General features: G+C 38.2%; 2 long non-coding RNA genes across 2 annotated transcripts; one reads left to right on the forward strand and one right to left on the reverse strand.

Moving 5' to 3' along the window:
• The first annotated feature begins 12834 nt into the window (after window positions 1-12834).
• Window positions 12835-28010, forward strand: LOC116873325. The gene is made up of 4 exons (XR_004383788.1): window positions 12835-12943; window positions 13036-13261; window positions 26360-26425; window positions 26704-28010. It is a non-coding gene; the product is annotated as an uncharacterized LOC116873325 (long non-coding RNA).
• On the reverse strand, window positions 12937-43173 carry LOC116873326. The gene is made up of 3 exons (XR_004383789.1): window positions 43141-43173; window positions 32574-32754; window positions 12937-13082 (listed from the first exon to the last, which is right to left on the reverse strand). It is a non-coding gene; the product is annotated as an uncharacterized LOC116873326 (long non-coding RNA).
• Between the last annotated feature and the right edge of the window lie 28916 nt (window positions 43174-72089).

Consider the following 72089-nt stretch of genomic DNA (forward strand, 5'->3'; position numbering starts at 1 on the left):
TTCCCAGTTTGAACAAGACAATAAATTAATTCCTGTCTTTTTTAAACAAGTTTCCACTTTCTCAAAGATGTCACTACACCACTTGGAAGCAGACTTGAATAGTGAAAAAAGAATCTCTCCGGCCCAGAAGTTAGTTAAACCTCCAAGTTTTAGCCCTTTCTCGGCCTCTGGCTGACTCCGTGGCCTTGGGAAAATTACATAACATTTACGGGCCTCAGTTTCCTCATCTATAAAACATGGGAGTGGGACCAGGCGATTTTTAAGCACCCTGTCAGTTTTAAAATTCTATTATTTTATAAATCTTTCATTCCGACATAGAGCAGGTGGGCCCTGAAAAGTACTGGAAATGATGCTACTGTACTGCCCCACAAAGAAGATAATCTCTATCACATGCCGTTCAATTTAAAATTCAAGGCAAAGTCAAATTTGCACGCACCATGTCTGAGTGGCCAGGAGTAATAAAACGCGCACATGGAAGGAGCAGGAAGCAGAGGGGAGGGGACCCACACGCTCTGTGGAACAGTACACAGACTAAATGTATTTTCTCACACTGATGTATTTTAAATTTGTGCCTATGAATATACCACAGTGAACAGCTTGAAGTTCTTTGGAACAAACATCCTCTCTTCTGAGGTCACTCCTGAAGGAACTGCAGTAATAACATTTGGCATATGTAGACGGAGCGCTTTGTAGACCGGAGCATGGAGAATTATGCTCTGCGCGTTCCAGAAAAGATGATCCATGATTCAGATGCAAAAAAATGTCAGGTACATTTTTGACAGTGGCAGCAAACCCAAACAGTATCAGCACGCAATCAATATGGACGCCCTCATTAAAATCCCCAAGTAGCTGTGAGTTTGATTTTCAGCAGGGTCTGGACAGGAATAATGGATTTGGTGGCCTGAAGGAACATTAGAGGTTTTAATAAAAGGAACTTAAAATTACCAGTGTTGGCCCTGGTTCCAAGGAAGCCCTGGCTCAGGGTCCTTAACAACAAGGGATGAACCTAATTCTTTGCCTCTCGGATTCTTGCTTTTCAGTTTAAAATGACATTTTATATACATCCTGATCATTTCTCCTCAAAAATAAACTCATAAAAATTGCTTTAAAATTCCTGATCAATGTTTTCAGTTCACATAGATACTAAACCGAATTTCCTAAAGCCTGAAAAGCTAATTATGCATTCAATTAGAGTTTCTTAATAAAGATTAAAACTCTGAAGTCTATTACAAGCCCATATTTAATTCAACTGCCATTTTATCCATGCCATGGAAGTGTAAGTGGTAACAATGAATATAAATTATAATACATGCCATAGAAAGAATGCTATTTGTCCAAGTACGTTACTATAAAGAATTAAATTTTGCTATCAGTTCCATGATCTAGTTAAAATTGGTATTCTTTATTTGGTCTTTCAATGTAGTCCAATTTCCTACTTTGAAAAACAAATTCTAGGGAATAAAGAAAAGAGATTAATTTATCATTAAGACTCTGCTTAATTGAAGTCAATTCCGAACAAACTTGAATTCAATTTCTGCTCATTAAATTGAATGTGCTCTGCGTTCCTCTCTGCATTGCTTTGAGCAAGCAGCTGAGAACAAGGGACTAACATCAAAATTATTAAATTGAGGAGATTTTATTTGGTCTTCACATGCCAGAGCCGCTTTGATGAGGAGCTGTTTTGGCACTGAAAGGAAAGAAGAGCAGCTGGAGGAAAAATCAAATGAAACTAAGCCTTGGAAAATTGAAGAAAACGCAAGCTTAATAATATTTAATAATTAAATTTCCACAAACAATAGCGGCAAATGAAGTAATCTGCAAAGTCTGTGAACTCATTTGCATAATTGATGCCGGTCCCCTGTAAATGAATAATGAAGATAATAAAAGATGTTGCTAAAAATGGGCACAATAACAGCAAATTTCATCAAGCCGCGCTCTCTGATTAATCTGCTCTTGCAAATCAGCAGCGAGAGGGGAGCGCGTGATTAACCGCGCCGAGGACGGCAGCAGGCGGCGGCGCTGCCCTTTCTCTGCGTGTCTCTGGGCGCGTCCCGCCCGCTCCCCGCGCAGCCCGCGCTCCTCTCGCCGCAGCTGCCGCTGGGGCTGCCGCGGGCGCCGCTCAGCCGGAGCGCGCCTCCGCCCCGGCCCGCCCGCGCCCCGCAGCCGCGTGAGCTCCCCGAACCCCCTCGCCGCTGCCTTTTGTCCCGGCCGCCCAGCCCCCAGCGCCCACCCCCCACCCCCCACCCCCGATCTCCAGCCCTGGGGCTTCCCGCCGGCCCACCACCTAGACGCGGAATAAATGAGAAACCATTAGCTAGCCGTGTGGGGAAAGGCGTGGGTGACTCCAGGGCCGCTCGGCCCACGTGCCCCCGCGCCCCCGCGCCGGGTTAGGGATGCTGAGCAGGTGGGAATTTCTGTTTGGAAACGAAGGTGAGAGGTGCCGGCGCCGCCCACGAGGGCAACAGCTCTCGGAGAACCCGGGAATGGCGCTGTAAACGTGCAGGCACTCCTCCTCCTCCTCCTCTCTGCCCATCACCACGCACAAAAATAAAGGGCCTTGAAAGGGATGAGTTTATTATGTACTTTTAAATGACTATTCAGAAAAGATCAGGAGGCACAATAAAGAATGCTTCCCACCCTGCCAATTCCCTTCCCTTAAAGAAGGGAGAGGGGCCGGGCAAGGAAGAGAGAAAGAAAGAAAGAGAAAGCAACCCACAAAGGTAGGCTGGGCATTGCAGATTTTTTTTTTTTTTTTAATCAAAATAACATTTTCCAGTTCGCGACTTACGTTTTCGAGTGTATTCTGCTCAGGGCCAACCCAAGAGGCTAATAAAACCCCTGAGAGCAGTTGTGCCCAAATACGTTTTGAGCGGGAGTTTGTGAAAACGACTTTGTCGAGTGCAAACCTTAGAAGATGATAATACTCCGAAAATCACACAATCCTCTTGGAACCGGAGGCGCCGCACTTTTCCACCTCTCTCGGATAAAGTTGTCTCAGGAAAATAAAACTGTTGATAAACCATGGTTCCAGACTGTTACTTACTTTACAACCCTCGGTTTGCAATCGATCATAGCTTGGGCCTAACAGGACTGACTGGGGCTTTTCATTTGTTTACAGTGTGTGCAGTGTTTTATCCCTCAAATGTACCATGTCAGCTATGTAAAATAATGTATTATTTCTTTTCACATACTGAATCCACCTCCACAGTGGTTTTTGTTTAAAATAAAGGCCTTGTTTTTTTTCCATTATTACAGAATGGAAACTTCAATCCTAGACTTCTGTGAAACACATCTTTAAAATCCAGTGCTGAGTTGGGAAAAATAGAGAAGAGATCTTGTTTACTTCCTTCGCTGGGTGCAATTGACTCTATTTAACTTGACCAGTTTTAATCCAATTTAATAAACCACGAACTTGCTTTTCATTCAAAAAAGCCAATATACCAGCCCGAGTCCCAAATTCGGTCTTTCTCAGTGTCATGTCAGCCAATAAGCCTGTGACCCCCTTGATTTTGCTAAGGAAAGGGCTCATTATATTGCAGTTAATTTTCCCAGTGCAGAAACTACACTGTCATTTTTCCTGACTCCTCTCTAAAAGTACAAAGAAATCCTAGAATCATGGACTTTTGAACCAGAGGAAACTTCCTCACTTCACATGGGGGAGAAACAAAGGCTGAGAGAAGTGAAGTGACTGCCCGTTCACACACAGGCTCTACTTCCTTCCCCAGGTCTCCCTCCTCCTGGACCAGGGGTCACTCCCCACTTCCAGGCTTGCAGGGAGGCCAAAGGAAGGAAACTGGAAGGGGACTCAAGGGCAGTATTTCAGGAAGCACGGGAAACCAAGGGAATGCAGGAGCAGAATTAATGGGATGTGGGAAAGGTTAGGAATGATAAATCCAGGTGATAAAATGAGTTTCAAAAAATCAGGAGCCAGATGGTAGTAGAGGAACCACGGGAAGGGGCAGAGACTGTGTAAAAAATAATCTGGCAAAATAAGGACTGTGGAGCGAGAGTAAGCAGTTATTAAGATGTCTCAAACATGGGGTCAAAGTTAGGTCAAGAGAAGAAAGGAAGAGTCCACAGGAATGTTTGCAGACAGGCAGAAGAAGAGGGTAAGTGCTTTGGTGTCCAAAAGATTCTTTCTGTGCTATGCTTCTGAGGAGGAAAGAGTGACAAACTGCCTCATGAGAATGAACTAGTGGAGAATCTGAGAGACGCAAGGAATGGCCGCAGTCAAGATGAATTGTAGGCAGTTGTGAGAGTTTTCCCCCAGGAGCATGATGAGAATGTCAGAGCCTGACCCACAGCAAGGGTGCTTCATCTGCTCAGAGACAGAGTGTCCTAAAACCATCAGGCCTTGGGTGAAAAGCATGCCGCCCAGTGTCACCCAGCAGCCCACTACCAGGCAGAGAGAAGGCAGGCTTCCGGATCCGCATCCATGGGTGCCTATGGAGCACACCACTCTCTGGGGTGGGATCTGGAATCGTGCACTCTGGAAGAGCCCTGAAGAGATGCCCTCACAGGTCTTCGTGCTTTCTGGTTCCAAATCACCCTAACGTACAAAATAAGAATGTGTTCTATGGCGTTCCTCAGTTCCTACTAGTGTCTGGGCGAGGAATGAAAGATCCTCATTGTCACTTGAAAACATCCACATTTTAGAAATGTCTAAGCTACCTAAATGTGGCAATAAAATTCATTTCAATTTGTCAGTCTTGGAAGTTAATTGAACAGTTATGCCTTAGTCTAATTATTCCTGGCTAACATGAAGCAATGAAAAATTAGGTAAGGTTTGCAGCCAACTCCAACTCCTCAGCTTTTTTCTCCCCACCGACTTTTCTTTTTCTCTTTCTTTCTTTCTCTTCTTCTTCTTCTTTTCTTTCCTTTTTTTTTTTTAAAATGACTGATGAGTTTGTGCAAGAGTCTACGACTTTAAGCAGATGAACTTGACAGCAGTGTCTCTGAAACCCTGGGCTCTGGGATACTTTATGGCTCTTCATCACCTTCGAGAGCTGTCCTTATGAGGCCAGGAATCTAGCTGAGTTCCATGTGGGTAGAAAATGTAATGCTCTGGTTGCCTGGATACTCTAGTTGACCGATGGTGACCACAAACATTAAAAACCAGCGTCTGATTTGCAGAAACTTTGAAGGTTATTAAAGGAGATGCCAGCTCTCCTTACGTGCAGCAATAGGCAACAATTGGTGGTAATCGGGCAAATGAAAAAATTCATACTGTGTGATGTTTACTGCCTGTTTATATGCTGAAATTTGCACATAATCTAGCATTATTATTTGCTTCAAATAATTTATCTCTAATGAATAATGATGTCTTTTGTTGTGAGTCCAGGGTCCAAATAGCAAGTTTTCCCTAGTCATGATTATCTACAACTATTAAATCTTTTCCCATTCAATTAAACTTTTCTTACAGAAACAGAATAGTCAGAAATTATTTAAAAATTAGCATATAAACTAAAGAAGGCAAAATTTAAGTAGGGTACCCGTAAACCATGGGAAGCATAATTTATGGATATACAGACAATTTAAACAATTAGGGACTTTTCCCCCCACTGGCTGTTAGTTTTTTTTTATGATAATTTTTCTGTCTATGCTCCTCCCAAGCTAAAAAGCACATGTTGTTTATCATTCCTGGTTTGTGAAGGATTTTTGAGGATTTATTTACAGTCCTCTCAAAACAAGTGTCAGAGCCCCTGCATCTATACTTTTGATGCCATCCCGATCAAAATTCCACCAGTATTTGTCAAAGAGCTGGAAGAAACAATCTTAAAATTTGTATGGAACCAGAAGAGACCCCAAATTGCTAAGGAAATATTGAAAAAGAAAAACAAAACTGGGGGCATCACGTTGCCTGATTTCAAGCTTTACTACAAAGCTGTGATCACCAAGACAGCATGGTACTGGCACAAAAACAGACACACAGACCAGTGGAACAGAGTAGAGAGCCCAGATATGGACCCTCAACTCTATGGTCAAATAATCTTCAACAAAGCAGGAAAAAATATACAATGGAAAAAAGACAGTCTCTTCAACAAATGGAGCTGGGAAAATTGGACAGCTATATGTAGAAGAATGAAACTCGACCATTCTCTTACACCGTACACAAAGATAAACTCGAAATGGATAAAAGATCTCAATGTAAGGCAGAAATCTATCAAAATCCTAGAGGAGAACATAAGCAGTAACTTTTCAACATCAGCCACAGCAACTTCTTTCAAGATATGTCTCCAGGGGTGCCTGGGTGGCTCAGTGGGTTAAAGCCTCTGCCTTCAGCTCAGGTCCTGATCCCAGAGTCCTGGGATCGAGCCCCACATCAGGCTCTCTGCTCGGCAGGGCGCCTGCTTCCTCCTCTCTCTCTGCCTGCCTCTGCCTACTTGTGATCTCTCTGTCAAATAAATAAATAAAATGTTTTTTAAAAATAAAAGATATGTCTCCAAAGGCAAAGGAAACAAAAGCAAAAATGAACTTTTGGGACTTCATCAGGATCAGAAGCTTCTGCACAGTGAAGGAAACAGTCAACAAAACAAAGAGGCAACCCATGGAATGGGAGAAGATATTTGCAAATGACACTACAGACAAAGGACTGATATCCAAGATCTATAAGGAACTCCTCAAACTCAACACACACAAAACAGATAATCACATCAAAAAACAGGCAGAAGACATGAACAGACCCTTCTCCAAAGAAGATGTGCAAATGGCTAACAGACACATGAAAAAATGTTCATCATCACTAGCCATCAGGGAGATTCAAATCAAAACCACATTGAGATACCACCTTACACCAGTTAGAATGGCCAAAATTAACAAGATAGTAAACAACAAGTGTTGGAGAGGATGTGGAGAAAGGGGAACCCTCTTCCACTATTGGTGGGAATGCAAGATGGTGCAGCCACTTTGGAAAACAGTGTGGAGATTCCTTAAGAAATTATAAATAGAGCTACCCTACGATCCTGCAATTGTACTACTGGGTACTTACCCCAAAGATGTAGTGAAAAGAAGAGCCATCTGTACCCCAATGTTCATAGCAGCAATGGCCGCAGTCACCAAACTGTGGAAAGAGTCAAGCCACTCTTCAACAGATGAATGGATAAAGAAGGTGTGGTCCATATATACAATGGAGTATTATGCCTCCATCAGAAAGGATGAATACCCAACTTTTCTATCAACATGGATAGGACTGGAAGAGATTATGCTGAGTGAACTAAGTCAAGCAGAGAGAGTCAATTATCGTATGGTTTCACTTACTTGTGGAGCATAAGGAATAACATGGAGGATATTGGGAGATGGAGAGCAGAAGTGAGTTGGGGGAAATCGGAGGGGGAGACAAACCATGAGAAACAGTGGACTCTGAGAAATAAACTGAGGGTTTTGGAGGGGAGGTGTCGGAGGTTGAGTGAGCATGGTGGTGGGTATTAAGGAGGGCATGTATTGCATGGAGCACTGGGTGTGGTGCATAAGCAATGAATTCTGGAACACTGAAAAGAAATAAAATAAAATAAAATAGAAGAAATAAAATAAAATAGAAAAAAAACCTGCATCTGCCCTATTTCTATTTATTCTACCCTTCTCTCTAGCTGGAAAGCCAAAAGGAACAAGGAATTCAAGGAAAAGCCTGCAATTCTAAGTACCTTAACTCTGCTCTTTTCCTATCTCACCATATTGGATTTAACCAGCGTGTGCTTAGCACTCAGCCTGCAACCAACACTAAGGAAACTGAAGTGAATAAATATGGTTCCAGATCTTCAGGAACTTACAGACACCTGGGGAATACCTACCTGGACACGGATAATGTTTACATAATGTGGTTAGTGCCAAAGCACTGAGTCCAGCCCCCAAACTCTGGGATATTTTCATAAGTTGAAAAAAATGGGGGAAATCATATGCTGGCTTAATTCATGATGCCCTTGTTAACTTTGTGATCCTCTTTTTCCAACCATAGACATGATTTTGTAATTCCCCATCTCTAACAAGTATTAAAAAGGTTCACTTATTTCTAGTTCTAGTGGGCTATTGGCAACAGAGCTCTAATTCTAAATTAGCCCATAGAATGCACCTTTTCGAAATGCTTAAGTTTTTAAGAACATGCCAAACATACCTTGTTCCACATTGACCTTTTTGACATTGATTTCTAATATCTATTTTAAATATGTGTATGTGTACACCTAAATATAGACATTTTTCATTCTGGATATTAACCTTCAACTTTTATGATGACTTGAGATGCCATTAAGACAGTAGTCTAAGAAACCAAGTATAAAAATTACCAGGCAATTAGGAACTGGTGGAAGTTCTTGAGCCTCACGAATAGCATTACAAACACTATGGTAGCCTGAAAAGTTTGACCAACAAAAGTCTGACTACTAGCTGGAAAAAACTGTGACTGGAGCACATCATGACTTCAGGAAATGTGAAGAAAACATAAAAGTAACTGCTGAAGTCGAGTAGTAGGAGCCTATATTCTCAGAGACTGTACTCTAACCAAGGTGTTGAATCACACTCTATTGTTCACCCATTTGTACTCTCACTCAACTAACTTAATTAATTAGGAATTTTTCATTTGGGGGGGGGGAGGCAGCAGCTCCAAATTTCATCAAAGACTCAATCTCCTCTGTCTTTCCTATCATCTTTACACCTACTTTTACCTTGATGGTCACAAGATGGTCCCTTTATCTCCAGCCATTGTGTCTGCATGCCAGGCAAAAAGAAGGAAGGGCAAAAGGTATGTGCTAGCTGAGTTTGCCCCTTTTAATGGGACAGCAATAGGTTGCCAAGAGCTTCCTCCCCCCTCCCCCCCATAGAGTTTGCTCACATATCATTGGATAGAACTAGTCCCATGATCTTAGCTGTAAAAGAGTCTGGGGAGATAAAAATTTTTAACTGATCCAAGTTATTATCCAGTTAAACTGGATATTAAACTTCAACTTCAACTGATTAAAATTACCCAATTTTAATAATCCAAGTTATCTTGGTAAGGAAAAAAAAAAGAAACAGATATTGCAGAGAACCTCTGTGGATCCAGTTAGTGTTTCTAATTCTGGAAGATGTCCCCCCACATCCTGATGCATGCAAGGTCCTTGTATTTTTATACAATGTAGCGCTGTCATAAAATAAACATATCAAATAATTTTCATATCTCCTTTCCTCAGTACATTTTCCTTGGGTACAGAGGAAGCATTTTTATAAATGTGTCAAGTGGCCTGACCCTTTTTAAAGATACCCAATATTACTAAAACTACAAAGATATATATTCCATTCTGAATCTTAATCTTACATGATGCTGTATTTTTAAAGGCTTTGTGTCCTTACTGCTGGAAGTTTATTTGCTGGTTTACAGTAAATGCATGGATAACATTAAGTGCTGCTTTAATATACAAGACAGGTATGAGGGTTTCTGAGCAACCCCAGGAATTGTGATCTAGGTCAGTGATAGAAGAGGAAGAGATAGGATGATATATTTTTATCATCATATATCCCTCTCATTAAAAAGCATTTGTTAAACACCCACATGCATGTATCATAGTTGTCAAAACAAAACAAAAAGATGTTTTACTCCAATCAACTCTTGATTTTATTAATCCTGTTACCTATTTTCTGGAAATCCTTTTTCCACTCAGCAGTACATCAACAAGCACAGGGGGGGAAATGATAAACCTCAAACCAGTCAACCTAATTTTGTTATTAGCCATAGTTAAACGTTTGCTGAGGGAGAAGATTGAAGCCATTTGTAAAATGAGGTTCATGTTTGTGGATTTCAATTTTCCATGCCATTCCTTGTCCCTGTTTCCAGGGATAATCAAGAGTTGGATGAATCTAAAACTATCATTTCGGAGCAAGATTTAGCTGCTGTCAGAAATCATAATTAACATCAAAAGACATTTATTCCACCCTACTTTCATATAAGGCATTTTACCACTGGTAGTACCAGGGACATTTGAAAAAAGTAATGTTATGGCAGTCCTCTTGCCTCGTGCACATTTTCTTAGAAAAAGCAAGCGATGAGTATATAAGTGTAAAACCTTCAACACGATGGGAGGAAAGAGTACAAGTATTTTTTTCCCTCAATAATTAGATTCAGATTCTTAGGAGTCTGGCTGAAGGCATCAGCAGACATGTATCATCTCACCCAGTTATCCCAAAAGGGAAGTTTGAATGTCCAATTTACACAAATGTGTTGACTTAGGTTTTGCAAATGAAAGACTTTTTTCAAACGTCTCATCCAATGTCCCACATCAGAACTTGTCTCAATCTTCCTTTGCAGTAAAAAGAGACAGCTCTGCCAATTTTTCTGTGATCTTAGGAAAATCACTCACTTAATATTTCTGGGTTTCCCTTCCCTCATCTTTAAAATGGGAGCAACAATATCTACACTGTGAGGTTGTTATGGAGAAGAACAAAAAGGTGACTTTGGATGTACAGTCACTGCACATCTAAATGTCCTCTTGAGTTGTTTCGTTAATCCAAATGTCCTATTGAGGTATCTTTTTTTAAAATGTACACGAAGCTTGATAAAAATGCAGTCAAGCAATACATACTATTTGTAGCAATTTCCATATGTCAGCAAATGGAGATCTATGTCATAATAAGTTATCTTTGAATATGGTATTCAAATCATATTCAATTTCATGAGTGGATTCCCCTGTATTGACATTTGCTCTACAGAGTCTTACCAGCTCATAAGTAGCATCTTTTCTTCTTTTTTGCTAATTATATAAGTTTTAGGTGTACAGCTTTATAATTCAACATCTGTATACACTACAAACTGATCACCACCCCTAGTCTGGTTACCACCACCATATAGTTAACCTTCTTCATCCATTTTGCCCACTTCCAACCGCCTTCCTCTCTGGTAACCACTGGACTGTTCTCCATATCTATGAGTTTCTTTTTGTTTTCTTTTGTTCAATCATTTGTTTTATTAGGGCTTTTTGGTTTTTATTTTTAGATTCCACTTATGAGTGAAGTCCACTGGTGTTTTTCTCTTTCTATCTCCTCTTTCTTCCTGGCTTATTTTGTTCAGCATAATACCCTCAAGGTCCACCCAGGTTGTCACAGATGGCAAGATTTCATCCTTTTTATGGCTGGGCAATATTCCATTGTGTGTGTGTGTGTGTGTGTGTGTGTGTGTGTATACACACAATGTATGTATGATTGTATACCTATATACAATGTATATTGATGTATGATATACAATCATATATATATAGTATACAGATACACAATGGAAAAATATATATACACATACAATGGTATACATATGTGTGTGATATATATATATATGTATATATATATATATATATATATCTCTCACATCTTTATCCATTTGTCTGTCAATGAATACTTGGGTTGCTTCCGTATCTTGGCTTTGTAAATAATGCTGCAATGAACATAGGGGTGCATAAACCTTTTTAAATCAGTGTTTTCATAATCTTCAGATAAATACTTAGAAGTCAAATAGCTGGGTCATATGGTCTTTCTACTCTTAATTTTTTTGAGGAATCTCTATACTGTTTTCCATAGAAGCTGCATCAATTACGACCCCACCAACAGTGCTCACAGTTTCCCTTTTCTGTACATCCTCTCCGGTACTTGCTATTTCCTGTCTTCTTGCTCCTCATTCCAGCAGACATGAAGTATACTCACTGTGGCTTTGATTTGCATTTTTCTAATAATTAGTGATGTTAAGAATCTTTTTCTAATGTTGAAGTCACTGCACATTTGAGTGACTGAGCTTTGAATAATTTTGTGGAAGTATCACACAGTCTCAAAGACCAGCCAACATTAGCTAGTTAATTGGGAATTCTCTGGTTTTTGAAGTGAATGCCAAGGTAGGATATAATATGCTTCTGCTTCAGAAACCCTGTTAGGGTAATCCTACTTTGGAAATACTCACAATCTATCTTCCAAATTTGCTGAAAGAAATGGTCCTCAGCCTTCAGAAAAAGCCGATAGGCAAGTAGATATGGTCATCATTTACTTCTTTAGTATAGAGTGTTATTAATACCTAGGAAATTTATCAAAAGAAACCTTTACCTTTTTATTTTCCCTTTTAAGGAATTCACTAACTAAAATTAAGAAGACATTGCTGAAATGGGTGTTTCACAAATTGCTATCACAGAAAATCTGGTTACTCTTTTCCCCTTTATAACCTAATTTTCAGCTTTCCCAACTCAAGGGACACCCAACAATGAAAATACCATGTAATCCTCACCTAATATATTCCATTAAATCATCCAGGGTCATTCAGCTCTTTGGGTGTTGGTATCATTATAAATCTTTTTCTGGGAACCTAATTTTTATATGAAGTATATATACATAAATTTCATAAATATTTGATGGAATAGTTTATTATTATTATTTCTTTCTAAACTTCTGCTCAGCTCTTCTGGTGATTTGTAAGGACAGGTTCATGTTAAATAACATCAGGTATTTTACTATACTATTTATAATGCATGCTTCTAAATATTTGTGGGTAATTTCTAAAATGAGTCTGAGCAGAGGATCTTTGAGAGGAAAAAGTATCATTAGTATCCCTCCTCGGCTAATTTAGCCAAGCACATTCCAGAACTCTCCCAATCAGTATATTAAGCAGATGTGGTCTTTGTCCACCTAGTATGTTGCGTTAGACCTTTCAACATTCTGCAGTCTTTTTATCACTCAGCTGCCAAGTTCCCTAGGGTAATCATAGACAGCTTGTCAATTTAATTGCAAAGAAACAGGCTTTCTTGTGACCATTCCAATTTTAGCTGCTACTTTAAATTGTACATGATAGTTCTTCCATGCTGTCTGCCCTTTAAACAGTGTGGCTCTCTGCAAGCCTCTTAATGGTGATGGAAAGAAGAGGCAGGAATGAAAATCTGGCTTGCTGATAGAGCCTACAACATGCATTTTATTAAGTTGCTGCTTTCAGAAAGGAAGTTTCTCCTTGAGCCCTGTATGTCACCATTACATTGCCAACACTAAATTATTTTTTTTTCTTTTCAGTGTTCCACTTTCATGCATATTTTCCTCCTTTCTGGGTGATAGAGGATTCACAGGCCATCTGGATTCTGAAACATCTGGACACTGAATTTCTGCAGAGGAGAATCAGAGGAAAGAGACGATCAGTGGTACTGGGTGTCTCCGGAGAGATTTAAATCAACGATGATATTTTGGTTGTCTCCCTCTTGGAACATTAACACAAAATGTGAAAGGAAAAAACAACACATCACAGGAACCCAGTGTTCCAAGAATACCAAGACTATATAAGAAGGTAGGACTTTAGATAAGAATTTAAGTCAGTAACTGGATCTGTCTCTATATTTGATACAATTTCTAGAATTTTCCCCTTTTTTTTCAATTGTTACCCAATTTTGGGGGCTAATTTAGTTAGATATACTTGTAACACTGCTAGGTTTAGATGGGTGCATCCTTTGAACATACTTTACCTTAAACGATGTATAATTAAGTTCAATAAACCTTTATTTAGTAAGTCTTATATGTAAAGTCACAGAACCATCATATTAAAAGTGTGGATATGGTCAGTTTAATAGAATGATTAGACATGAGCACCACTTGGGTAAATCAAGAAGAGTTACATTTCTAAGATGCACGGAAGAAAAATAGTACAAAGAGATAAACAATGTTTCCCAGAGCAGTCGGGGTTATAAGTTTCTGGAGCCAAAAATGAAGAACCAGGCATGCCTGGGTGGCTCAGTTGTTAAGCGTCTGCCTTGGGCTCAGGTCATATTCGCAGGGTCCTGGGATTGAGCCCTGCATCAGGCTCCCTGACCAGAGGGAAACCTGCTTCTCCCTCTTCCACTCCCCCTGCTTATGTTCCCTCTCTTGCTGTCTCTGTCAAATAAACAAAATCTCTTTAAAAAAAATCAAGAACCAAGAGGACAACATGTGAGTGAGACAGGGTCTCAGACCTTTAAAAGGTTCAAATGCAAATGCCCTCCCACAAGCTCAGCTTTAGGTACATGTGTATGTGAATGTGTTAGGATCTGCAGCAAGTTGGAGGTTGTTCTGGAAATGTGCAGGGGACACCTCTTCTAGGCCATTGATCTTGGTGTTAACATACAGAATAGGACTGCACGGTTCCATACAGTCTAGCTAGCCGCAAGCATGGTGTTTATTCATTACCCTCAGCCTGTCCCCGCTAAGGCAGCCAGGTCCATTGCCTTTCCTGAACTTGACCTTCAAAACCAGAACAAGTGGGGTCGTTGCCTAGACTGCTCAGTGAGTCTCAAGAGCAAGCTCTTAGACCAATATTGGAGCTTCTCTTTGGTGCAAAGCCACTAGGTTTAGCTGTCGGCAAGTATGAGGAGATGTTCAGATGCTAGGATTTATGTTCCCCACTATTACAAATTTCTTTTACTATATTTTCTCTGGTAAATATTTGGCCTCTCAGTAATAGATTTTCAATTGCTACAAAGTACTCTTTAAAAGACGTGAGTTTGAAGGACCTAATCTTCTACACCTTCAGGCAAATTTCCTAAACATTGTGATACTCTGCCACATTAAAAAGAAGAAAAAGTTAAAAATGTCAGTTTAAGTTGATTTCTAGGAACCCAGAACAGTTCAAAAGAAAAAAAATCTAACAGTAAAATTTTAGTAATTATTTTTTTTAATTAAGTGCAGCTACACTTAAATACAATAACTCTTTGGTATAAAGGACTACAGACACATTCTCCGGTTTCTGCCAGTCCGTTCCATTGTGTCCTTAATTTCCTCTAACTGCATCTTCAGTGAGACCCACAATGAAGCACAATATTAGATGTTCACTTGTATGATATCAACCTTGTATGAAGAGAATGAATAAAAAATGAAGTTCTTAGATGTGATCTATTTCAGATTAGCCATTTTCATTTATAAAACTGTTTATTTTACTTCGTCAGCTTGAAGGTCAATCCAACTTCAAATTGCATATTGCAGAATTTCAACAAAGATATGAGGCCCATCTCTGCCTCCTTTAAGACTAAAGGTGAAAAAAAAAAAAAGAAGAGAAAAGAAAAAAAAGACTAAAGGTGAAAAGCTAAGTCTTAACACAGTCTTAGGCAGAGGTTTATGAAATATACCAGATCCCATTGATACAAGACTTGCAAAGACACTCTTCTTCAAAGTCAAGACATCAGGGCCTGGACCACATCAGTGGCGATGGCAACAGGATTAGCATGTATTAATTGTAGACATCAACCCAGAGCAAGCTGTTAAGAGCAAGTTCAAGGGAATACTCCTCATATACTAAGGGAAGAATAAACAACAAGAATCATAACAGCTATCATTTATGAAGCACTTCTGTGTATCAGGGACTATTCTGTGCGTTATCTCTCTACAATAATTCTTTGAGGTAGGTACTGTGGTTATCACATTTTACAGATGAAGAAGCTGAGGGACATGGACGGTAAGAAGCTTGGCCAAGATCACACGAGTAAGTACATGAAGGAACAAGGATTCAACCCAGGCAGAAAAAGACCTATTCCCATTTTCTGAGTGACAATGCTAGGTGTATATGCAGTACAAAGAACACCATGAAGGACACAACTCAATATGCTCAGATATTGACGTCCACTAAAGCAAACCCAGCCCCTCCCACTTGGAGCGCATCGTCATTACTATAATTTTATATTTCATCCCATTCCACTTGTGTGTAAGCTTCACTTAGAGACCATGTCTGTTTTGGTCACATCGTAATGTCAGTGCCTAGCATATTACCTTGTCACACTGTAGCCATTAGGTATTTATTGACCAAATATTTACATTTATATTTATTGACCAAGTATTAATAAGTAGGTCTATTGGATATTTTTTGAAATGCGATTTCCCGTGAGACACTGTCTTTAAACCTAAAGAGGTTTAAAATAAGGCCACATCGTCTAGTGTAAAGAACATGGGAGTCAGACATAAAAACTTAGGCTCTAGTCCAAATATTGCAATATCCCAGTGTTGTGGTCTTGGACAAACCGCTAAACCTCTGGCATCTCAATTTCATCATCTGGCCAGCAAATATAATAAAGATACATTTCTTAAGCAAGTTTTGGGCATCATACAAACTATCATTATGACAACTACAGGGTCTTCTGTAAGATGATGAAATATCTAAAAAGACACAAATAAGGAAGCTAAATATTTTTTGTGGATCCTGGGAACAGAACACTGAACAGGAAGTCATAAATACTAAATGCGCATTTCACTGAAAAGACCTGATATCCTCAGACTTGACTTGAAATATACCTGGCTCCTTTTCTTGTAATGTAACCCATCTTGGTAATTGGTACTTACTAAAGGAAACAGCAGCATGGGTATGCCCAGCCTGGTTAGGCCCAGATTGAAGCATTTCTTAAGTGATTTATGTTATCAAACTTCTGCCCCGTAAGGTGGGCTGGCTATTTCAAAATTTCTTAAAGTACCCCAAATTCTGTGTCCAGAGCTTAATTTTGTCCAGGGCTTCTACTCAAGTAGGACTTCTCAACATTCCAATCATGCTTCCTGAAGATACTGCCTCCTCTTATATTGGCTTTTTGAGGAAGCAGTCTTTTGTCTTCAGTAAGGAAAATAGTTTTGCTTTTTTGGTTACATATTTTCCTTTTCTGAAAGGACCAAGCTGAGAAACTACCGTGAGATAAAATCATAGATGCACTATTTCATAGAGAGTGAACCCAGATTTATTTTTCTTTGATGGGAATTTTAGCAATGCCCACAAAATATATGGCTTTCCTAAATCAGTCACTTACAAAAAGGAAGTATGCCTGTATTTGGCAAACGAATTTAAAAATGGATCCTCATACTGTAAAAATTCCTTTATAAATTCCTGTATAAATTACTAAATAATTACTAAATTCCTTTATAAATTACTAAAATAATTTTACCATTTTAACCTTTTCTTACACCAATTTTAGTCCCAGATGAAAACCATAAATTTTAAAATATTCTTTTAAAACCACATTACTGTAACAAAAACCACTGTAACAAAAACTATGAATAATTCTATTATTAAGTATAATAATAGCTGACTTTTTTTATGATTATAAGCATTAGTAATATAAAAACAGATTTTTAAAATTGCAAACACGTCTCAAAAAGTGACCTGTCCGGGAGTTCTTAACTTGTGGTCCACACATAAAAGTAAGAAAGTCTTTGAATTTGTACAGAAACAAAAATTTTACATTTATCACATTATCTCTGATTAAAATGTTACATTTCCTTCCATTATGGATCTTAGGAACAGCTCACAATGGTATTACCAGGACTGTGATTTTGTCACCTACAAAAATCACAAACATTTTCAAATTACAGTTACTACAAATATTTCAAAATATCATTTTATCCAACACTACATCAAAATTATGGTAGTTATTAGACAAACTACTAGAGCATGTTAACTAATGTGTTAATAAAAACGAAACATATTTCTAAATCACGTCTTAATATTTTGCTAACTGCCTTTCCATATAATTGGTCTCCTTTGTAACCCTATGTATCTTACTTTATGCATTTAAACACTTTATTCTGAGAGGGAGTCTATAGGCTCACCAAACTGCCAAGGGGTTCTTTGGCACCAAAAAACCCCCCATTTCGATTCCCTATTTTAAAACCCCTATTTAAAAAAATCCTATATTAAATAATTTAGAGTATGTTATGGGCTGAATTGTGTCCCGCCAAAATTCATATGCTGAAACCCTAAACCCCAATGTGACTGTATTTGCAGATGGGGCCTTTGTGGAAGTAATTAAGGTTAAATGAGGCCATAAGAGAAGAGCTCTGGTCCAAGAGCATTAACATCCTTATAAGAAGAAATACCAAAGCTCATTCATTCTCCCTGCTAGTGAAGACACAGCAAGATGGCGGCCAGCTACAAACCCGAAAGAGAGCTGGTACCAGAACCACCCCATGCTGGCACCCTGATCGTGGACTTCCAACCTACACAACTGTGAGAAAACAAATTTCTGTTGTTTAAGGCAATCAATCTAGAGTATTTTGTCATGGTAATCTGAGCTGACAGATACAGAGTAAAATAAGCTTTTATCCTTTTTGAAGACTTCCTTACTACTCCCTTAGGTTGCAAACCTGAGTCCAATTGGGGAATACACTGGACCCCATCAAGATTCAAGCCCCGGAGCCACTTTTAAAGAGAAAGTCCTAGAAGTTATTTAAATGTCATAAAAAGGAGCCAACCTATTAGATAATAATAAATAACATTTTAAATACAGCTGTCATTTGTCTCAGAAGCAGTTGGCAATTCCTGCCACTGCTATCAGAATCTAATTCCATCAGCAACATCGTTTTCCCAAGTCCTCCGTGCTCCAGCTCCCTTCTGAGATACTCAACAGCATCTTCGCAAGCCCCTGCCTGCCCCACGGGAAACCCCACAATTCACCCAATTAGGCAGCTGGGTGTCCTGGTTGCAGGTGGCTAATTGTGAAAGGGATTTTTGTGAAGGACCCGTATTCCTACATCAGCTCCATAACCTACTTCAGAAAACACACTGTACCATTTCTGGTTAACCTTAAAACAATCACATTAAAATAAAGAGGACTGTCAGTAGAGCAATTTTATAAATAGCTAAAATTAAACAGAGTAAGACTGCCAGTGCTAATGCATAAGCAAAGAACTGACTTCCTGCATTTCATTGAGAATTCCTGATAGCAAACTGCAGTATGTTTATTATACATTAATTCAACACAGCATTCAAAATGAATTTATGCCCTGGCTGAAGGGTGCGATATTGAAACTAAATATTATTTATTGTCTTAATATTAGTAACCATACTAAAAAAAATTGTGTTAACAATTCAGAGTGTTTAAAAAGCTAAGGATACCATAGCTCTACTTACCAACTAACAGCTCTTGCCTTAATTTATGCAAGTGTAGCCTATAGCTAAAAGCTTTGTATATTTGTTTCCCCACGGTATTAGTGCTCAAAAATAGGACACTCTTTCAAGGGCACCTTATAAACACAGAACTATAATTTATTTGGCAAATTAAAGCTCATATAAAATGTGCACACAGAGGTACAGATTAACATATTTAATTTCAATATTACCTGCAAACCATTTTTTCCTATACACTGTTCTAATTAGTCATATAAAATCAAATGTGTGTATTATAAGCAATTATTTTAGTGGAAATAGAAACTGGATCTGAATTAAATATATTGTAAAAAGATAACACTTTTATGGAAGTTAATATATCCATTTGTATCTAGAAAAATGTGTTCCAGTTAAATGGCATGAGAACGTTGAGCATTCAAAACCTGATTGCAGTAAAAGTTGAGTTTTTTATGATTTAATAATACAGAATAATATGCAATCTTGGTAATATAGCAATATTTGTATTTTGATGATATTTCCAAATCCCTAGTAACCATTAGATTCATTTTTTGCAGTGGACTTTTTCCTATTAGGAATATTCACTCCCCCTACAGTTAAACATGCAAACTATTGGTGAACATTTTATTTAGCAAACAATTCTTTTCCTACTGAGCCTGTACCAGCAACTCTTAGTGTTACAGGTACCAGGCTTCTGTTGCATTAAGATGGTTGAAAAATAGATGTTGATCAAGAATTATGCCCGCAAGTAAATGGAAGCTATAAGTTAAGTAACAGGACTGTGAGGCTTTCTAAAAGTTGTCATAAACTGACATAAAAGCTTCATCACGTAAGATTTTTTAAAAGAACAAAATTATATCCAAGTCACTTGACCTAGCACAGGGCATGTGAATGGGGACGATCTAAAGCCTCAGACTATAAACTTCTCATCCTCAGGTGTTAGTTTGAATGTAAACTCCCAGAGAAAACTTCCCTAAACCCCTGATCTCACATGGCTTCCCTGCCCCAGCTTGATTGTTACTGCTCCCTCCTGGCCTGGTGTGTTACTTTCATTGGACGCATCAGATTTGTTCATTTCCTTGTTTACTATTTGTTTTCCCTACTAGAGGAAACTCCATAAGGACAAGGAGCAGTCAAAAGTTTAGCGCTGCTCCTGGCACAAAGAAGGAACTCAATTACCATTTTTGAACAAAGAGAGGAAGGGAAGAAGGGAGGGAGGGAAGGAGGAAGGAAGGAGCTAATGAGATTGTTCTTTAAGACATTTCTGTAAGATTGTTTAGTATTTGGTTGTCAAGTAATCTTACTCGGTTTTTAAGGTTTTTAAGATCTTCCCTCTGATCCAGAACTAGCTATCCATTACAGTCACGAAAACATGGGGCTAGAAGAATTGTGTCCTTCTGCTTTTGTATACCTTCCCAAGCAGAGGAGACTCTGCCTACCAAATTGGCAAATTTAACTGCATATTTTGTGGGAGAACCCACAGAACTCCCTGAATGATACACTGGTGCTTTTGCAGGTACCCCTCATTGCCCCAGTAACTCTTCCTACAAAACTCCCCCTGCTAACCCTCTGTGCTAACTACTAAGTCTCCTCATTCTCGCCTCCTGGAACGGTTTCCTAGTTAGGGGCAGTTACAACAAATAAGTCCAAGTAGCAAAGCACCTTAAGATTCACTGTATTTAACTTATTTTAAACATTGTCAACCTGCAGTCCGTCCGGCTCCTAAAGACTTTCAGGAAAGGTAAGCCCACAAAATTTATCATCACATATCATCATGTCAAAACATTCTTGCTCCAACCTCTTCTCAATCCTTGGTAGAGGCTCTTTTTTTTCTTTTTGGATTCTTAGGGTAGATGGAAAACAGCTTGTCACCACTCGTTAGCCATGACCTGTTCTAACATTACAACAGAGGACAAACGGGGCCAGCCACCTGGTTGCTTCCATATCATTCATTATTTTACACGCCCGGTGTCATTCTGCTTTCCAATTTTAAAAAAAGGCTTTTATAACTCTCAATCTGCGGGTCACATCTCCAGCCACACCATACCTGCTTTCTATTATTCTTGTCTAGCTTTTGTGAGGTTTTCAGTTTTTTTAAATGAAATGGCCATAAAATTAAATATTACTCACAATCCCACCTTGTTTTGGTTTCAGTCATTGTACCTGAAAAGCCTGTTTTGTCACTTTGCCATTCATTCATCCTGCTTTCTCCCTCGTGTTTAACACACATTTTAAGCAGAAACTTATGTTACACTGTCCTCTTCATTATTCACCTCTTTTCTGCTAAAGGATTTTAATTCATTGCCTTATAGTCTTTTTCTTCTTAGCATTTGCTCAGAAGTTCAAAATCCTCATGTGGCCTGCAGCCCCTTCAACCACATTTCATGTCACCTACCCCGTGGCATACCAAGTTCTTGCCACATTTGCCCGTCCTCCCCAACCCCCCACCCCCGGGCTCTGTTCCAGGTGCACCGGCCCCCACGGCCCCAGGTCGCTTGCTCATGCAACTGCTCTGCCCTGGTTCTCTTCATTCAACCTCTCTTGCTTTTTCAGGCTGACTCTTTCCTACTTCTCCTTCTAGTCTCCTTGAAAGGGCCGCATTCTGTGGGAAGTTCACCCTGACCATCTTACGCCCCAGAGCCCCATGAAATTTTCCTTCATAGCACTTGCTCGTTATTGCAATTACATAGTTATCTCACTAAGTGTGTGTTTCATGCTTGCAGCATGAAGAGAGACAGGGCCCCTGATCTTCTCATCTCTCCCTATCCTCACTGCTTTGGCCGTGTCATCCACCTCAGGGCCTTAAACACCATCCACCGTTGATGATTCCCAAGTACAGACACATATATCCACTCCAGACTCATCTTCCAAACTCAAGATTCTCACATCTCATTTCCTACTTGGCTGTTGACCTAGATATACTTAAAGACAATATTAGGGGATGTCTGGGTGGCTCAGCCTTCCCTTTATTTCCATTGCTGGCAACTCCCTCCTTCCAGGTGTTTAGGCCAAAGAATGTTGGAGTTTCTCTTCACTTTTTACCCTTACCTTACCTTCCTCTTCACTTTTACGTCCTTCTCTTTTACCCTCATCCAATCTCAGGAAATCCTGTCCATTGTTCCTTCAAAATATGTTCAAATTATCCTTTTCTCACTATTTCCACTGCACCTTCCTGGGTCTGAGCCACCTCAGCCCTCCCCTAGATTAGTGTCTGAGCTCCTGACTGGCCTCCCTGAGAACCTTGTCCTCTACCCTCTACCTCAACACAACAGCTGGGGGGAGATTTTCAAACTCAGGTGAGATTGTGTCACTCCTCTGCTCAAACTCCTGTCATAGCTCCACATTTCCCTTCAAGGAAGAACCAAAGACTTCACCATGGTTTGTATTGTCTGTCTGACTTACTTAATCTCTTCCTCATTCTGCTCTAACCACATGAGCCACCTTGCAATTCCTCGAGGGGACAGGCTCACCAACCCTGAGGATCTGGCCTTGACTGATCTCTCATCTTGGAAAGCTCTTCACCCAAATATCCCCATGCGTAATCCCTCACCTCCTTCCAAACTTTTCTTTTTCTTTCTCTATACTAATTATCATCTTCTAACATCCTATTTAATCTACTTGTTTTTTACGTCTGTTATTTTTTTGTCTGTACTCCCCATAAGGGTGTCAGTTGTGAGGTCATAGACTTTGTTCACTGATGTATTCCAAGTAGCTGAAATATATTATGTTCTCAACTATTAGTTGAGATGAACATAGAGGAAAGACTTAACAAATCTTTCCACTCTAAAAAATAATAGTGTGTGTGAGGATGCTCTGTGGCTTCAGTCCCCTTTGATCTTCAAATAAAGACTTCAATCTCTATTTCTTCTATGGAAGTCCCCACTGTTGTCTGTGGCAATTTTTTTTCTCAGATAATCTATTTACATATACCCATAATAAATATATAGTATTATTAATACCATAATAAAAATATAGTATTGCTTTGCATGAGTTTTAAAATAATGAACAACATCATACAATGGAAAAACAAAAATCCTTTGCAATAAGTAAAGTTCTAAAGTGTTAGTGAGATTTTTGTTCTTGGGGTAGGGAAAAGGGGAATCTCAAAACAAGCAATGAATTACAGATTTTTGCAGTAACCCTGTACCTTAACTCCAGCATGACCCTTGAATATCCCTCTTCTGAAAATGGAGTACCCTATGAAAATAGAAATAAATGCAATTTCCTTAAGGTTAAGGCAAAGATTGAGGAAATAAAATTCACTTTTCTAAGAGATGGTCTGTTTGGTTTGCCATTCTCCGTGTGTTCCAAAGGATTCTGGTGGGATTTATATTCAATTTCTGAAAAAAATGCTGAGAGTTCTGGATTTAAACACATCACAATGGATATTTTTCTCAGTCTTCCAAACATTTAATTCTTACGGCTACTTCTAATTTCTGACCTCAGAGTAGGTGTAACATAATTCATATATTTATAAATTATATTATATACAAATTATAAGATATGATTTACTTGTTTCTGAAACATTGGACTATTTTTAGACTAACTTACTGAATATTTGGTCTTTATTATCCACATATAATAATCAGATAGCACTACCTTCAACACTCTCTTGAATGAAAAACATTATCTCCTTTGAAATGCTTTTCCCTTCTGAATGCTACTTATTTACCTTAAAATTAGATTATGCCACTTTCTCTTTTAAAGACCTTCCCTGTTATTTGTTACTTTGCCAATTTTTTGTGTAATTTTTGCAGTCTCCATCAATATTTTTAAATTAATTATGATTTCTAAACAAGTTAAAATAGGCCTATAATAGGTTCATTGTCATTTAACCTGATAAATCTAGCAAGTAAAATTGAAAGCTTGAGTCAATGAAGCCACACTGGGGTATCATTGCCAATTTAGCTATCAAAAGTAATCCATGATGATAGAGTTTATTACAAAGTACATTTAACACATTAATTATTAATCTACAGTGCAAAGCTTTTACCAAAAGTCTGTCCTTGATTGCTTTGTTTTCCCAAGTAGTTAGATTCTACAATTTTGTAATCTAAGACTAGTATTTGGCGCCTTGATCAAATTCCCAAAGTTCTGTAATGTCTCTTTTTATTGCCAGTAAGTCCAGATGTAAGTGGCTTTTAGTGTTATGATTGAGTGTGAGTTTATTAACGTTATCTATTAAGCACACACTGCACATTGCCCACGTAAGAACTTTTGGAATCATACTTGATAAATGTATCAAGAAAGTCCAAAAGGTTTAAGAACAAAACAAAGACTTTAGTATGTAAATTAAAATATTTTGTTGGCACTTAAAAAGCATCTTGGACATAGAATTCTGACTCCTTAATTATATATTAGAGCAAAGCCTCTCATCAATAAATTTTTCTAAACTATAAGCACAAGTTCCCAAAATGGACTTTGACTGAAATTTGAGGAGAAGGAGAGAAAGGAAGCCAGTCAGAAAAATATTAGCTCCTCACATGGGAGGAGGGGTGGGAGATTAGGGGACAAATGTAAACCGAGCTGTGGGAATCACATTATTTTAGAACATTCTACACAAGAAGACTAACATAAAATTAATAGTGCCACCTCCTAGAGAGTTATCTGAAAAATAACTTTTGCAGAGGTAGGTTTGTATTCTCCCAACTATTGATCCTTCCATTAAAGATCCAGAAAAAGTTACCCTGTTCACATTTCCAAAACTTGACATATTTAAAAAAAAAAAGAAATCATCAGTAGATGAAGTATTTAAAATGTTTTATGTCCTCCAACCTCTCCTCATATTCTTTCCTTGAATAATTTCATTTTAAAAATCAAGTTGTTCATTTATAACACTAAAAAAAAGATGGCTGTCATTACTTTCGCAAAGGTCCCAGAACAAAGGCCCAAAATGTGCATTCACTGCAAAATCAAAGCCATCTGGGGGTCTGTCTGATGGGCAGTGGGACTGCAGATCATCCTTATCACCCCTCATCCCCCGGGATGTAGAATGTGAGCTCAGTGGAGAACAGGACAGTGTGGACAGAGGGTCAAGGAGGTACAGAGGTCAAACTAAGTGCCAACCTTAAGGAGGGGGCTTAGAGAAGAGTGTGGTCTTTGAACAGCACAGAGAAGAGCACCAGGATCATCCTCAACCTGTACCTCATCCCTTCCCTTAGAGTCTAAAGCCAAAATCAGAGGTAGAAGAACCCTGTATACAGAGTCCACAGAACAAAACCCTGTCTTATTAAAGTCTTTGTAAGAAACCACACACACACACACCAAATATGCTTTGTGGCCTAGTGCCAGGGCAGATGCAGGTGAGAGGAAGATGTACCTCCACATTGACAGGGGTCAAAGATCCCCATTTGGGAGCAGGAAAAGATAATGTCATAACATCGGACTGCAGGAGATGCTTTTTCTTTACCTTACACTCACCCAAAGACTTCCTGCAGCAATCAGAAAGGATTTGGATCAGGAGGTAGAGATTAAACCAAAGTTTACTTTTTGACTCTTCTTGGGACCCTATCACTCAGCCTTGACTGTGACACAGTCTCTCCTTCCCCTTGGGACCCGATAGCGTCCTTTAGCAGGTTCTGCCTCCAGAAATTTCGTGCTCAGAGAGTGAGAAAAAGGCAGGCGAACACAGTAAATTATTTCCCTCCAAGTGTTTTCCCCCAGGTTAGATATACCAAATCAGTGAAAGTCAAGAAGAGTAATTAGCTATTTAATGGTCTTTCCCACCCATTGATCTATAAGTTCCTTACATCCTCCATTAGGGAAGCCAAATGCACTTCTTACCTGCCTCTGTGAAGCATTGCTGAGCTCAGCGCTATGGTGAGTCATTTGCTTAAAGTACAATCATAATTAAATGTTGGAGTGACCAGTTTCTAAATCTATCCCCATCATTGCTTCTCAATTTTTGAGTCTTTACAACTAATTGACAGTTTTGAGGTGAAGGATCATTCATGTAAAAAGAATAAAGATTTGTTACTTGTACTTTGTCAGCAGGACTCCCCCCCGCCACACCCCGCCAAAGTTGAAGGTCAAAATAGCCCTGGGCAGCTATAGGTGACCACTCTGGTCATCACAGGAGTAAAACAGGCCCTCTCTTTTTACTGGAAAGGAACTCAAGTGATGACAGTTGAACCAATGCCTTGCCACAAAGTACAAGGGGAGTGACAGACAGAGTGACAGACAAATTAAAGAGTAAGTTCTGTCTAGCAATTTGGGGTGACAGCACTTAAAATTTTTAGCTCTAGGATTGTTTAGGAATGACAGTGTGCAGCTGAGAAAGGCAGCCTACCCGCTATAAAAAAGAATTTGTGTGCGAACTTAGAAAAAGCAGTCCTCCAAACTGGGGGGAAAAAGTCTTTATATATTTTTAAAGAGTCATCCATTAACCTTTTATAATCTTCCAATCATCTATGGCCACATGTCCTCATTAGCCCAATGTTCAGATCAAGACTTGCAGAGAGATTTTGTTTCACCACCCCCCTCTGGAAACATCACTAGAAACTGGATTTTGCATAATTTTGTCATTGTCCTTTTTCCGACCAGTGAACGGTGCTATCACAAACATCAACTTCTAACCAGAAAAAGGCATCATGAGGAAGCCTCTCCTTGGTAAGGTGCTCACTGCATGTGATAACGAATCGCACCAAAATTTGCAATGTTCTCATTAGGGGTAGTGGCCACTGACGGAGTACTTGTAAACTAGAAACTGTGCTAGGTACTTTGTACATATCACGCATCTCTGACATACAGGATGGACACCTGTGAGGTGTGTGTTGGTGGGAAAGAGGAAAGGTGAAAGAAGGAAAGAAGGAAGGGGCAAGGGAGAAAATGGGAAGACAATTTCAGTATAATTTGTAACTCTTAACAGAGCATTTACTTTTTTGTAGGTCATTTTAGGAACCCGAAAAACAAGTTGTAAGCAGAGAGAAATATTCCTTTTTCCACTGGAACTTATTGAAGCAGGTCCCAGACCTGACCAGAAAGATGCCTGAATTGCCTTTTGATTTTTGCACTTACAGCCTTCAATCATGGGCAACTCTGGTGCCGACAACTAGGACTAATAGCTCAGAAGTAAAGAAGTAAACAACGCTGAGTTTTTCTCACTTCACAGAAATTCTGAAATGACTCCAGATTACCATGAGCTCCTTGCTTCCCCTCTGCTTTTTTCACTCTGAGGATTTGAAGTCAAGAGGCAACCAGCCCCTGAGGTATAAACAACAGGAGATTACTCATTGATGGTATAAACAGAAGAGGAGTACAGAAGTTCAGGCCAGTACCCAATTGTCATCTAAAGAGATACATCAGCTACAAAGCCTGTCCAAACGGTCATCACAAATAGGTTTCAGAATGTTTTATATGGACCTGAGCCATGTTTTTACCTTGTCCGTATACCGAAAAGATGATCTATCACAGTGAAATGAACTTTCAAATAACAATAAAAATTATTTGTTTAGGAGGAAAGAACAGGGGTGGGGTGGGGAGGGAATGATTAACCTCCCCATGACTCACATAGAGCCTGAGCCACTGGGGATGAGTTGGCCACGATAGAATTTATACCACACTACAGGCTGAATTTCAACAAGTTATTTAGGATGATTTTGTGACTAAGCATGAAATTGGAATTATATTGTCTCCTGTGTCCAAGTATTATAAACATTTTTTCCTTCATTATTTCAGATTTTTTAAATTCTTGTGCTTCTTTAGAATGAGCTCACAAAATAAATGTACTTTGTAAACTACAAAAGGAAACGTATGTCCTTTTATTTCCATTGTGTTGGAAGGATTTGGTAAGGAAGGTTAATGTGAACTATTACTTATTATGTGGCTATTATATTATTATGACTAATTATTATTACTAACTCTAAGCTAGTCCTCCACATCCAAACACTTTGCACCTGCAAAACAAGACATTCATTCAAATTTAATTTGTATTTCTTCCTTTGTTCTCAATCCAGTCTGAGTTCAACTAGTTTTCACTCGCCTGCTAACCCATAGCCCAAACTTTCATTTGCTGCCGGTTCCTAGAATTTGGGACTTGATATTGAAGGGAGAAAAACACCATAATTGTTTTAAGAAATGCATTTTAAAAGTATTTAATACTCATTCAAAATTTATTTTTGAAACCCTTTAGGGGCTCCTGTGTTGCACAGTTGGTTAAGCCTCTGACTTCAGCTCAGGTCATGATCTCAGTGTCCTGGGATGGAGTCCCACATCAGGCTCCCTGCTCAGCGGGGAGTCTGCTTCTTCCTCTCCCTCTGCCCTCCCCCCCCCAGCTGCTTGTGTGTGCTTGAGCATGTGCTCTTTCTCTATCTCTCAAGTAAATAAATAAAATCTTTAAAAACAAAACCCCTTTAAAAATTATAACTGGAAATAAACTTTCTTAACCTGAGAAAGGACATCATTGTAAATCTATAGCAATCATCATATTTAACAAATTCTATAAAATTATAGAATAACTCCCATTTAAATCACAAACAAAACAAGATGCTCACTATCCTATTATCACAGCTTTTATACAACATTATCATGGACATCTTACAATAATAAGGTAAGAGAGTAAAATAAAATGTATAAAAACCAAAAAAAACAAAATTACCATCTCCATACAAAAGGATTATCTATAGAGTATATTCAAAATAATCTACAGACAAACTACTGAAACCAGGAACAGTGTTCAAAAAAGTGATTAGAGAAAAGTGATTTAACTAGTTGACACGTATTTTTTTTTTAAGATTTTATGTATTTATTTGAGAGAGAGTGCACAAGCAGGGGGAGGGAAAGGGGGAAGGGCAGGGAAAAAAGCAGACTCCCCACTGAGCAGAAAGCCTGACCCAGGGCTTGATCAAAAGACCCTGAGGTAATGACCTGAGCCAAAGGCAGACACTTAACTGACTGAGCCACCCAAGTGACCTTAATTAGCTAATACATATTGTATTCTTACTGTGGGCCGGGCACAATTCTAGGTATTTTCCATATATTATCAACTAACAATATTAACTAATCTAATGCAATTAGATTGAGAATAACACAGTTACTATTTCCAAAGAAAACTGATGTACAGAGAGATAAAATAACTTTCTGTTATAGGTTGAATTGCATTCCCCAGAAGATATGGTGAAACCCTAACCCCTAGAACCTGTGAATATGACATTATTGAAAATCAGATCTTTGCAGCTATAATCAATTTAAGATGACCTCGGTAGGGTGGGCCCTAATTCAATGTGACTGATGCCCTCTAAAGAAGAGGTGAATTTGGACATAGACACACATAAGAAAGAGTGCCATGTGGCAACAAAGTCAGAGATTAGAGTCATGTGGCTACAAACCAAGGAATGCCAGATTCCCAGCAACCAAAAGGAGCTAGGAAGAGGAAAGGAAGGAGTCCCTTAGAGGTTTTGAGGGGCATCAGGAACCTGCCAAGAGTTTGATTTCAGATGTTTAGCCTCCAGAACAGTGAGACAATAAACTTCTGTTGTTCTGAACCACCCAGTTTGTGGTACTTCCTGAGGGCAGCCCCAGCGAACTAATAAACTCACCAAGACTCACACAGTTAGTAGTTCAATGACAAAGCTGGGACACAAGATTAGCCTGTCAAAAGCAATACAGTCAACACCAGTGAAAACAAATCAGAAAATATAATGTAAAAACAGATACTATTTACAATTACATAAAATACAAGGTATCTTGAAATAAATATAATAAAAAATGTTTAGGATGTAGCCGATTCTCATTATTTATAGTAATTATGTTCTATAAAATTGCCACAAACACTCAAGTAGCAAATAGTGAACCATTGCTCCTAGGGAAAATACAAGGTAGGGTTCCTGAAAGTTTCTGGTTACATTTTGACTGCCTGATCAATATATAACCTGTTTCATGTGTGTTTCTGTTTTAAAAGACCTCACTTAAATATATATTGTTGATTCATTAACTCTAAACTCACAGCCAACAGCACTATGACTCATGTCTGAACAAAGCTTATATACCACATGTATTTTCTCCAAAAGGCCTAGCCTTCTTGCACTTAAGAACACTAGATAATACTTCAGTACTATGTTTGGGGTGGGAGGGGCATTTTAAACAGTAAAATCACCAAAAAAGAGCACAAAAGTATGAAACTGCAGAAAGGATACTCATGTTTATAATATGAGAATTAAAACAAGAAAGCAAAACATGACTTTGCCAGAACTTGGCTGGGAACATGGGTGTATCTTGGTCAACTCAAATTTTTTGCTACCCTGCACATATTTGTAAACGACCATGAAACTAGGGTGATTATTGACCAGGGGTCACAAATAAATTTTAGGGAGGAGACAAATTCACAAATATGAAATCCATGAATAATGAGAATCAACTCTGTTTATGGATAAAATTATTAAACCTTATAAGGGAACAACAACAAAAAAAGACCTAAATAAATGGAGATAGAATACAGTACAGTCATGAATGGAGAGACTCAGAATTATGAAGATGTTAATTTTATCACAAATTAATTCCATCAAAATCCCAGAGAGTATTTTTGAAGAGCATGACAAGCTGATCCTAAAATTCACAGAGAAAAGGGAAAAAAAAAAAAAGAATCACTAACATAATCCTGAAAAATAAGGTGGAAAGACTTATTCTATCATATATTACAATAAACTTATGTTAATTAAGATAGTGACTTTGATACAAGCCTAGACAGAACAGGAAAGCAGAAAAAAGACACCAGAATCAACAAACACTTACATAGAAATGTTGTTTATGTCAGAGATGGTGTTACAGATCAGTGAAGATGGACTAAATATTCAGAAAACATGGTCAAGGGATGCCTGGGTGGCTCAGTCAGTTAAGCCACTGCCTTTGGCTCAGGTCATGATCCCAGGGTCCTGGGATTGAGCTCCGCATCGGCCTCCATGCTAGGCAGGGAGCCTGTTTCTCTCTCCGCCTCTGACTGCCACACTACCCGCTTATGCACACACTCTCTCTGATAAATAAATAAATAAATAAATAAATAAAATCTTAAAAAAAGAAAACATGGTCAAAACAATGAATTATCCAGGTAGAAAAAAAGATCAACTCCTACTTCACATCATATCAAAAAAAAATTAAGAAAAAAGAAATGAAAGATCCAAATGTAAAAAGTAAATGGTTAAGCATTTGGAAAAAAAATAGATAAGATATTTAACGATTTCCAGGAAGGAACAGATCCATTTAGTAAGGACAGAAAAAAGTGCAAACCATAAAGGAAAAGGTAAATAAAGTTGACATTAAGTTTTTAAAGTTTCAGTTCAATAACAGACATTGAACAAAGTTAAAATGTAATATATGTAGCTGATAGAAAGTATCTGCAACACACATAGTTAACAAGAAGTTAATCTGCAAGATTTGTATGTAAATCTTACAAATGAATAGGAAAAGGACAAAAATCAATTCGAGAAATAGAAGAAGAATATTAACGTACAAAAGAACTCTATAACATTAGTAAACAAAGAAATGAAAAACTCATTAAATTGCATTTCATATTCACTTGATGTCCAAAAATCAGAAAGTCTTATAATCCCACATTTTGGTAAGAATTTGAAGAAACAGGAATTTTCAACAATTCTGATGGAAATTGAATTGGCAGAAACACATTCAAAGAAAAAATTTGTCCATATGTTCTAAATCCAGTGTCATGTGTATCCTTAATACTCTCAATTCATCCTCTAGGTATAGCCCTAAGGAAACTTCTTCACATGTACAGAAGAAGACATGTACAAGAATGTGCATTACAGCATGACCTGTGACAATAAAAATATGATTCCACCTACGCATTTATCAACAGAGGATCTAATTAATTATGGCTATAGTCACACAATAAAATACCACATAGGAACTAAAATGAACATATCCAAAAAATAAGATGCAGAAGGATACGTAAAAATTTCATCTATAATAAGTGTTTAAAACAAAGCAATATTATATACTATTTATGGATATAAACATGTATCATAATTGTATGAAACAGTTATGGAAATGATGAACAACCCCCTGAGGACAGTAGTATTTTTTTTCTGGGGGAGGGAACAGAATCAGAGAGGGCTGGTCAATTGTATCTGCATTTTATTGTTATCTTTTTAATCTATAGCAAAAATGGTGAAGGTGAAAAGTTGATACAAGAGAGACTGGTTGGGCGTTTGTTGTGGTCTCCCGTATAACTTTCTGGGTGCCGGCAATATTTAATTTAAACAGAAAATGTTAAAGTCTGTTGAAGTTGGAAGGAATGCAGTGTCAGGTTAAGTCCTAAATTCAGCACTTGCTGTTAAAATTTAGAGCCTGCCATCAAGTTCTATAAATAAGATAATAGAATGTAGGAATTACACTTAATCCTCTAATTACTCTCAGCTTTAATCAAGCCTTTATTAACATAATGTGTCTAGCTTGGGGTCTTAAAACCTGAGAGGGGATTTAGGGAAGAGTAATCAAAACAATGAAGAAGAAGTAGGTGATATAAGGAAAGGCAGAGGGAACTGGGATGATTTAGACCAGGGGAAGAAAGCTGGGGGGGGGTATATATTGAGGAGGAGGCACAGTTTGCTCCTGGGGTACTGTCTGTGCCTCAATTAAGGCCGACTAAAATTAGCTGTTTGGGTTATTGCATGTAACAAACCACTCTAAAACATAGTGCTTTAAGCAATAGTAACTCATTATTTTGCTTATGAATCTCGAGTTTGGCTGGGACCCCAGTGAAGACGGCTCTTCATGTCTCTGTGTCGCAGCAGCTGTAATAGCTCACCTGGGGCAGGAAGATCCACTTTCACAACGGTCCACTCACATTCTAGCCAGTTGTGCTCGCTATTTGCTAGAGATAGACCAGGACCCTGGGCAATGATCCTCAGTTCTCTTTTGTGGGCCTCTCCATGGGTTTCTTGGACACTCCCTTATGCCATCATATCTGGATTCCAAAAGCAAGAGTCCTATGGGGGAAGGGCATGACATTTTTGTATCCTAGCCTTAGAACTCACAGAGTGTCATTTTCACCAAACTCTATTGGTCTAGGCAGTTGCAGAGACCCACTCAGTTTCAAAGGCTGGGGATAGAAAACTAGGGAAGGGAAATGTGTACGCTACCTCTTTTTTTTTTTTTTTTTAAGATTTTATTTATTTATTTGACAGAGAGATCACAAGTAGGCAGAGAGGCAGGTGGGGGTGGGGGAAAGCAGGCTCCCCATTCAGCAGAGAGCCCGATGTGGGGCTCCATCCCAGGACCCTGAGATCATGACCTGAGCTAAAGGCAGTGGCTTAACCCACTGAGCCACCCAGGCGCCCCTGTACTCTACCTCTTGATGGGGGCATGGCATGGATGTAGAAGTTTGGTGGGAATATAATGTTGCTTCTGTCTTTGTAAAATACAATTTGCAACACTGCTCAATCTATTATTCTTATTGCTTCCACTGAGATCTGATCATGCCATTCTCTTGTTCAACAACAAGGAACATTGTTCTCCAATCTTCACCCCACACAACCGATTTGTTCTGTAGAGGGCAAGTCTTCATGGAGTCAAAGGTATATAATAATTTATTGAGGAACCTTGAAACATTCACTTCTGCGACCAAAAGTTAGGAAAGTCTGACCCAAAATATTGATGTTTCAGAAGCTTTTCTACTTGAGGTTAGCTAAAATAGCATGACAGGACATTCATATTTCATATCACCTAGTGCCAAGCCCCTGTGCAGACATATCAGCAACCCAGGTGAGTCCAGAGGAATTCGCACAGCAGTTTTTCTGCCATACTCTAGACATTCGAACACAATGTAACTCATCAATCAAATCAGATTTTAAAATATTTTTTGGCCCAGAGAAAGACAAGATAGGCCATGGAAACTTTTTCTTTAAAGTTCTTTAAGTTGTTTGACGTGGGATTTTTCAGCACAACAGGCAAAAGTGATATTCATCAAGCATCGGATAGTTGGTCATGCCATTACGTTTCCGTTTTCACTCATCCACCAAAAGAATAGTGTTTCCTTAGTTTTGGCCAGATTTGGAAAATTAACTATCACTTCACACCAGAGCAAGTCCTACCACTTCTTTCTTGCTAAAACAGTTAAATATGCTATCTGCCTGGGTAGCAGCTAGAGGTGGCATGTAAGATTAGTTTGCCCTAGGGACAGAGGGAGCTAAGATGGTTCTTGGGCTCTACTACCTCTACTAGGTTGAACATATTAAATTGCTGAGTGTCAACCAGTTTGGGCCAATAAAAATGGGAATTTCAAAAGGCTCGATATGTATGCTCTGGTCAGATTGAGAAATTTCCTGGCAAAACCCAAGTCAGGGATTTGATTCAAAGCCAGCCCAGAATGAGCCCTAACTGAAGATTCAAATGGCTTTTCCATGTACATAATGTTTTGATGTAAAAGCCAAGCAAAGTGGTATCACTGACTCTTAAATGAGTCAGTCAACCCCTTGAGTTCCATATGTGGAACTCAACTGTCCAACTGTAGGAAAAAAATAAGAAACCCTTGTTTATCTGTACTGTTCTCTAACCACTCTGCAAATTGGTCAATAAAATTTAAATATGAGAGTCTTTAAGAATAGGTGTGATAAAAAAAAAAAAAAAAGAATAGATGTGATGTTATTGGATAAAGCCCTTGTGGATTTTTTAAATAGACCAAATTTAACTGGAATAGCTAAAGATTTTTGTTTCCTAAACAGTGAAGTGGACAAACTAATCTTAATTTACCCCAGAAGTTAGAAGTAATGAGAAGAATCCTTAAGCATACTTAATAAGCACTTAATACTATAATTATGATCCATAAAATAGATACAAAAAACATGACCAAAATGATTGGGAATTATGATTAGTATAACATAATGATAAGGCTGTGGCAGAGTTTAGAAGGTAACTACCTATTTCAATTGCTACCAAAAAACCCCCACCATATGCTAAGAAAATTAAAATTAAAGAGACATATAATTTAAAAACACATTAACTTCATTTGACAATCTTTAGAAATAAACATAGGATTGGGAGACCTTTGTGAATGTTTTGGAGGAGTACAAAGTATATCAGAATGGTTATATATTTCTGATTGCTTTAGAATTTCTCATGTCTTTTTATAAAGCCTCAGTCATACTTCATGTGCTTCAAGTAGAGTGATTTAACAATGAAAGGATATATTTGTGCAAGTTCACTACCTTGAACTTCTCTTCCGAGTTTAGTAAGTAGCTAACAGCCTGGCCCTCGGTGCGTGTGAAAATGACAAGCCATTTTCTATACCCAACCATGCGGTTCCATCCCAACATTCTTCTCTCCAAGCATAATCATCTGTCCAGAGAGAGAAATATAAGGACAAATTCACACTTCTTATTTTTTTTCACATGTTATGACAAGAACCCCATGATCACTGTCCCACCACATTTAAATCTATATTGTTTCTATTTCTCTGAATTCCTTAAAACTTACATACAGTGAGCCCTATGTGATCTTTAAGTAACAAATTTAGCAGCATTTCTGAAAATATGCTCCATGGAGGTCTAGCTCTACAAGATGCTAGTAAAATTATTATGCAATAAAAGAGTTTGTGTCAATGTTGAGTTAAGCAAATTTATTTATTTATTATAATTCTCATCAGAACTTTTTCTATACCAATGTACCATTATAAATCTTCTAGGGTATATATAGCATGTATCATTTCCCAAATTTGTTTCAATCATAGAGACCATTTTGCAAAAATATCTCAGTAAACTAGAATGCTATCTTGTGAAACTTAGGTCTAAAGCATTTCTTACAATATATTTTTTTAATACCACTATGAACTATAGGTTTCTTACAGATAAAGCTCCTGTCCAGGGGCACCTGGGTGGCTCAGTTGGTTAAGCGTCTGCCTTTTAGCCCAAGTCATGATCCCTGGGATCGAACCCCACATCTGGCTCCCTGCTCAGTAGGGAGTCTGCTTCTCCCTCTGTGCCCCCTTCCACTAGTGCTCTGTCAAATAAATAAATAAAAAAGCACCTGTCCAAACTTCTTATTTATCTCCCTCTGATCCTTGTGACTTCTAAATATTTGTTTCAGTGTTTCTTTATTCAAGGAATCTGTATGAAATGCCTACTATAGTCCAAGGACTATTGTAGAGATGGGAGACACAGAAAAGAACAATTTTTAAAATACCCCTTTCTTTATAGAACTTACATTATAGTTAGAGGAGGTGTCAATTTAGACATAAACAAATAAAATTTCAAGATTGCAGATACTGACAACTGCTAATGAAGAAAACTAAAAACAAGATAATGAACTAGAGAGTTTCTTAAGGGATGAGAAGAGTGATTGTGACATTTCAGAAAGGCAATCAGCATGGTTTCTTTGAGAAAGTGGCATTAGAACTAAAGGAATATAAAATGAATCTTTCCCTTTACTTTTTTTATTCTTTGTATTATTTTAAATCAAAATAATACTTGTACATGGTAAATATATATATATATACCATAAAAAACAATTGTTGCTCTGACCTGCTCCTTCCTAGCTCTACTTCCAGAGCATCCTCTTTTAATAGTTTATTATGTGGGTTTTTCTAACAATTACCTTTATTTGGAAGCCATAGGTGGAGGTTGACAGAGCAACAAGATAGAAACATCCTGGGCTCCTCCATCATCTTAAAGCCATCATATCAGCTCTAACGTTCCTTCTTTCATGCAAGAGAAAAATAAACCTATCTTCCTTAAGCCTCTGATATTCAGAGATTTCTATTACTTGTAACCAAACCCTATGTGATACAGGACCCAATATTATATGTCCAGGCAACTCAAGGGGAAATATTTCTAACATGCAAGTCACATGTATTATTATTTTTTTTTTATTTCTATAGAGATGAAACTCATCTACACCTTGGTTTACTTCCTATTTGGATTGTGACTTTCCTGTACAGTTTTTTTGTTTTTGTTTTTGTTTCCCCTTTTCTAATTCTCTTTGTTGTTTTCTTAAAAGAGAAGAAACATGTCTGTTTCACCCTGTCATTATGACATCATGTTTTAACCCATACATCTAATCTTTAAAATCTATTCCTTTCCTCCTGGAGTCATGTTCCCAGGGGAATTCAGAAGCTTTCAGCTCAATTGTCACTGCAATGTCTTTTCTCTGGACTCTTGGTTTAGTTCCACAGTTTCTGTTATGATCATTTTTCTCTTTCTTGGATATTTACCCTCGTTTTTCCCGAGCACATAATTTTCTAAGCAAGAGTGCCTGCAAGTAAATGTTCCAAGTCCTTAGGCGTTTGAAAAAGTCTGTTTTCCTCTTCATATTTTGATTGGTTCTAATTTTTTCCCCAGAACTTTTCAGGTTTTGTATTGTTCTAGTGTCTTCAACATCCCATATACTTAGGATTGCCACCTGTCAGCCTGATTCTTGTTCTTTTCTTTCTGACATATATTTTTCTCTCTGGAAGCTTCTCAGACATACTGGTTATTCCTGATATCTGAAGTGTCATGGTGCTGTTTAGATATGTAGGTCTTTTCGCAATCATTCATCTCAACATTGGTTGGGATTTTTCAAGAACAAAGGCTTGTGTCTTTCTATTCAGCTGTGGATATTTTTCTTCTATTGTTTTGATAATTTCCTTCCCTCTGTTCACTCTTTCAAGCACACCCATGAGTGAGGGGGAAATATCCGGATGGATGAGCTGTATTTGTTAACTCTGAACTAAAGTTCCTTTAGAGTTTCTCCTGGCAGGTCAGTTCTTTCCATTGTCACTGTCCCTGCTCCACTGTCCTGGGTTACCATTTTCTCAATTTAAGAAGAGAAACAAGTCATCAACAGGCTTCTATTCTCCTTCTATCTTTCAGAAATTTGTCAAAATAACTCATCTATCAATGACATCCCTCTTTTTCTTTTGGTTGTTTCCTTTTTTTTAGTTTTCTTTCCAGACGGTTTGTGTTCAGTCTGCCATCTTGCTAGAATGCTTGAAGTGACCTTGGGTGACATAGCTGAAACACAACAACTGCACCAATTTCTGCGCAATGCTGTTTTTAAATATAAGAATATGTTGTACAGCTTCAGTAACACCAGAACACAAGTTTAAGTATTTTATTACAAGAAAACAGGATTCAAAGGGCAAAATACATCCAGGTTTTCTTTTCTTTAAAAAAAATAAAATGAACAGAGTGCTATTCTTCTTCTTCTGTTGTTATTTTTCATTTTCATGTAGAATGTAGCTCTTGATATATAGCTTTAAAAACTTTTTTTTTTCATTTAGGTGATATCGTAAAAGCTTCTCTGTATGAAAACTTAAATGATTTTCAGTAGCAATTTTCCCTGTGTCCTTGGACCAATTTCTGATTCTTTTAAGACATGTTACCCACTGTGATATTAACGTATTACTATAAGAGTTGTAACAGCAGGATACAGCTTTTTTCTTCCTCAGGAGAGATAGAAGGGATATGTGCCTACACTTTGTAGGAGAATTTTCTTGACATCTAACTTATACTTTTGGCAGTATAAGTGCTATATAGTAACACTTCTCCACTTTAGCAAGCTTCTTCTAATGAACTCAAGGATATGTAAGCAAAATGCATTCCTCTATATCTATAACTCTCATAACTAGTTGTCTATAGATAACTGGAATATATTTATTCTATAAATATTTGGGCTGAGCACTATATTTTGTCCAGGGATACCACAGTAAATAAGACATCATGCTCTTTAGGAACTATTATGTCTAATGAGGAAATACAATTAAATAAACAGCAAATTTCCCCCCCCCCACAAAATGTGATCATTGCTATTGTAGAGTAACCATAAGAGGACATAAAAGCATATAAAAGGAAGAGTGAACCCCATGGAGGCAGTGGGTGGGGGGTGGGGGGAGTCTGGGTAAGATGTGGTGACTGAGGAGGTGACCCCTGAGCTGAGTGATCCTTAAAGGACCAGAATAAATTAGTCAAGGGAAGGAAGTTGAAATAGATGGGGTAAAAGAAACATTCCAGGTGTTCTGAGCAATATGTGTCAAGGCCAGGAGGCAGTACAAGTCATGAACAACTAACAAAGATGGTAAGAGATGAAACTGGAGAAGGAAGCAAAGACTAGATTCAAAACTATTTCCGGTATTGTGTATCAAAGAATATGGACTTCTTCCTGAAACAAGCATACAAAATTATGCTCAGTATAGGAGCAAATCCTTCCATGCTCGCCTGGAGCAAGTGCTGTTTTTTTTTTTGTTTTTTTTTTTTTTTCCCATAGATGAAGTAATAATGTAACAGGCTTTCATTACAGGATTACTGTGTGTAAGATACTGTATTTGGCAGGTAAGAAGTGAAAGCATTCAACCTCAACAGAGCAGAATATTTGGAGGTGCTGTGTGTTCTGGTGAGAAAGGAACATGGATAGGAGGAATGCTGGGTGGTAGAAGATAAAACTGAAAAGTTATATTAGAGCTTAATATCACAGTAAGTATATGGACTTTAAATAATAAATATGCTATCCACATTTTTTTGAGTAAGGAAGAAAATGGACTATATGTGCATTTTACCCAAAATGTGTATTCTTAAACTTTATTATAGTGCACGAGTCAGGAAATATATCACTTGGCTTGAAGCAATTTAAGCTCTACTTCTGTTTTAGTTAATTAAGGACCCAAGCTATCTAAATGAGCCACTATGGCTTCTTTTAAATATTGATGTTGGAGACAACTGCTCAGCAACCTCTTCAAATGCAAATTGAGGATTTATTTCAACTTGCCCTCAAGGAGCTCACCATCCAAATTTACAACCAAAAGCAGCTTTCATAAGCCCCCATTATTTATCTCTCTTGCTCAAAGACAGTAAAAAATTGAATAGCTATCAAATTTCATGGTAGTCTCATGGCTCCCTCTACATTTCTCCATCCTTTCGTCTGGGTTTTTCATTTGCAATCAAGTGAAGTTAAAGACAGTGGGCTAAGTCAAACCATGTTCCTTCTCCCACAGAAACTACTGAGACATCGTTTATCTTCTAAAAACAAGAAAGCCCTTTCTACCTCCTTCTTCCAAACAGGAGCTGATCTAGGTTGTGTGGATGTGAACCTTATTCATTTTGGGGGAGGGAAGGGACTCTTTAAGAAAACTGAGTACAAAATTAAGTACAGATTCCTATCTTTCCTCGTTGGAAGAATTTGGGAGGGGTCCTTGCAAATAAAAGGCCAAGCTTTATTAGCTTCATGGTAAATTCTCCCCTCATAAAGACCAAATAGATAAACATGCAATGTTCTCTCAAGAGTTGTCAATAGAATTTACACCTACATTGGTCATTTGGGTCTAAGAAATATATCAGAAACATGAAAATGCCATTAAAAGCCCCTGCTTTCTGCTATAATGATCCACATTTGCCAAAACCACTAGGAGCAGTTCTCATCTGAATATTCAGTAAACAGGGAAATTTTTGTGCATGGGCTGTCCTTCCCCCGCCCCTCTCTCTTGCCCTGTCTTTTAAGAATTTTACTGATTCTAGATTCCAAACTCTGACACTTAAGCAATGAACCTTTGCTTCATATCTGCCCTTTCAGGAAGTTCCACCCAGAGAACTAGGCCATTTTCAAATGCTGGCACCCATATAGCTAGGATAATAAGGTAGACGAGATGTGTTTTATCAGGTAGAAAAATAAACAAGAGGGGGAAAAAAAAGCGCTGCTTTGGGGCAGTGTCCTTAAAAGTCTGGTTCTGACGCCAATATTGGCTGCTACATTTAGCTGCTTAGTTCCGTGGAAACCAGTTGTATGACTCTGCAGATAAAAGGCTGTAGACCTCTGGAATACAGGCAAGTAGCACCTCATTATACAAATAGAAGCAACTCAACTATGCATGCCCTCAAACTGAGCTCAGTGTTCTGCTGCATTTCAAAAATATCCATCTGTTCCAAGAGAAGAAACAGGAAGTTTTGTTAATTATCTCTCACAACCCACTAGTTAGTTTCCAGAAAAATCACTAAAGCCATCTTTCCTGAATAAATTTAACAAGTAAGTTACAAGATGCAGCACAGTAAATAAACCTTACATTACTCCTTTGAAATGAACCAAATCTATCAGTTGGCCAATGGCACACTCACTGCCTCTAAGTCCTTTCCCATGTCCTCAGAGCTCAATGGACACAATTATTTTCTGTACAGAACTTTTTTCATATGACAATATTGGCTAATAAAGCATTATCACACCAGATAGATATAAAACACTAGATATTACACAAACTCTTGAGAGATATTTTCTGCTTTGTTATAGGCACAATTTTGTTTGAGGACTTCATTAAATCACCTCCTAAGTGTTCCCACTATTTGACAAAATAAATTCCTGGGTAATATTTTCTTGCTGGTTATTAGCTAATTTAAATAGGTGTCTCTAAAACTTCTTCCCCAGTCCAATTATGTCGTGTTGACGAAGATCCATGCCAGAATGCTATAATGGTATTAAGGATACACATGCCCATTTGGACCCCTGCCATCATTCTATAAATCATTGCCAATTATGCCAATAAAGCAGCCTGGGCCATGATTGATTTCTTAGTTATGCAGTCAGCTGTTCCACAACACTTTGTTTTCTTTCAAATGTCTCAACCATGGCCTCATTTCCTGAAATCGTGATGCTTTACATACCCCCCCAAAAGAGACATTTGTACACATCTGTTGGTGAGAAAAAGAGTTTAGAGATTCAGTGAAACCTCAGTAATTCCATCTAACTATTGGGAAGGATAATCCAAATGGAAAAACTCTGGATGGTGAATGATTTTTTTTTTTTTAATACAAAGTAGTTTTTTTTTTCTACTTTTATATCTCTACAACACTTCAAATTAATCAACAAAGAATCACTTTCTGAAGTGCTCAGAGTCTGTGAAATGTATGGTAAGTCTATAAAAATATAACAAATATTTAACATTATTATGACAGTTGCCTGTTAACTAGGGTCACTTCCTCACCAGCAGAGAGAAGCATAATATTATGGGATCTTTGAAGCAATCGGCTTTTATTTTTAGTAGAATCTATTATTTGCCAAAACTTAAATGTGTTTTTGATCAAATATCATGGATCAGGCCTGGATATTTGATATTTATTCAGATATTAAAGACTAGACCCAGCTGGAAAACAAAGTAATAGAGCGGAAAGCACATGGACCCTGAAGCCAAACAGACTTGGATTCAAATCCCAGCTCTAGCCTTCACTAGGTCTATAGGATTTATCTGTTAATTCAGCCAACAAATATGTATGATACACCTACTCTGGACTTCAGTGGGGGGGGAAACAAGACTACAGTTCCAATTTGGTGAAGGCAAAATCCTCTAAGTTAAATTCCCTCCAGTGGGGAGAAGAAAATAATCAAATAAAGGAAGAAAATAATTTTAAATAACATTAAATCTGTACAGAGTGAGTGGAGGGAGGCTACAGTGGGATAGCACATTTGGGTAGTCAGGGAGGACCTCAACAAGCAGATCTGAATGACACAGGGCAAAGGCTGGGATGGAGCAGATTAATCAAAGCAAAGAGACGAGCCCAGGGGTCCCGAGATGAAGCCAGTTTGGTGTGTTGACAGAAAAGAAATAAGGCCAGGCACTTGCTCTCTGAGTGACAGCTGTCTTCAGTTGTGAGAAGGAAATGGCAATGATGCTAATTTGGTAGAATTATCATAGAGATTTTATTTGCAAAGTTCCCCAGGAATGCCTAGCATATCTTAGACACTCAAAAGATGTAAATGTGGGATGCCTGTGTGGCTCAGTGGGTTAAAGCCTGTGCCTTCGGCTCAGGTCATGAGCCTGGGGTCCTGAGATCCAGCCCCTCGTTGGGCTCCCTGCTCAGCAGGAAGTCGGCTTATCCCTCTCCCACCCCCCTCTGCTTGTGTTTCCTCTCTCCCTCTCTCTGTCAGATAAATAAAATCTTTAAATAAATGAATAAAAACCCATGAATATGTCTTTCATTTTAAGTACCCTTGAATATTTGTCTGTCATGTTTAAAATATTTTCATAAAGACCAGCTTTGAAAGGCGTTCTACATATCTTGTGTGTGTGCAGTAAAAATTGATATTGATAAAATGGTCATGTGACTACCTGGGTCATTTAAAAATACGCATATTTTCTTCATTACGAATACACAAACATTCAAGACTGTTGGAATTGTCACACCACTGTGACTAGAATGAAGTCCTCATAATACACTTTCTAAAGTAGCCGCTTAACATAGTTAATTGTACTAACATAATCAAATGCATAAGCATCCCTCTTAACATTGAACTTAAAGTCACCCCTGGGTGATAACCAACTCAATCATACTACTTCATAATTATTACCCTAATATTTACTGAGGCCTAAGCTACTGAATTCTTCCAAACAATAAAAATGTCTGCATACAAAGGAAGCTACTTACAAACACAATTGAAGTCAAAGAGACAAAACCTTGAAGCTGTACAAGAGAGAAAACAAATAATTCCGTGAGTAATTCTACTTCAGTTAAGAAATATTACCAATTAAAAGAAGCTATCTTCTTTATTTAAAAATTCTAGTTGTCTAGAGATTAAATAGAAACTTGCTGATATGCATTACCTTCTCTATCTAGGTTCTTTGAGACCCCCAGGCCACAGAGAAAATGAATCATCTGTCCCACTTAAACAATTTTGCCTTAAAATGCAAAAAAAAAAAAAAACCACCCCAAAACAAAACAAAAACAGGGGCACCTGGGTGGCTCAGTCAGTTACAATTTGGACTCTTGATTTTGGCTCAGGTATGATCTCGAGGTTGTAAGTTTGAGCCCACACTAGGCTCTTCTCAATTAGTGAGGAGTCTGCTTGGCATTCTCTCTCTCCCTCTGCCCTTCCCCGCCCCTGTTTGTGCAAGCTTCTCTCTCTCTCTCTCTCTCAAATAGATAAATAAGGACAGCTGGGTGGCTCAGTGAATTACGTGAGTTAAGTTAAGTGACTCTTGGTTTCAGCTCAGGTCATGATCTCAAGGTCATGGGAAGGAACCCTGGGTCAGGCTCTGTGCTGAGCACAGATTACTGAAGTTTCTCTCTCCTTCTCCCTCTGCTCCTCCCCACCTTGCACACTCTCCAAACAAACAAACAAATAAATAAATATTCAAACAATAAAGAAAATTTAGGCAACAAAATAAATGAAGTACATTTGGATTATAATCCAAAAGGTAAAATAGATACCCATGAATCTGTATTGATAAAAATAAATGACTAAATAAATGAGGGAGAAGAGACAAATCTCCTAGGCAGAAAATTTCCAAATAATTTATGTAGATATTCTATCCATAAGAAGATGAAGTGTAACTCTGCCGTTCTCAAGTGTGGGTTATACATAGTAACTTCCTGCCAAAGAATAGAGTTTGGAAAGTGGGCAAAAGAATAACATTTCAATGGAAAGAACTGATAAACACTACCTCAGCCAGGTGACCAAGGTCAACATCAATAGTGAAGATTCATGTTAATAGTACACATCTTTGAGATGATGCTCTGAGAGATGGTGAGTTGATGGTGAGTTGAGACCCCAATCAAATTATAAGAAAACCAAAAGACAAATCTCAACTGAGAGACAGTTTACACAATACCTGACAGCACTCCTCAAAACTATCAAAGTCACCGAAAACAAGACAAGTCTGAGAAACCGTCACAGCCAAGAAGAGCTTGAGACATAATGACTAAATGTAATATGGTATCCTGGATGGGATGCTAGAACACATAAAGGACACTGGGTAAAAACTAAGGAAGTCTGATTAAAATATAGGTTTCAGCTTTTAAAAAGAAAATAATATATATTCACAAGTCTCCTAAATCCTTTGAAATGAGTTAAGTGAACTAGGAGTAAAATATACTATTTTCATTCATCAATTTACCTTTTTCTAGCACAGGTGACTGTCTAACTCAACCTAAAACCACTACCAGTAACTGAGAGGTAGAGGTAGCATTTGAGGAAAACATCAAAGCTATCAACACTGTACCTTCATAAGATGTTTTAAAAGTTTACTGATTTAAATAACAATGGTAACATTTGTAAGTGACTTAGAAAATCAACTACCCTCTAGAAATTGCTTTCCTGGGCACGTGGGTAGGTCAGTCAATTAAGCATCTGCCTTTGGCTCAGGTCTTGGGATCAAGCCCCATGTTGGGCTCTCTGCTCAGTGGGGAGCCTGCTTCTCCCTCCCCTGCTCTTGTGCTCGCTCTCTCTCTCTCTCTCTCTGTCTCTCTCTCTCTCCCTCTCAAATAAATAAGTGAAATATTTTTTAAATTTTAAAAAATATGAAAATAAAAAAATAGAAATTGCTCTCCTGTGAAACTCTTCCCAGTGCAAACACTTACAGAAAAATAAGTTTAATTATCAACACTTTTACTTATCCCTTACTATATATGAGGAACCATTATCAGCCTTTTATATATATATATCTTAAGTCATCTATGTCTCATACCATCATCATTTTTATTATTTATCTCCATTGTACTAATAAGGAAATTGAGGCACTGAGAGATTAAGTAACTGGCCCGGTAACCAGACTTATAAGTGATAAAGCCAGTTTTTTTTTTTAACCTAGGCAGGGTGGGTCCAGGGCATGGGGATTTTCTAGAGGGGCTACATATCATCCCCACTTCTTTCTCCTGAGGGCTCTTTCTGAGCCATTGAAAGCCTGCCCTGAGCACCTCCCTTTGTCCCACACTCTGTCCCCTTTTAAGACCATCACCACCACCACTGGGAAAACTCTACAGGATTTCTGAGGAGGCAAATTAGTTTCTTGTCCATAGTTAGTTTAGTTCTCCAGGAACTAAACTAACAGGAAGCACATTCTGGGATAGAGTTTCACATGTAGCATGTTGATTACAGAGTTCCCACAGTAGCAACACCTGGAGAAGAGAGATGGCAAGCACAAATATGCAGAGGGAGAAGTCAAGTTGTCATGTGGACCGAACCTACCTCAGCAGACTCAAAGAGGCTCTGGGTCTACAATGGCCCTCAAAGCCTTTTCCAGGTGGGCCAAGATAGCCAGGCTTTCATTAATTGCATGATAAGTTACCTGATGGCCCTACCTAAGATCTGCCATGATCAGCATGGAAGAAACAAACTCTTCAGTCCCCTCTTTAGGCATGCCAGTTCCAAAGCATCTGTGCTGCACTCCCATGGGGAGCTTTACCCAAGCAGAGCCCATTTGGAGTAGGTAGTAATCAGAATGATTTCTTCTGACAGGTAGCTCTCTGTATCTAAGTGTCAAGTGTGAAGTTTGAAATTCCACCATTAGAAATTCATTCTTTTTTCTATTTTGAACTTTTTTTGTCATCAAAACTCTCTCACTAAATTGCAAGAAAAAAGCCCTCCAAAAAGGCAATATAAACCGCTCCCAGCTACTCTTGGTGGAACTTAATTGATTGTAGCTGTAAGCAAAGAAGAGAACACTCTGAAAGAGAAATGGGGCACTAAAAGAAGAAGTAAGAGGATGCCAAAAAATAAATACTCCCTTAATTCACAGGTTTACTGACAGTCAACTCTGCCCCCTAGTAACAAAGAAGTTACTCTCTTCTCTTTACCTTCATGCCATTTTAGTACCCTCAGGACTCTAGAAAATAACATAAAGACATTTCATGGTGCATCGTTTGTTTCATAATCGCATGGTAATGCATAAGACAGAGTCTAATTATTTCTCTGAAACTGATCTCTTCCTGATTGGACAATGTTTATTCCTACTTAGACCTTCTTGACTTCTTTGCATAATGCAAGGAGAAATATGCCTAGAGATATCTTTAACACAGACTTTAGTCCTGGCAGGTCATGGGTTCCCACAAATATAACTAAGGATTTAATATGTGCCCTTATATTTATGATGTCAATGCAAGACGAAGATGTGAAAATTACCAGAAACCAATTTACAGCAGCTGAAGCAAATTAGAGCTTTAAGGCTCATTGAAAAAAAAAAAAAAAAAAAAGAAAGAAAGAAAGAAAGGAAGTAATGAAACAACCAGCTCTAGGCAAACCATATGTGCCATCCCAATTCTTTATTAATGGAAGTATAACTACATGTTAAAGGGAATTTAGTTCCCACAGCAAAGATGCCAGCAGTGATCTGCATAGATTGTAACTATTCTCCAGGTGAGGTACCCAAAAATTGTACAGTGATTTAGAGGCAGTTTCTACAGTGACCTTATATTCACATGTATGAAATACCTCTACTTTATTCTCAACAGTGCCCAAAACTCAGTGTACTCTTTGAAATTTGGGGAAATGATACATTTTATTTTGCCAGTATTGGAAAACTTAATTATCTACAAAGAATATTCAACGTATTTGGCATATATATCTTGACTACAACTGAGATTTTAGGAATTACCACAGAGTTGCCAAAGCTTGAAACATTGGTAGTGGGTCAAGGGCTACCTTCTTCTAATATTAATAATAATTTATCGGGAATCACAATTTCCATACATTATGAGAAATTGGCTAGAGAATGTGGCATCTCTGAACAAAAATGAAGATCCAAAGGAATTTTCTGCTCAGATGATACCAAAAATGACCCTTCAAATGAACAAGTCATGACCAGCTTTTATCAGTGTATAACAGAGATAAAGAAGATATACAGCCGGCATGTCCCAAAGGTCAGCTTGACCTCACCAAGTTTCAGGGAGTTGCACCATGACTCACAAGCCTTACTCAACTCTTAGAACAGATCCACCCATTTCAGAGTTTCTCTGAAACGTCCTCCAGCCCCAGATACTCACATTTTGCAAAAACTGGTTCAGTGCAAAAGCAAAAACATGGAAACATCATTGTGAATAAGAATTAGGTCAAAACCTACTATGTCTTAGGCTCATTAGTATGATTCTCTTCTGATTCTCTACCCATGCACATGCTTCACTTCCTCTGGTTGAAGTTTTAGCTCTCCAAATCTCCAAGTGTCTCTTAAACTTACCCTGCCATTGACTAATCTCACATTTCAAAAACTTTACTATCAATAAGAGTACCCTATCATCTTGAATTAAAATATCATTAAAATAACATTGAAAAAGATCCAATTCCCCAATTTCCCCCATTATTTATAAACTGCTATTATGAGTAAAAACTACATTATAAGTCTTCATAGGATGCCCTAATATTATTAGAATTATTAGTATCAGCCTGTGTTTTTACCCACTGTATTTGAAGTGTACTTGTTGATATTCCTATCATTACCTACAATTTATAATGAATCATTATCAGAGTTTGACCCTCTAATTTGTTTTCTTAGGAAGGATCAGCTACTCTTAGATTTCTCCAACCACTAGTGATCAAGGTTGCTCTTTAATATTTGAAAATACCCGAATAGAATCCACCAATCCCTAATCATCCATATATATGTCTCTCTGGAACACTCCATTACCAAGGCAATAAAAAATGATGGTGCTTTTGAGTACAGCATCAGTATTTATATACTGTAGATAGTTTTACAGTTGAACATGTTATTATGTTTATGACTAGCAGTTACAGCCATGTTCCCTGTTTAGTGATGACATACTATAGGAAAGTACTCATAGTAAGCTGACTAAAAATAATTCATATGCCATCATCATGAGATGGACAGCCTGATACTAAAAGTCCTATTAGCTACAATATTAAATGATCCTTTGCATATTACTTTTTCCAGGATTAAGATACTCTGAGGTCAACTAATTCAAAAATTAGACAGTCTCACGATTATGCTAGCCCCCTTTTCCTACCTGATATGTTGAATTTCAACATGTGGCTTTAATGATTTTGCATTATTCAATGCTGAACATGTACTTTGTCTAAATTATGAAACCACAAAAGTTTTGACCCATGATGTATACTGATCACATAATGGCCTACTCATGTAATTCCCTTAGTAGATTGCTCCCCAAGTTATCTCAATTTCTTCGTTTCTTTCAATGTGTGTGGTGCAGAATTCTTTCAACATGTGGTATGTACCTATCAGAAGTTTCACTACTCTGTTTTATTAAAAGCATGGAGGGTGTGATTTCCAATCCTTTATAATTTCCGGATTTACTAATTAAATTGCTTCAATCGTGTCAAAGGCACTTTTTATCACTTAGAATATTAAAATCAGCCCTTTTTGGAGAACAAAGTCAATCAGAAAAACTCTAAAAGCATGAAAAAGTGTTTCCTGTGTTCAGATGACTTAAAAGGAGCTCAAAGGAAATTCACCAAATTTAAATAAAAATTCATTATCCTAAAGAAAATAAGCCTGCAAATTAAAGCCACAGCAGCCAGAGCCCTGAAAACAAGCCTAGGTAAAAGACAGCCCCACCTCCAATGGACACATTCTCCTACTATTCTTATCACAAGCTTTTTTCCATGCCCCTAATCTGTTTAGATGGGGAGCAAATTCCTTATCTGACATGGTCAGCAAATGGGGTGTTTTGACTAATGTGTTAGACAAGGAAGACAGGAATTAAACATTTTCTGACCCCTATCTGTGGCAAGCAGGTTCCACTATATTTTGTATCATTTAGTTCTCACAATGTCCTGCAAGGTAGATACTGAAAGCCCATTTATCAGATGCAAAGACCAAGGGTGAGTGATGTTACAGAACTCCTCTGAAATCACTGGGCTAGCAAATGAAGAGCCATGACATACATCAAGTTGTTTGATTCCAGAGCCCCTACTTTTGCATTTACCATGTTGAATATGTGTATCAAACTATATACAAATTACTACTTTCCAGGGAATTAGAATATGATAAAAATAAATTTGGGTCATGAGAAATATAATTTATTCTCTTTGAAGATTCAAAAAGCATTTAAGAATTTTGTCATGCCTTTGGGTCATCATTAGAAACATTAGTCATCCTTTCATTATCAATATATCAGAAGTGCCTATTAACAGAGATTTATGGTTAATGGAATGACAAGGAATATATCCGCACATGAGCCTGCTTCCTATAGGAACATGACAAATTTCAGACTTCTAAGACTATCTAAGTAACCATTTCATGATTATACATTAAAATATGATTTCTCATTAAGCATGATTATACAGAGCTGTTTGCACACTGCCCTCATAGGAAGTCTTTAGAAATTACTCAATGCACAGAGCATGACATGCCCATCATCATACTTGCCCTTTAAACTTTGTGGCACATGAAGTCCAGGCTTAACATCCAAATCCCCAGAGAGCTACTGCTTTTAATCCCTAATTAGGGAATGATCTCAAGTAGCCCCCGACATCGTCCAAAGGAAAGGATTGTTTCATTTGTTTTTCCAATTTGTCAGACTAATGATAACCCTAAATAAAGTCACTTTCATTGCATTACCACCATAGAGCCAAATACTGCTCGGCTTCTCTGATCATATATTGGATTTCTGAAGAATTTTTAATGACTGAAAGTCTTCCTGACCCGAAACATACATTCTTTGACAATAGCCTGTCTAACCCCAGCTTGTGAGCTGAGGAAAGATTTGGAAAACAAAGGCCTCCCTGGGCTTCCTTAGTTCTTCACAGCATTTGGATGATTGCCTGCCCTACCAGGATGACCTTGATTCCCCCCCAGCCCAAACTTGAATCTCAGTGGACACGCATCCCAGGCCAAATACCAAGTTTTAATCATCTGTTTCAGTGTCTTTGTATTTTTTTCATTGCTATAGAATGTTAGAATGGGCAAGCTTATAAGACAGAAAAATAAGAATGTGCAACCTATGTACATTCATAGTCTAAATGAATCTGAATCTGTTGGTATTTTCTCCCCAAGCTCCATTTTAAATGATACAGCTACATGTCATAGATGGAAAACCTTCCTCTTCAGATGACCTAGCTCTATGATAAACAAACCCTTTTTGATTTATGGGAACTTCCTAAAAGATCTCCTATTTGATATGTTGCAAAAACTAGGAAATATGTGACTGTTAGTATCAGAGAAGGAGATAATCTGGGAAAAATCATATGGTCAGATTTATTGGTGATCTAGGAGATGCAGGGAAAGCAAACAAACCTGAAAGTTTGCATAAACATGAAGCTCAGAATATATTTCAAACTTTCAAGGGCTAGTGATATTTGGGAAGGAAGAGTAAAAATTTAGAAAAGAAGGTAGTTGTATTAGTTTGCTAAGGTTGCCATGTAACAAAGTAACACAGATTGGGTGACTTAAAGAACAGAAATTTATCTTCTCATAGCTCTAAAGACCTAAGTCTGAAATCAAGATATTGAAGTTGGTTTCTTCTGAGGTCTCTCTCCTTAACTTGTAGATGGCCATCTTCAACCTGTGTCTTCACATGGTCTTCATCTGTGCACATCTGTGTCTGAATTTCGTTTTCTTATAAGGATATTAGTCATACTGGATCAGGGCCTATCCTAATAGGGCTCTGATTTTAATATAATTACCTCTTTAATGACCCTATCTCCAAATACAGTCACATACTAAAGTCCTAGGAGTTAGGATTCAATATAAGGATATTGGGAGGACACAACTCAGCCCTTAGCAGAAAGGACATGAAAAATATAATCCTATTCCAAGACTGCCTGTGCCCTCAGATGATTTCTGTTACGAATGATGCAGAGCAAAGTGACCCATTGTGGAATGAGAGATCAAAACCTGAAGTATAGATACCAAAGCTGTTGCCATGGTTACATGAACAAAGGCAATATTAAAAGCAGCCTGAGTAGATGGGGCAATAATTTAATCATGAAAACTTGTAATAAAAATTGTGAGGTTTGATATAAATTTTATAGATTTTTAAAGAAAAGAAAGCACATATGATCTTCTATTCAAAATGTGGTTCTTATGTTCAAATATACATTACAGACAGTTTCATTCATTCATTTTATTCTATGTTTATTATTGACAGCCTACTACCTGCTGAGCTATAAACAAAGCCCAAATAATAACCAGAGTTTTGTTTTCTGATGAACGATACCAATTCAAAAGCAAGCCTTTTGGCAAGTCCATGTTAAACCAGTTTGCCTTTTGTTTCATTGTTTACTTCTTTTCTTTATCAAGCATGGGCAACATAAATTTTAGCCAGTTTCCAAATGAAATAAGTGTAGGAAATAATTATGTAAACATATGTATGCCATTGTTGTTTGCAGTCAAACATACCATGGCTAATGTGAAGGTTTTCCTGGTGCTTCAATGTGTCTAGAACAGTAATTATTAAGGGTGTCCTTTCCTCTGTGGCAATATTTAGATTAGCAACAGTCACTATCAAGATCTGGAGCCCTCACTGGTGCCATGAAATTTACACTCAGATTGTGCCGCTTAATGACTCTGAAGATTCATATCTGACTTTTCCCTTAGTTCTAGATTTGAATAGCATTTCTAAGAAAATAACAAAAGGATATCTGTAAATCAATACATCCTCTTGAAAGAGTTTGTCTTTATAAAAAAGAAGTAGTAAGCAGATAGTCATGACTAAGTAAGGTCCTTCCAGGCTATCAACTGGCTATTGTCAATTCTGTATCATAGACTCTCGGGTAGTTAAATCCAACGTGCAAAATGTCATCTTAAAACACCAGAGCTTGGTAGGAAAATTGTGAAACCCACAAAGGGAGAAATCATGGTAATAACAGATGTCTCCATTCATTCTTAATGGACTCCTATTACCCAAACAGACCACGTGACTTTAGAAAGTCTTTGTCTGCATTAAATTGCAGAATGGTTTCAACATACTACAGATGCCATGGAAAGCAAAGATGGGCTTTTTTTCAAGCTGAAAACATGTAATGGTTGCCTCATACAGAGATAAAAATTTGGCTGATGAAGTAACCCAAATTGACTTGTAAACTCTTGAAAACAAACAACTTTTCACAATACATCTCATTTCTCATCTTTAAGCCTTGGCAGTGAGCATCCTTTCTTTGGAGAGCTGGTCTGATGAAGAAAGCTTTTACTGCTCCATTTCATGAAAACCATTGTTTGTGTTTCTGAGTTCAGTGAAAGTCAAAATTAGCAGGAGAACAGCAAGGTCTAACATGTCAGTTCCAAAGATCCTCTAGAGATTATTAATCAGTTAGATGAGAGCACTGCCTGTTCTCCATGGAATCTTTTTTCTTATAAGTGAAGCAAGTCTGGAATTGCCAGCAAATGTCAATGCCATGCAGAGAGAGTAGATAAATTTAGAACAAATGATTTCCCAGTTAAATAGGGACCAACAGTGAGTTTATAATAAAACAATTTGCACACAGTTCGGAATATGACAATGGTAATTGTTCTTCTGCTGAAAATAAATCTCTACTGATGTGTGCTTGTGGCAGAGCAGAGCAGGTCCTAAGATATTCCTTCCCACCTCTATATGTGGGACCAGGAAGGCCACTCAGTATTTGTAACACTCAGTATTTGTAACTAAGCTGTGTTCCCAGCTTACACAAGATGGGAACACATTGGGAGGTGTGATGACACACAAGAGTTTTTAAACCCGTATTTTGAGCTGGAAATATAGTATTCAATACCAGACATTTGCGAGCAGGGATAGAAAGGACTTTCATCTTCAGCTGGTAGTTGATCTTCCTATTATCTGGAGCCTCTGAAGATGTTTTAATCCTGCCAGAGCACTGACTAGCAACCCGGCCGCACAATGAAACCAACTGAGGAGCTTTAATAAACTGATGTCTGGAATCTACTTCCAGAAACTCTGATTTAAGTGACTTGGGGTGTGGCCAGGCGCTGGAATTTTTAGAAGCTCTCCCAGGTGATTCTAAAGAGCAGAAATGGTTCAGAAATTCTGCTGGGGGAAAAAAAAAAAAGGATGGGGGCACCTGGGCGCCTTAGTCGTTAAGCGTCTGTCTTTGGCTTGGGTCATGATCCCAGGGTCCTGGGATCAAGCCCTGCATCAGGCTCCCTTCTTGGCGGAAAGCCTGCTTCTCCCTCTCCCACACCCCCTCCTTGTGTTCCCTCTCTCATTGTGTCTCTCTCTGTCAAATTAATAAGTAAAATTCTTTAAAAAAAAAAAAAAAGTCAGGCAAAAACACAACCTATTTAAAAAAAAGGAAATTATCAGATGACATTTTGTCATTTATAGCTATAAAAATTATGTCTACCTAAATAGTTCATATCCCATTTTTACTAACATCATAACAATCATCTAAATCATCATAGAAAATATGAATAATATAATATCTGGATGAGGAGAGACCCAAGAGATAATTTAGTCCATAGAATCTCCAACCAGGGGTCCTTGGATTCCTGGGAGTCCTTTAAATAGTAAGTGAACCCCTTGGAATTTCAGCTATGGACATTTTTTTGAGAAGAGTATCCATAGATTCCATCAGCTTCTAAAAGGTGGCTCTGGCTCCAAAAAGGTCAAGAACCATTTATGTAGACTAAATCCTTCAATCTGCAGACAGTGAAACTGAAGATCAACATGTAAACAGAAAAGAATATATTCCTCATCACCCCTCCAAGACATCTCAGAACCAGGCCCATGACAGCCCATATGTTTTTACATAAAACTGATTCAAATCCCAAACCAAAAAATGGACCTCCCAAACAGACTGACATTTTTTGACTAAGAGAAGATTTCAACCAGTTAGCTGAAGTGTTCAGAACAGCACAAATGGTAGAATTTTTAAGATGTTCTTAAACTTCACAGAGAAGAGTTCCACAGAATGGGACCCCTGGCTAAGAACATTCCCCTCAAGGATTTCTCAGATTCATTACAAAGTCAGGAAGTGAGCAAATGTTAGCCAAGCCCAAACAGAGATGAGGTAGTGTCCCTGATGTAGTGTTGTAACCTCAATTCGATTTCTTCCAAAGTTTGTATCATGTTTAATTTATACCATTCCATAATCTTAATAAAATGTGGGCCCTATGTATAGTCATTGATATGTCCTCATTTGAGTCCACAGCCATTCGTGAGAAAAAGATTATTCTCTAAGAGAGGTTACTGATATGTCTGCAGATCACTTACATAACACATTACAACTTTGAGTGGTAAAGACCAGAGGCTTTCTCTACAACAAAGACCCAACTCTAGGCAGAGTCATCATAGAGGGTACAACTTCATATGATATTTTTTGCCTTTAGCTGTTGCTGAGACTATGGAGAATTACTCTAATATCTAATTTCTTCAATTTTCTAATTGTGGCATATGCTGGCAGAATTTCTAATTGTGACATACACTGGAGTTCCCTCTGGTAAAATGTACGTAATATTAAATACATAACATTGAAACTGTTCTTCACTCAGTATCAATATACAGAGAAACCTATCAGGTGTAAGTTAGTAAGTCTGAAGTTTGGAGTCAAACCTGTGCCCACCTCACTCTTATAGATATTCTGATATAGTTATGACTATGATACGCTACAATGAACATGGGTTTGGGGACCATATTTATGTTTAAATCTCCGTCCTATGTGGGGTGCCTGGGTGGCTCAGTCAGTTAAGCATCACACTCTTGGTTTCAGCTCAAGTCATGATCTTAGGGTCATGAGATCAAGCCCTGTGTGGGGCTCCGTGCTAAGCACAGAATCTGCTTAAGATTCTCTCTCTCTCCCTCTGTCCCTCCCCTGGGTTGAAATCTCTCTCTCTCTCTCTCTACCTCTACCTCTACCTCATAAAATAAATGAATAAAATCTTAAAAAAAAAAAAATCTCAGTCCTGCTCTTTATTGGCTGTGCAAACTTAGGTAAAGTACTGAGTCTATGAGACTCAGTTTTGCTTCTATAGAATAGGATTCATTGTACCTCCATCAGAGGGTTGATATCAGGTAGAGGCACTACCTAATATAGTGCCTTGAATATTATAGATATTCAGATATGATTCACCTTCTCCCACTACCTTCTAAAGCTCATGCTCTTTCCACCAAACCAAGGGAGTTTTCTGAAATTTTCCTATTCCTCTTCCTCACCACTAAAACTGAGCATTTTTTTTTTTCATTCTTAAATCATGGCAGCCTCATTTAAATGGTCTTTGATTTCTTGATTGTCTTTTAGGTAGACTTTACATTTATTCACTGAAGTTTTTAAAATACGAAACAGGAAACATTGCATTAATGAATAAAAGATGTTGAATACTTTTATTTCCATGTGCTTTGCATTCTCATTCCAATTGCAATAATAGGTCAAAAATTAATATCATGAATTGAAAAAAGGAAAGGAGAAAAGAAAAAAGAGCCAACTTTAAGGGAAAAACATAGGGTAAATTTAGGAGAGAAAGAGGCTTCTTGGCACCTAGTCATAATTCTGGCCTGAGATTTACTTACAAAATGGTACCCAGTTTATTCACTCATTCATTAAGTATTCTCTGGAGAAAACAAGTATTGAATGAAGACTAAAGGATCAGAAGATGTCATTCCATGAAGCAAAAGTAGGAAAAGGATCTCTGCTAGTGGATAACATCCTAGGATTGAGACTTCCTCAAGGGGCATTAGAGAAGCTAACGTCTACCAGATAGCGCTTTAGAGTCTAACAAGATAATGTAGTAAAAGGACTTCAATGTCATGACCATGTCATGTAGCCCTTGGACATTTTCTAAGCTTGGTAAGCATATCTAGTGACATAGGAAGAGATAATAATGTAAACAAAATGCTTCAGAAGTTCCCTAAGAACCTACAGAAAATCTAAATAAAGAAAAACCTAAAATAAACCCATTTTAAGTTTTCCTCTGCTTTTTCACATGTTGTCATTTCCCAATAATTTACAAAAGGCTTTAGAATTTCAACAAACCTCAGACTACACATAAAAAGAAGAGACAAGCCTATGTTTCAGTTTGGTGATTCCAGACTTGATGTGTAATTACTGCTCAGCATTCGACTGTTAAAGTCACTTGGATGTATTTCTCTCATCTTTTAATTTTACCATCATTTTTAAAGCAGCAGACTCAAAATTGCTTGCCAGAGCATGCAGGAGGTTTTTTTTTTTCTAATTTTATGTTGTTCCACCTGGCAAAAAGAGAAATCGGTTATCAACTATATTATCCAGCGCTCTTAAGGACCGGTCATACCTTTCCAGGGATTCCCATCCATGGATGTCCTATACCCATAATTCTCTAGGCTGGAGACATGGCTTAGTCAGACCTCCGAATACTGTCAGTGCCTGGAATACGGTTAAAGGCTCATTTAAACTTATATATTAAGACTTCACATGAGTGATTCTGTGTCTGCAGAGAAAAAGGAACTAAAGGACATTTCCACCCCCCTGCCTCAAGCCTAGGGTTAGCTGCCAAGGGAAATTGTCCCTCCTTGGTTTCCCTTGGAACTCTATGTAAACAGCTGGAAACCAAGGAAAATCACCTAATCCTCGCTAGTAAGATCAAGAGTTATGTCCCTCTTCTGGGAATGCGAGCCTGCTCTGGCTACGACCACATACAATGGGCAAGGTCCGGTATTATTATGTGAATGTCTACTTCCTCCTCGTAGGTGCCAAAAATCAGGGGAACAGTAACTGACTAGCCAAATATAATATAATAGAAACAAATAAATAAATCAATAAACAAACAAATAAATAAAGAGATGCAAGAGTGAATGAGCAGAAACGATGTTAAATACGAAGGGAAGGGAGCCAGTGAGAAGAGGGAATAAGCAAACTACCTGCTGATACAAAGAGAGCAGACGGTTGAGATAGACATAGTGACCTTCCAGCAGGGTCAGGCACTTCTACTTTTTTCTCCTACTTGAACTACCGTGGGCAACTTTGCAAAAGTTGTTATCTCCTTCCAAAGTTGAACACAATTTATCTTAAAGGCGTCTTACTGGTTAATACATCTTTACAATAAGCTCGCCACAAAGTGTAAAGAACTGAAGAAATAAATCGAAGTGGCTTTTAGTGGTGGCTGGGGTACCAGATTGACAGCTTTGGAAACGGATGGCTTCTTTTTCTCCCAAGAATAGATCCAGCCCGATAAACAGAGGTGTAAGATTTCCCCAACTGCTTCACCGGGATGTCCTCACCCTGACAAAGTGATGGCTGCAAGAGAGAAAAGACAAGTCACCTTTCCCAGCCAGTTCTCTCTGACACTGCTCACTCGAGAACGGCCATTTAACACCAAGGTGATGGGAGCGTTTTCCTTCTTACTGGCAAAGCAGAGCCACCACTGGCTTATTTCACTTGGAACAGTGAACAGTCAAATCAGATAGTAATAACTTTTGACTACCCTCAACTCCACTGGATTCCAAGCACTGAACTTAAAGTGAAAACCAACTTGAGTTTCCCATTACAATTTCCCATAGTCATCTGGGCCTCTAACGGTCCCCAGCACTAAATCAGGTAATGCAGTATAGTGTGGCTATTTTATCTGGTTCTCCCAAAGATATTTGAAATGAGTACTCTGCCATCCATGAAATCAAATGAATCTCAGGGACATTTCTATTTATGCAGTGTGAGGGGGATCTTTCAAAAGAGAAAGGAAAAGCATAAAAAAGGATGGAATGTTTCCAGAACTAGTAATGTACATTTTCCTTTCGGAAAGAAAAGCAGCAAATATGTATGAAAAATTGAGGGGCATAAGTTAAAGTAGAGTCTTAACATCATTTATTTATGTACTGAACTTAAGAACCACTGAAGTCGTCTTCATCACAGAACCTTAAAATGAGCAGAGACCAATATAACACGGCTATCAGATTACAGTTAGTAGATGTTAGAAAACATACGCTTTGTTTATCTTACACTTTCCTAAACAATCATGTGCAGCTTTCTTTTGTTCCAGGAGTCACTCAAGCATATAATAAGAGTTCCAGCAAGTTGAAAACCTCTTGTATCTGGTTATTTTCAGGCAGTTGTAAACTTGCTGCCTCCAAGTCAGTAGTTTTCTTACGTTGTCAGCAAGGATTTAAAAAAATGCCATCATCCCAATTCTTGTTAATAAAGGGCTGCTCTATCTTCAGTCCCTTCCATTAACCCTCATTAACAGTTTGCACTTATTTTTAAAATAATTTTAAACATCTCTGATGCTTTCAAGGTAAAAAGCACTTATGCTGCAGTGAGCAGATCTCACTTTTGGCTCCCTTAGCCATTATAATTTCTCACCCTGGCTTTTTTTCTCTTGAACCTGGAAGCAGATCTCCTACCATCAACCTGATGAACCTGCGACTGGTTTTCCCATACTGTTACAACTTAGCCTTGTCTTTGCTCTTCTATTTGTTTATTCATTCATTCTTTCACATAACAGACATTTACATAATGTCTTCACTTGTCCTACACACATGTTGGATCAAATTCAAGATAAAATATGTGACGGATAAGGCACTAGAACAGAAATCCTGGATCCTCATGTTAGCTCTGTCATCCGTCAAGTATGTGACCTTGAGCAAGTCACTATATAGACCTCTGTTAATAGGGGCCGGGCTATGTCATACCTAAAATCACTTACGGCTTTGAAATTCTACAATATCATTGTCACCCCAGGAATCAGAGCAAACAGACAAATCCATACCATGATGTTAGTAATTGAGATACCAACTTCAAGACATTTACATTTTCAGTGGATGAATACAGGGGCTCTCCTAAAGGGAAGTAAGGAAATTCCGACTTTGGTATTTTGGGCACTTTAAAGAGCCAATGAAGGAGTACTGGAAGACAGAGTGCTCAGATTCTATTTAGGAGACTAGTCTTGACTCTTAGTCAGTCATCTCTTCTGCATGCGCTCACTCCCTTGGTGATCTTCTCCAGTCCCTTGGTTTTAAACTCTTATCTCTATGCCCAAAACTCCACATTTGTATCTTTAACCAAGACCTCTTTCCTGAACTCCAGATTGTTATATGCAGATGGCTAATAGACTTCTAAAAAAAGTATTCTTGATGTTCTTGCCCAAACCTAATCCAGACAGTCCCAGCCTTGGTGAGAGCTCGTTTGCCTACACTCATCTGCACAGCCAATTTCCTCACCTCCTTTAAGTCTTTGCTCTCTTCTACTTGCTATTGCAACTCATCTCCTGCCATTCTCTCTTAACCCTTCCCTTCCACACATCCCACGACTGCTCTCATCAATGTTACCAGATGACTTTCACAGAGTTAGATCCATGAGTCAACTCCTCATCTGACTTGACTCATCGTCATCATTTGGTATATCTGATCACTCCCTCATTAAAACACTTTCTCTGTTGGGCAACTGTGACTCACCCACCTCTCTCCCTACCTCACTGGTCACTCCTCATTTTTCTTGACTGTTTTCTTTTCTGCACCCTAAACCCCTAATGCTGGAGTGCTCCCACCCCTGAGTTGTTGGTCATCTCTTCTGCATGCGCTCACTCCCTTGGTGATCTTCTCCAGTCCCTTGGTTTTAAACTCTTATCTCTATGCCCAAAACTCCACATTTGTATCTTTAACCAAGACCTCTTTCCTGAACTCCAGATTGTTATATGCAGATGGCTAATAGACTTCTAAAAAAAAGTATTCTTGATGTTCTTGCCCAAACCTAATCCAGACAGTCCCAGCCTTGGTGAGAGCTCGTTTGCCTACACTCATCTGCACAGCCAATTTCCTCACCTCCTTTAAGTCTTTGCTCTCTTCTCACCTTTTCAATGAACCTAGGCCCTCCTACCTCTATCAGGCACTCCTGATCTCCCTTATCTGGATCTACCTTTTCTTTTTCCATAGCACTTACCACCTTCCCATGTCCTGTACAATTTACTTATCATATTTTTTGTTCATTTCCTGTCCTCCCAAGCTAGAATGTAAGCCATGGGAGGGCAGGAATTCTTTCCTGTTTGTCCATCCATGTATTTCAAGTACCTAAAATCATCTCAGGCACCTCATAAGTGCTTTATAGTCATCAAATAAATGTTGACTCATAGAGTGCTGAATGATGGGCAAGTAAGGGAGAGTGGTTCTATAGCTATCAGATTACAGCCAACATGAGAAACTACATAGGAGGGGCGCCTGGGTGGCTCAGTGGGTTAAAGCCTCTGCCTTCGGCTCAGGTCATGATCCCAGTGTCCTGGGATCGAGCCCTGCATCGGGCTCTCTGCTCAGCAGGGAGCCTGCTTCTTCCTCTCTCTCTGTCTACTTGTGATCTCTGTCTGTCAAATAAATAAATAAAATCTTAAAAAAAAAAAGTAACAAAAGTGCAATAGGTCAGAAGAGAAGATACAAAACTAAAGAAATAGACCATGGCCTTTAATACTTCTAAAGAAAAATGTTATCTGTTAAGCACAGCTGCCATATCTCCACGAAACCATGGAGATTTCTCCATGAGAAATGTTTATGTTGACACATTGAAGGTCAAATGATCAAGGGTAATTAGACTTCTTCAAGGTGAATCATAGAGATTGCCTAAGAAGTAGATACAGAACTTTTGCTGTCCAGGCATAAATCAGCCCTGACATACTTAAGCACATTTCTAAGCCTTTTTGCTTATAGCTTCATCAATTATTTGATATATTTTCTGTTGCTACTCTTTTACAAATTTCATTAGGATCACAAAAAAAAAAATTACTAACTTACCCCTTCTCATCTCACTATTATTTCTATTTTTTTTTTTAATTTGAGAAAGAGAGAGAGCACCCATGAGTGGAGAGAAGGGCAAAGGGAGAGAACCCTCAAGCAGACATCCCCACACACCGAGCACAGAGCCTGATATGGGACTCTACCTCATGACCCATGAGATCACGACCCAAGCAGAAACCAAGAGTCAGACGCTTAACTGACTGAGCCACCATGACCCTCAGTATTATTTCAAGTAGCTTTTTATTACCCTACTTTGCCATCTCCATAAATACAAGGAAAAAATGTTTTTTTCAACTAACTTGTTTGAGACCACTCTCTACCTGCTATCAATCATGTTAACCTTCTCAAAGTTGAAGACTTGTTCAGATATTTTCATCAACACATACAGCATTCATTTACCGAATTGCAATGACAGTGTTAAGTTCAAAGAGGCATTATCCACAGTCCCTCAATAAGAGAATTTAGTGGCGAATAGTAAAGGAGAAACCAATACACTGAAATAGCTTCCTAGAAGAATCTTAATGTTCATTAACAGAGGATTAGAGAAATAGACATTTATGTTCATGAAATGGAATACTACAATTTTTTAATTTTTTTTTAATTTTTTTTTACTTTTTTATAAACATATAATGTATTATTAGCCCCAGGGGTACAGGTCTGTGAATCCCCAGGTTTACACACTTCACAGGACTCACCATATCACACATCTTCCCCAATGTCCATAACCCCATGGATTACTACAATTTAAATGAATAAATTAGATTTAAATATATCAATATGGCTATTTTTAAAAATATATTGAGTGAAAAAGCAAATTTTCAAAAGGTATATGCAATAATTACATTATGTTCCTTACCAAAACAGATTACAAAATCACATTATGTATTATTACAAATATACAGTGTGTAACCAAAAATAAAAAACAAGAGATTGACAGGTTAAGTACTAAATTCAGATTAGTGGTTACTTCTGGTGAAGGAGGAGGTGAATGGGATTGGAAAATGTGTGATGTGAACCTCAGTTTGATTGCTAAGATGCTATTTCTTTATTTAAAGAAAAATATTTGAAGCCAGGAATTTTAAATGGTAAACTTTCTTAGTTTGGGGTAGTAAGATATATGATATTTTTCTGTATTTTAATGATTTTCCCCAAATATTTTCCAAATTTATAAATGAAAGAGAAGAGAGAGGGAAAGGTATCACATCTAAAACACTATTCACAATAAATAGGAAGTGACAAAGGCTACAGAGAACATATTAGAGATGTAAGCTAGCTTCAAGAAGGGAGCAGCACTAAGCAGGGTTGTGACGTTACAATGGGGAGAGACCAATGGATGGGAGTGTTCCTAGAAGTCTTCCTAAAAATGTTAGACTGGAGTCAGGCTTGAAGAATAACCCAAAGGCATACAGACTGAGGTGAACGAGAAGGGTACTCCAAGAAGGAGGAATGGCAGAAGGAAGATAACGCTACAGGGAAGAATATGGAACATTCAGGAGAGACAGAGCCTCAGGAGACAGTCTTGACCCTGAATTTTAACTCTGCTATTTACTTGCTTAGTGACCTTAGGAGGGTCACTTAATCTCTCCAAAATTGTTTCTTCACTTGAACATGGGATAATATCTTGGAGGCTGCAGGATTACACAGGCTAGAGAAAGTCTATCCAAAGATGTCTACATACAGTGATACAGAAATGCTCACAAATGAAGATTCTGATTAATGATTATCACACGGCACGAAGACTCAGGTCTCCTGATTCCAGAATCAGTGGTCTTTTCATGATACCACATTGCTGATTTTGCAATTTAACATTATCCTCTATTTGTGTGGCCAAAACTTTCACGGTAATAAAGCAAGAGACCTCAGTGGAGTCCTGGACAGCTCACTGGATCTCAGTTATAAATTATGCCTCTTTAAAACAGCATGGAAGTTCCTCAAAAAATTAAAAATAGAACCACCATATGATCCAGCAATTCCACTTCTGGGTATTTATCCAAAGAAAATCAAAACACTAACCAGGGAAGATACATGCTCCCTCATGTTCACTACAGCATTATTTATAATAGCCAAGACATAGAAACAACCTAAGTGTTCATCGGTGGATGAATGCGTAAAGAAATTGCAGTGTATATGTAGTTGAACAACATAGGTTTGAACTGATTGGGTCCACTTATATGCAGATTTTTTTCAATAAATACAGTACATTACTGTAAATGTATTTTTTCTTCCTTATGATTCTTAATAACAATTTCTTTTCTGTAGCTCACTTTATTGTAATAATACAGTATATAATAATTTAACATACAAAAATATGGTTAATCAACAGCTTACATATGTAAGGCTTCCAGTCAATAGTAGACTATTAATAGTTCAGTTTTTAGGGAATCAAAAACTATATGTAGATTTTTACTGCATGAGGTAGGGGTGGGATCAGTGCCTCTAACCCCTGCATTGCTCAAAGGTCAATTGTCTACAGTGAAATATTATCTAGCCATAAAAAAGAATGAAATCTTGCCTTTTCAACCCAGATGGACCTTGAGGGCATTATGCTAAGTAAAATAAGTCAAAGAAAGACAAATGCTATAGGATCTGCCTTATATGTGGAATCTAAGAACAATAACAACAACAACAACAAACCCAAAACTGATCTTATATAGAATAGATTGGTGGTTACCAGAGGCAGTGATGGAGGGCAGAAGGTGGGCAAAATGGGTGAAGGGAGTCAAAAGGTACAAACTGCCAGTTGTAAAATAAGTACATCTTAGGGATATAATGTACAGTGTAGTGATCATGGTTAATAATATTGTATTGCACATTTGAAAGTTGCTAAGAAAGTAAATCTTAAAAGTTTGCATCACCGGATGCCTGGGTGGCACAGTCAGTTATGCATCTGCCTTGGGCTCAGGGTGTGATCATGGGGTCCTGGGATAGAGTCCGGCACAGTGCTCCCTGCTCAGCAGGGAGCCTGCTTCTTCCTCTGCCTGCCACTCCCTCTGCTTGTGCTGACTCTCCTGCTTGCTCTCTCTCTGACAAACAAATAAAATCTTAAAAAAAAAAAGTTCTCATCACAAGAAAAAAAGTTCTATAATATGTATGGTGGCAGATATTAACTAGACCTATTGTGGTGATCATTTTGAAAATTATATAAATATTTAATTATTATGTCATGCACCTGAGACTAATATAATGTGGTATGTCAATTATACCTCAATTAAGAAAAATGTCTCTTTTTGGTGTACAAAACAACTCCAGACTCTACCTCTCACTCCATGTTGTTGGTGGTTCTTTTAAACATTTCTAACTATTTTGTCTGTCCTATATATGACCTTGAAACAGTCAAAGGTAGAACTTTTGGTCAATTGGCTTCCCAATTGTTGAGTCAGCTGCTGGCCAAAATTTGGAATACCAAGTTTGTGTCAGCCAGGAAGTTAAAACAGGAGGTCATATGTTTAATGCCTTGAGGTCCCTGGTCTTCAAGGTTTACCCAAAAAGAAAAAAAAAAAAGTGCACAGGACTTCAGTCATATTGTTGTTATTGATAAAGCATTCACAGATTTGTTCAATGGACTCTAACATATTTTCCATTTTATTTAGGCTGTTATGCTTGTTAGGAAAGCAAGTTTAAAGAGCATTAAAAAAAAAAAACTTCATAAGACTTCCACAATGCTGTATTATGTGAATGGTATATATTACTCTGAAAGTCCCCAGGCTTCTTTTATCTTACCCAGTATCAGTAAAGGGAGGCTCCATCCACATGATTTCCAAGCACACCTCACTCCAAAGCAGACTGATGGTCCCTTGCCACTCTACTGAGCCAGCTTTGAGCTAAGCCCAAATTTAGGCGATTGAATTATTTTTCTCAGTGAGGTTTTAGCAACCATTAGTACTATCCCAGGAAGTTGTCCTTTCTTGGAGATAAATTGCCATAGAAAACTATGTTTTCTCTATTAGCACATATTTCCAAATTTCATTGCTCTGCATGGAAGGGAAGAAGCATATGTTGCTTTTCAAAACCACTCACTTCAAACAATGGAGAAACACAGGGTTGTTTAGGCCACAGGACCAATGAACACACACCATCCAGAAATCTCCTTTTATCTGACAAAATACCACAGACTAGCATTGATAACCTGTTATTTTTGTCCACCATCAACCCACTACTGCTGCCACCAACCCTTCAAAACAATATCAGAGCTCTCCAAATTCTTCACCAATCTCCCACCCTTTTCCAATACCTTTTCTTTCATCTCCCAAACAACAAAGAAACAGTTCTGTGATTTTATCAGGGTTAATTAACTTAATTAAAGACCTAAATTGGTCACGTTATTTTTGGTTGCATTAATGTTGTCACAGAGGTGATTTGAAATGATCTCAGATGACATCTCAGCCCTTGACATAAACCCACACAAAACTACAGCCAGGATTGGTTCTAGTGATTGACTTTCAGGGCTACATTCTAGATGAGGAAACTAGAAAGAGGATGCGCCACACAGTCATGGGGAGCAGAATATGCCAACCCAAAATATGCCTCTTTGGCATAGGTTTACTTTTAGCTGAAAGCAACTGAGAAGAAGCAGATATAAGAAAACTTCACTGCCCTCCCCTATTTGCTTAAAAGCAGGATATGGATTCGTAGAAGGGTTCACTTTTACCAGGAAAGACAGACATTACTGAAGACAACTCTAGACCCTTACCAGCCCAGAGAGGGCACCAGAGGATTCTATATAACAAACTCCACTAACTAGACCTTATCTGTCATTAGTTCCCCCATATATTAACCTTACAACAATTTACTACCCTAGACATTCAAAGTGATTTTCCTTAGTCTTGTGCCTTCTCGAAAAATGTATTGTTCTTTTGTTAAGATGTTATATATGCCCAGGTTCTAACAACTCCTTCAATTTACTCATTACTAAGTATTCCTGTATGTACAAAAGATGAAATTGTTAATAAACCCTTTAGGTTTTTTTTTTTCTTTTTCTTGTTAATCTGTCTTTTGTGAGTCTCATTTGCAAGGCTCAACCAATGAACCTAAGATAGGTAGAGGGAAAGAGACTTATTTTCCTCTCCTACAGAGCATACTAGAGGATAAGATGGGCTGGTAAATGGTGTTCTTCTATCTGCTCTAAAGAGATCACCCATTGCTAAGGTTATTGGTCTAGTGTCTTCTATGATCACAAAACCTCCCAACAATTACAGGTGAAGGATAAATAAAGATAGAAAAATCCCTGATTTTCTTTCCACTTCTAATTTTTCAAACTTCCGAAATTAAAAAAATCTTTTCTCTTTCTTTAAGAGAAGCAGAGACAAGTAGGCACAGTGTATCTGATGATACTTTAAAGGTAACACTTTAGAGTTCATCCCTATGGATGGGGTAGGCAAAAGCAGAGAAATCTATGCATGGGACTTCGATTAGCCATCACAGTTTTTCATTTTATTTTTTGATTAACTTTTCTCATGCATAGCTGAAAAACACTAAACAGAATGAAAGGCAAGTTTTGTAATTAGACTAGATTGCCCAAGGCAAGAGAAAAAGAGAGACAAGCAAATCCTGTAATTCAGCTCCTAAGTAACATCCTCCACATGATAGAGCTTCTTCATACATTTTTTAATCAGGTTTTAAAGTTTTGCATGTATACATTGAAATGAGTGTTTCCTTTGGGAAAATGTATTAGTTTGCATCAAGGCTTTCATTTTCTCTTAAACATAACTTCTCCCCCATATTTTAAAACATATAGTTCATAAAGGTGTGTGGTGGCAGGGAGGAAATGGAAAATATCATGAGAGAAACACATGATAAAGCTTATAAAGATGGAAAACTGTGGGCTACCTGATTGAAGAATTGAAGGCATGTACCCAAACAGCATTGATGGCTCAATGTCATCTGGGTGCAATGTTTCTCCTTGCCTTTGGACCAAGAACATTTCTCATCAATAAATTATATAAAAGAATAAGCCCAGCACATTGGTAACAAGTACATAAACTGAAAAGAATAGCAAAGATGATAAAATAAACATATTAAGACTCCAGAAGGTCTCAAGAAGTATAGGCCAGAACTAATAAGATATAATTCATAAGGATAATTGAAACAAGATGGGACCAGGGAGGGAGACAAAACATAAGAGACTCTTAATCTCAGGAAAAAAACTGAGGGTTGTTGGGGGATTGAGGGAGGGATTGGGTGGCTGGGTGATGGACATCGGGGAGGGTGTGTGCTGTGGTAAGTGCTGTGAATTGTATAAGACTGATGATTCACAAACTGTACACCTGGGGCAAATAATACATAATATATTAATTTTAAAAAAGAGAGAAACAAAGAAAAAGAAAAAAAAATATAGTTCTACACTGGGATAAAAAACTCAGGTGCAAATTCAAAAAATGGTAGAAAACCAGAAGCTAGGGTCTGTATTCAAAAAAGTCCTGAATACAGAATTAGAGAACACCCATGGCTTAAGTCAATTTAACTCCCTTATCTCCATTGGTTTTCTCATGTAAAAACTAGGCATAACACTATCTACCTCTAGAGATTGTTAAGCTATTTAAATGAGATGACATGTGAGACCAAATCTTATAGCAGTCTGTGTGGGCAGAGGTCTTGTGAGCCCACACAGAATGTCAGGATCAGGTCAAACAATATCATCTCTCTAGTGCTCAGTATTGGTCAAACCAGGGGAATGATACTGTGATCAGGTATAAGGGGCCTTGATTTTAGAGAAAGGGAGGAAGTCAGAAAGCATTTCTTGTGCATCTTTTTATGTGTCTAATAGGAGGCTCCAAGGATATTCATGAGAAGCCATGGTCTCCCTCAAGGGGCTCTTAATGTAGAAACAAAGGACAATAATGTTCATCTAGAAGAAGTTGGTTGGTGTGTTGCCAGTTCTGTAAGCAAAGTCCATGAGAAAGAATTATCTGAATGATCTTTCTGTCACCCACTGTCTAACCCAGCATTTGTATCTACACAATAAACATTTTTTTCCAAGAATGAGTGATGTTAAGTTTTGCTTGGAAAGGTGAAGATCTAGGGAGAACTAGAAAACTCTTTAAGATTTTGAAATTCTAACAAGAGGGAATCGACCTATATTTTGTAGCTCCAGAGAGCAGAAGTGAGGTAAAAGTTTGAAGGGACAAGGAGGCAGATTTGAGTTTTCTACAGAAAAACTTCCTAGTAATGAAAGCTGCTGAAACAGAAAGGACGAGTTGAAGAACTGGTAAATGCTCCATCACTGAGAATGTCAAACCAGGGGCTGCACAGGAAGGTCAGGTGCTATAGAAGAAATCCCTACACTGGACCATTGGCAGCAGAACTATGCGAGAAAAATATTGCTTTCCATTTGAGAGGGGGTCATTAGAGGATTAAAATGCTATAGTCCTCATACCCAGAGCCTATTTGTAAAGCCTGTTGCTCTAAGGGCTGGGAAATGTGACTGGGCAATAGCACTTGGTTCAATCACAGAAAACAAGAAGGAGGATGACAACTTAAAAAATTACCTCAGGTTGTAATGAGGACTCCACGAACTATGTGGCATCTAGTATTGGTTTGTAGAGATGTACAGTCCAGTATTCAGGCACCATGACAGAAACTTCTCCTGGAGTTCTTAGCTCCACCATGGAGGTCTGAATCAGAACAGCTACTCCACAGCTGGTCAAGTACATGAAAGGAATTTTTGCCAGTGAACTTGCAGAAGAATCATTGCTTCAGATGTAATAGCTTATGTAACAATTTCCAGATGCAGAATCATGATCCCCAAGACAGTAACTTCCCTAAGCCTACCTTGAATGAAGTGAGTTAAGAGAAGTTGACCTCAGACCAGAATGAAAGGTGGATCCATGTCTTCACTAGGGGCTGGCCTCCACTTCCTAAGACCTGGAGACCTCGTGCTCAATTGCCCATAAGAAAAAATACTAATGTCAGAACTGTTGGTCCTGGGTCATGGCAGACACTATGAATATGGTACACAAATGTCCTATATTGGATAAACATTACTCTATAACAGCAAAAATATTTGTTGCTGTAAGATTAGTCAAGGTTATTGTATTTTATCTGGGCCTGAGAAGCCTAAAGCTTGGCCTTCTTTGTGCATCTCTATTCAAAGATCACAAGCTATGAGGTCTTTTCATGAGATATTTGCCTACCTAATTAAGACAAACCCTCGATATCAGGGAGAGAGTCAAGTTGGCGGAGGAGTAGCAGAAACATCGGGTCAAAGGAGTTCACCTAGATAGTTATCAAACCATTCCAAACACCTACAAACCCAACAGGAGATCGAAGAGAAGAGCAGCAATTCTAGAAACAGGAAAATCAACCACTTTTTGAAAGGTAGGATGTGTGGAGAAGTGAATCTGAAGCAACAGGAAGATAGATCGCGGAGAGAGGGGCCAGCTCCTGGCAAGCTGCAGAGCAGCTAAGCACAAAATCTGAACTTTTAGAAGTCTGCTCCACTTAGGGACATCACTCCAGAGGCTAAGCGGGAATGGAGCCCTCGGTCCCCACAGGGTAAGTGTGGTCTCAGGTCCCATGGGGTCACAGAAGGACTGGGGGTATCTGAGTGTAGCAGAGCTCACAGGTATCACAGCAGGAAGCTGACTACAGAGACAGAGCAGAGGAGTGAGCTCTCAGCTTGAGGTGACCTTAAACTGTAATCTGTGGCACAGTTGGACCACTGCTCTTGGAGCAGGGACCCCACAAGTGGCAGATCCAGGGAGATCCACCTTCCTCTGCCAGAAGAGCAGAGCAGCAGGAATCTCCTGGGTTTGGAGACTCCAAACGGGGCTGTGTGCCAGAGACAGAAACACTAGATCACAGGCCAGGTGAGCTCAGAGCATGACCAGAGACCAGGGAGATGGGAGCGATTGATAGCTTTTCTCTGAGGTCGCACTGAGGAATGGGGCCCTGAGCTCTTGGGCTAGAGATTGGGAGGCCATCATTTTCATTCCCATCCTCCAGAGCTCTACGGAAAGCATTCGGGAAACAAAAGTTCCTGAGAGCGAACCCGAGCAGATTACTTAGCCCAGCCCCTGGCAAGGGTGGCACAATTCTGCCTTGGGCAAAAACATTTGAGAATCACTACAAGAAGCCCCTCTCCCAGAAGATCAGCAAGAACATCCAGCCAAGACCAAGCTCACTGATCAAGAACAGCATAATTCCAGAGGAGATGAAAGCAAAGCATGGAATTCATGGCTTTTATCCCGTGATTCTTTAGTCTTGCAAAGTTAATTAAATTTTTTTAATTTTAGTTTTTTCTTATTCTAATTTTCTTAACTTTTCCTCTTTCCACCTTTAATGTTTTTTAACTAATTTATCTTAACAATACCTTTCTAAAAAAAAAAATCTTTTTAAACCTTCATCATTATAGTCATACTATATCCTTCATTTTATCTAACTTTATTTTTTGTATAAATATAAGGTATGTTCTTCTAAAAAATTTTGGGATACAATTTCTTCTAATAGATCAAAATATACCCTAAATCTAACACAGGGCTTTGTTCCAGTCTCCAGCCTGAGCAAATTCTCTCCACTTTCTTTTTCTTTCTTTTTCCAACCAACTTACCTTACCAATTCCTTTTTTAGAATTTTTTTTTTAATTTTTATCTTTACAGTTATATTCCATCCCTTCATCATGTTTACCCTTATTTTTGTATATATATATTTTTTCTTTCTTTAAAATTTTGGGAGGTAGTTTAATCTAAGAGACCAAAATACACCCAAGATCAAGTGGGTGGCACTGTTCTATTCCCCAGTCTAATATATATACTTTTTAAAAAAATTTTTTAAATTTCTTTTAACCCCCTTTCTTCTCCCCCCAGTTTGGGGTCTCTTCTGATTTGGTTAGTGTACATTTTTCTGGGGTCTTTGCCACCCTTAGTATTTTACTCTCTCATTTATATATTCTTATCTGGATAAAATGACAAGGCAGAAAAACTCACCACAAAAAAAAAAAAAAAAAAAAAAGAACAAGAGGCAGTACCAAAGGTTAGGGACCTAATCAATATGGACATTGGTAATATGTGAGACCTAGAGTTAAGAATGACAATTCTCAAGATGCTAGCTGGGCTCAAAAAAGGCATGGAAGATATTAGAGAAACCCTGTCTGGAGAAATAAAAACCTTTCTGGAGAAATAAAAGAAGGAAAATCTAACCTCATTAAAATAAAAAAAGCTATTAATGAGGTGCAATAAAAAATGGAGGTGGAGGCTCTTACTGCTAGGATAAATGAGGCAGAAGAGAGAATTAGTGACATCGAAGACCAAATGATGGAGAATAAAGAAGCTGAGAAAAAGAGAGACAACTACTGGACCACAAGGGGAGAATTCGAGAGATAAGTGATACCATAAGACGAAACAATATTAGAATAATTGGGATTCCAGAAGAAGAAGAAAGAGAGAGGGGGGCAGAAGGTATATTGGAGCAAATTATAGTAGAGAATTTCCCTAATATGGCAAAAGGGAACAAGCATCAAAATCCAGGAGGTGCAGAGAATATCCCTCAAAATCAATAAGAATAGGTCCACACTCTGTCATGTAATAGTAAAACTTACAAGTCTTAGTGACAAAGAGAAAATCCTGAAAGCAGCCCAGGACAAGAAGTCTGTAACATACAATGGTAAAAATATTAGATTGGCAGCATACCTATCCACAGAGACCTGGCAGGCCAGAAAGGACTGGCATGATATATTCAGAGCACCAAACAAGAAAAAACATGCAGTCAAGATTACTATATCCAGCTAGGCTATCATTGAAAACAGAAGGAGAGATAAAAATCTTCTAGGACAAAAAAACAAAAAACAAACAAACAAAGAAAAAAAACTAAAAGAATTTGTAAACATCAAACCAACCCTACAGGAAATATTGAAAAGGGTTCTCTAAGCAAAGAGTGAGCCTAAAAGTAGTAGACCAGAAAGGAAAAGAGACAATATACAGTAACAGTCACCTTACAGGCAATACAATGACACTAAATTCATATCTCTCAATAGGTACCCTGAATGTAAATGGGTTAAATGCCACAATCAAAAGACACAG

This window comes from Lontra canadensis, unplaced genomic scaffold, assembly GCF_010015895.1.
Source record: "Lontra canadensis isolate GAN:19392208 unplaced genomic scaffold, GSC_riverotter_1.0 scaffold33, whole genome shotgun sequence".
Taxonomy (NCBI): Eukaryota; Metazoa; Chordata; class Mammalia; order Carnivora; family Mustelidae; genus Lontra; species Lontra canadensis.